The 71,820-nt window shown below is 42.4% G+C and overlaps 5 protein-coding genes and 1 long non-coding RNA gene across 13 annotated transcripts in view; 2 read left to right on the forward strand and 4 right to left on the reverse strand.

Annotated features, from left to right (window-relative positions):
• The window catches only part of LOC308103555 (poly(A) polymerase alpha), a gene marked incomplete at its 3' end in the record, with an annotated part of 13,229 nt that extends 12,238 nt beyond the window's left edge, over positions 1–991 (reverse strand). For all 4 annotated transcript variants that reach the window (XR_013934753.1, XM_080453583.1, XM_080453582.1 and 1 more), the window contains exon 1: positions 771–991. Coding sequence is in view for 3 of the 4 variants with exons in the window: in XM_080453583.1 (XP_080309709.1) it covers positions 771–778 (8 nt within the window). The remainder of the gene's footprint in view (positions 1–770) is intronic.
• Positions 992–2,121: 1,130 nt separating this feature from the next.
• agbl5 (AGBL carboxypeptidase 5) lies at positions 2,122–22,052 on the forward strand. Of its 4 annotated transcripts, none has more exons than XM_080452490.1 (17): positions 2,122–2,208; positions 4,624–4,885; positions 5,755–5,926; positions 6,260–6,426; positions 6,644–6,824; positions 7,202–7,380; positions 8,012–8,543; positions 9,052–9,221; positions 10,999–11,134; positions 11,637–11,854; positions 12,827–13,062; positions 15,680–15,859; positions 19,673–19,815; positions 20,106–20,158; positions 20,324–20,505; positions 20,673–20,791; positions 20,908–22,052. In XM_080452490.1, the coding sequence occupies exons 2-17, from the start codon at positions 4,692–4,694 to the stop codon at positions 20,983–20,985; spliced, it is 2,940 nt and encodes a 979-aa protein (XP_080308616.1). In that variant the 5' UTR covers positions 2,122–2,208; positions 4,624–4,691; the 3' UTR covers positions 20,986–22,052. The 4 variants fall into 4 exon arrangements, 3 of the variants coding, with proteins under 3 accessions (XP_080308616.1, XP_080308618.1, XP_080308617.1); XM_080452491.1 differs by having other exon boundaries at positions 2,138–2,224; XM_080452492.1 differs by lacking the exon at positions 15,680–15,859.
• Positions 22,053–22,158: 106 nt separating this feature from the next.
• ost4 (oligosaccharyltransferase complex subunit 4 (non-catalytic)) lies at positions 22,159–22,936 on the reverse strand (the record flags this gene model as incomplete). 2 transcript variants are annotated; one of them, XM_080452493.1, is made up of 2 exons in its annotated part: positions 22,159–22,276; positions 22,778–22,936. In XM_080452493.1, the coding sequence occupies one exon, from the start codon at positions 22,934–22,936 to the stop codon at positions 22,823–22,825; it is 114 nt and encodes a 37-aa protein (XP_080308619.1). In that variant the 3' UTR covers positions 22,159–22,276; positions 22,778–22,822. The 2 variants fall into 2 exon arrangements, with proteins under 2 accessions (XP_080308619.1, XP_080308620.1); XM_080452494.1 differs by having other exon boundaries at positions 22,774–22,936.
• Positions 22,937–26,349: 3,413 nt separating this feature from the next.
• LOC308103444 (DDB1- and CUL4-associated factor 15-like) lies at positions 26,350–28,874 on the reverse strand. Its single transcript, XM_080453411.1, has 2 exons — positions 27,831–28,874; positions 26,350–27,478 (listed from the first exon to the last, which is right to left on the reverse strand). The coding sequence occupies exons 1-2, from the start codon at positions 28,763–28,765 to the stop codon at positions 26,764–26,766; spliced, it is 1,650 nt and encodes a 549-aa protein (XP_080309537.1). The 5' UTR covers positions 28,766–28,874; the 3' UTR covers positions 26,350–26,763.
• Positions 28,875–30,126: 1,252 nt separating this feature from the next.
• Positions 30,127–57,232, forward strand: selenoi (selenoprotein I). The gene is made up of 10 exons (XM_080453500.1): positions 30,127–30,341; positions 33,072–33,140; positions 35,375–35,483; positions 37,267–37,341; positions 44,387–44,649; positions 48,169–48,277; positions 48,945–48,993; positions 49,369–49,549; positions 52,325–52,504; positions 53,518–57,232. Exons 1-10 carry the CDS (start codon positions 30,264–30,266, stop codon positions 53,623–53,625), a joined length of 1,221 nt encoding a protein of 406 aa, XP_080309626.1. The 5' UTR covers positions 30,127–30,263; the 3' UTR covers positions 53,626–57,232.
• Positions 57,233–61,671: 4,439 nt separating this feature from the next.
• On the reverse strand, positions 61,672–63,736 carry LOC308102515. The gene is made up of 4 exons (XR_013934666.1): positions 63,507–63,736; positions 63,037–63,181; positions 62,623–62,720; positions 61,672–62,188 (listed from the first exon to the last, which is right to left on the reverse strand). It is a non-coding gene; the product is annotated as an uncharacterized lncRNA (long non-coding RNA).
• Between the last annotated feature and the right edge of the window lie 8,084 nt (positions 63,737–71,820).

The following is a 71,820-nucleotide window of genomic DNA, read 5'->3' on the forward strand; positions in this document are numbered from 1 at the left end:
TCAGGGTGTACAAAACTGCCAACATTTATATTCTATTAGCTTGTTGAGCTAAATGTGCTTTTAAAAAAAAAGCTATAACACCTATGACAGGGTGTCAGTGGGGATAAGAGAGGAGAGGAGAGGGGAGCTTCTCTCTGCTTTGTTTTGGTTTCACTATACTCTGTCGGTTAGCTACATTAGCACCAGTTGGCTAAAGAAAAACATGGCATGCGAACAGAAGAGATTATTTAGAAGCGATACGCTCGAGCAAAATGGCGTTTTCGCCAGATAAAACCTTTGTTTTTTGTAAACAACACACTTCAAACCCAAAAAAAAAGTGTTAAAACGACCCGATTTTCTGTAGAAATTAAGTCATTTTTCTCGAGCCGACATGCTATCAATTAGCCAATTTGAAGGCCTTTGACTGGCTGGTGGTTAATATACTTCGTCGTACGACGGGGCGTACCGCGTGCCGAAAATGGCAGATCTAAAAGCTCACAACACGGCGCGGAAGCGACGTGTTGTGAGCTTTTAGATCTGCTATTTTCGGCGCGCGCGTCGTACAAGAGGCCCCGGGGCGGTGGAGGGGAGGAGAGGGGGAACATAAGAGTTAAAATATATCGAGGGGGGACGGCACCGGGGGCCTCTTGTACGAAAATAGAAGATCTAAAAGCTCATAATACGTCGCGGAAGAGACCTGTAGTGAGCTTTTAGATCAGCTATTTTGGGCGCGTTGAATCCCCTCCAACACAAAAACCTGGGAAAAAAAGCACAACAAAAAGGTTACTCACAAGGGCATGGCGGCCAAATATCAACCACTCCAATAATTTCTTATCATTCTCGTCCTCCTCTGCCGCCTCGCTCCTCTCACCCACATGAGTTTTGTTTGTTTTTATTTTGTGTTTCTTATTCTGACACAACGACGGACTCTCTTATCAGCAGACGGCGGCTGGAGCGGGATTCGAACCTTTTGTTTCCCACACTGTCTGAAACATGGCGCGCGTAGCCAGCTCGAGCTCGGCCTGTTGGAGGCGACGTTCCGCGGTCACGTGACCAGCACGTCGCGATGTTGTGCCGACATTGGTGACCTGGTCGAAATTCGAATGTCGTGACTGTTACAGCAGTTGGTTGGTGTTGTGTGTGTGTGAATGTTGTTTTACTAAAACCAAACATTGAACAATCTTCAAACTAAACTGTTTGGTTAACTTATGTTACCCACGTTATGTTGTGATCTGAATTTTCAGTCATATGGTCGAGTTAGAAAAAGGTTGAACATTTTCACATAGGCCAATCAAATAATTGCTTGTTACCTCAGTGATAACTTCCGTCATAAATACCAGTGGTGTAAAGTAATTAATTACATTTACTCAAGTACTGTACTTAAGTACATGTTTGAGATATTGTTACTTTACTTTCCAATTTTCTGTACTTTTACTTCTACTCCACTACATCTCAGGGGCAAATATTATACTTTTACTCCACTACAATTATTTGAAAACTTACTAGTTACTTTTTCCAACACTGCCTAAAATAACAATTTCTCCCATTCATCTGAGATATGTCACAGAAATCGATGGGTCGTCAATTTTGGTGTAACGCGTGTTGGGAGCCAATGAGTAGGCGACGGGGTTGACGTCACTCCGCTGCTAAGTGGGTTTGTTTGGGTTTTTTAAAGAGCCTGCTGGTCTAGTTCAGTGTTGCCATGACCGCTTGTTATAAGTGACTTATTGCTTATTCTTCTGCTTGTTGCTTGTAAATATTGGTTGCCGGTTTCGATTTTTTGGGCTCGTTTCTAAAGCGTAGTTGCTTATTTGGGCTTCCTTCCTAAATGTTGGTTCTCAAACATTTTCATGTCATGGACCCCCAAATTAATATGTAGCCTATAATTTTGTCCTATAACAACCATCTGAAAATGTTTTATGCCAGGGACCCCCGTACCAGATTTGTGTTGTTAGAATGTTTAAAAAAATCTATCCAAATATTCCACTTTTTTGTTGTTGAAAATAGCAGATCTACAAGCTCAGGTTGTGAGCTTGTAGATCTGCTATTTTCAAATAGCTGATGTAGTAGATTTACAGTCGCTTCTTTTTGGGCTTGTTTTCATAGACCTGTTTGCTTGTTTCTCTCGCACAATCTGGCAACACTGGTCTGGTTTGGTTTGATGGTCGTGAAGAAGGACGGATCTGAAAGCAAACAATACGAAAGATGGACATCGATCCAATCTAAACAGTAAGACCGACCAGATGTACGTGTTTTCAAAACATGAACACAGATTATATAGAAGAGACTGCAGACAAAAATATTGATATTCCGTCGTGCTGTTTTGAACATCACAGTTTGTCAGCTAGCTGCAGCTAAAAAGGTTGCAACAATGTATCATCCTGGCTGCTAATTTAGCTCTGAAACTGAGAGTGCATCAAAATGGATACATTAACACCGGTGCGGTGCGAACATGATATTTAGGTTAATGGTTATTATCATGACATTGAGCAGTGTCGTCTTCTGTGACATGACAACCATCTTGTGTGACCCTTTTAGAATCGGTTGATCCATTCTAATTTGTGGTGGGTTGCCAGGGTAACGTTAGATGCTTTTTGTTTGCCATTTAAGATCAGTGATCACGAAAGTCGAACCAGTGCGAGGTTCTTCTGACATCAGGTTGTGGTGTGTCGTGTGTGACACTGTCTGTGGTCTCAATGTTAGAACGCATTCGTTCTATTCGGTGAAGAACAAGTTCTGCAGGTACAAGCAAGCAGTGTTGATCAATCAAGTGGTGATAGTTTTTACAAAGGCAGTAATCATCAGTATCATAGGTGCCTGGGTGGAGGTGCCTGGGTGGAGATGCTTGTGTGTACTGTATGTGAGAGCAAGATGGTAAGATGTTTATGAATGCATGCATGTAGGCTGTGTGTATCAATGTGCATGTAATGTCTATGTAATACAGTTACCGCTTTAGGATTTGTGTGTCAGTGTTGTGTTTGTTTCTGTGTTGCACAGTTTTTTGTTTTATGTTTATGTTTTTAAATTCTCAAATTAAAAGAGAATACAATCACGTCTTTAGCAAATTAATATCAGATAACAATCCCACCCCTACAAGAAAGCAAAAACACAAATACATATTTTAAAGAAGAATTTCATATCATACTTGCCAGCCTTAGTCGTAACGGATACCACGGCGAGTTAGACCGTGTTCAGGAGGCCTGTAACCCCATATATGGAGATAACTGACCTACCCAAGTCTGACATCATAGACTGCCTCCTGGAACTCCATATATGGTGATACTGACATACCTGAGTCTGACATCATAGACTTCCTTGTGGAACTCCATATTGAGCTAACCGAAACATCCAAGCCTGACATCATATACTCTATTTTTGGGCATGACCGACATTGGGACTCCATATATGGATATGACTGACTCATAGAGACATCACCCGGATGACACAAGCACCGTAGCCAGTGTTGTATTGGTGATTTTGTTAGTGGTGGGACTCTATTTTAATTACGTCACAGGCACGTCGCTTAATACCTACACTCAGGTCACACAATGGACGGTCATTGAATTTTGGATTTTGTGTGTGAGCTGACTTTGAACGTGTACATTTGTGATTTTTTCTTTTTGTAAAGTCCACACAATTGTTGTGAAAAAAAGGACAGAAAATAAACCATTCATTCATTCACAATTGATATGCATCTAGGCTCATTCCTACGTTAATTTATGCTGGTGTGACACCTGTCAGTTGGGAGCCTTTGTAAACTTTGTTGAGGTGTGAATTAAGGGTTGTTTTAAATCAATGCATGTGCGTGCGCGTGCTCCTGCTCAAAAAAGGGGTTGCACGGCGTGTTACCGCGGCCCATGACCAATGCATCCCTGACCGTAAACAACAATATAAAAGGCAAGGGAATCTCGGAGTTATTTTTTTTTTTAAATTTTTATCCCGCGATTTTGTAACCCATTTTTTTCACCCGGTGCCAATTTCCTAAGTGATCCTGGGCACTACACCAGCCCTACACCAGTATTACACCTGTCACCCCACAGTAGGGAGGCCAGGGCCGAGCTCATGCTTCCTTCAGGCATGAGAGCCAACTGACCTTCTTGTCACCTGACGGGGGGGAGTTTCCCTGGTTGGACGTAGCGCGTGGAAGGAACACGTTATTCCAACCAGTTCCCTTCCCCTCCATCAGGCGCCCCGGCTGTCATGGGGGAGGCGGTATAGTGACCAGGATTACTACATGTTTTTGTGAGGGTATTAACTACCCTAGGAGACACGGGGAGAACATGCAAACTCCACACAGAGTAGGCCCTTTCGCCAACCCCACCTAGGGTATGGGCGCTGATGACGCGGAGGAGAAGACACGCCCCCAGTGCCCACAGCGTCCCCGGCGGGAATCGAACCCAGGACCTTCTAGCTGTGAGGCGACAGCGCTACCGACTGCGCCACCGTGCCCCTGGGAATCTCGGAGTTAGATCAGATCCATCGGTGATACCCAGAGACTTCAACTACTTCTATGACACAAAGCATCAATATAGATTCCACTGAGACTATCTGCAAGACTAGACCTTTAAGACATTGACCAGTTCGGCTCCAACTTGTTGTAGTTGTAAGTAGTGACAAATCTAATTGGTTCTTGATTCTTGACAGGTAGTCTGTGTCCGACCCCAGGCTGGCATTTAGTTAAGGACCTGAGGGGGACGAAGAGACTTGGAAGCATGGAGGCACGCTTCGGCAATGTGGTGTTCAGCTCCAACTTTGATTCAGGGAACCTGGCCCGCGTGGACAAGGTGGAGCGGGGCAACTGCTCCCCTACTGCAGACACGCCCTCTGTCGGGAACGTCCCCGACTACGATTTCAACGTGTGGACAAGGCCGGATTGTGCTGGGACGGAACACGAGAATGGAAACAGGTAACTCCCTGAGGTTCATTAATCAAAAGCCTTTGACCTGTATTAATGATTTATGTTCGTGTCTGTCTGGTCGCTCTAACCTGACCCATCACTAATGGGATTATTCAGCCACATTTTAAAGAAAGCATTTTTTTTCTTGTGCCATCACACTGACACAAAACTAGTAAAGGATACAAATGACAAATAATGAAATGAACAATTAAAACGGATTAAACAGATGGAGAGTGAGAGAGAGTGAGCAAGAGAACGGTGTTTCCTTGTTCCAGGCCTGTGTAAAGTTGGATATTGCAAATAATATGTATATATATATATTTCAATTGCCATTGAAATATATCACCATCCTGGGGCTCTTGTGACATACCTACATACTTTGGTACATTGTCAAATAGTGTTTTTCATAAATTGTCATAGAACGAAGAAGTGGGTTTAAATCTCTTTCTTTCACCAAGCTCACAGTAATGACGTAGTCTTTGATCTACCTCAGTTCCAGTGTACGATGTGTCAATGTATGTAGCGGCAATACCTTGGACAGAGAGATCGCTTGCTTTTTGATAGACCGTACATAAATTCATATGTATGAGTGACTGATACTTTTTGCATTTTTTGTCTACTGTAATGCTTGAATTTGCTTGACAGGGATCAATAGAGTTGAATCAAATCTCATCCAATCTAATATTGTGAGTTTCAATGCTTTGCCATTTAACTTCTCTGCCAGTTATGATTTGATGTCATTAATTTTGGGCCCAAAACAGTGCATATCAAGAGACGTGTTTGTGTACTGTATGGTCACCGCACCTAGCCTGTTGTTGGAGCTCCATTATTTACTCTGTTGTTTTCCATGATTCATATGATGTGTCTTTGCATGCCAGGTCATGGTTTTACTTCAGCGTGCGCGGTGCCATGCCGGGGAAGGTGCTGAAGATCAATGTGATGAACATGAACAAGCAGAGTAAACTGTACAGCCAGGGCATGGCGCCGCTGGTACGCACACTACCTGGAAAAACACGCTGGGAAAGGGTCAGAGACAGACCCACTTTTGAGGTACAAATTCGCACCCACATCCACCCATGAACTCATTTTACCACTGTGACCAACTGGTCATGCACCACTGCCACAATCACATTTACCTCTACTTGTTATTGCAAACACACACCTAAAAGGCCACATAACCTGCTGGCAAACACAATTTGAGAGATATGTGGAGATTTTTAATTACTGATCTTGACACATGTCTTGACCTGGACTCGAACCCAGAACCTTGCAAATATGTTTTCAGTGCATACTCCAGTTAGCCACCAGGGTGCTGCAATACTGAATATGTGGACGGTGTGTTTATTTAATTTTTTTATTATCATTTCTTCTCATGTCAACCAGATGGTGGACAACCAGTTCATCCTGTCGTTCACCCACCGGGTGTTGGAGGTGCGTGGGGCGACCACCTACTTCTCCTTCTGCTATCCGTTCTCCTACGGCGAGAACCAGGAGCTGCTGGGACGTCTGGACCAGAGCTACTCCAGTGGCGCCCAGCTCAGCCCCAATAGGTAGAACAGGACTCGCGTTAACGCACGGTGCTCAGCGCTTATAAAACATTGGCTTTGGACGGCCGTCTCTGTTGCTCTCGTTTGTTCAGTCGTTCTCTCATTTATCCCTTTCTTTCTTTTACTCTCGTTTATCCCTTCCCATTCTTTCTTTCATATTCTTGTTTATCCCCTTCCTTCCTTCCTTCCTAATTCGCCCCTGGCTCTCCCTCCCTCGCAGCAGTGCACCAGAGAGCGTATATTACCACAGGGAGTTGCTGTGCCACTCTCTGGATGGTAACAGGGTGGACCTGCTGACTGTGACCAACTGTAGCGGGATGCGGGAAGAGAGGGAGCCCCGCTTGACCAATCTGTTTCCCGACAACAGCACCCCACGGCCGCACCGCTTCCCTGGAAAACGGGTAAAAAAACAACAACATTCTGGCCTGGGCCGCTGGCGTAGAGGTCCACGCACCTAGGCTCAATGTAGCCTGACAGTGCGTCGCGGGTTCAAGTCCCGATCCCGGCGGCCTTTGCTGCATGTCACTCCCCATCTCTCTCCCCATTTCCTGTCAGCCTACTTTCCTATCCATAAAGGCATAAAAGCCCCCCAAATAATCTGAGGGTAAATGCAAGCCTGATTTATACTTTGCTGCATGGCAGTACAGCAGAAATATGTATTTTCAGAGAGCAACACCGTCTTTAATTTTGACGTCCTCTTTAGGATGACGATTGATAGTAACAGTGAAGCTGACTGTGTGTGTGTGTGTGTGTGTGTGTGTGTGTGTGTGTGGCGCAGGTGTTTTTCCTCAGCAGTCGCGTGCACCCTGGGGAGACTCCCTCCTCGTTCGTCTTCAATGGTTTTCTCAGCTTCATCCTGAGAAGGGATGACCCGCGGGCTCATGCACTCCGTAACATGTTCGTCTTCAAGCTCATTCCCTTGCTCAATCCAGATGGGGTGGTCCGTGGCCACTACAGGTATGACGCACATGCACACAGGCAACACGCTCACGCACACACTGCACTCGCAACAATATTAATATTCTCTTACAAGGTGACATTGTTCAGATGTCATATCATGTTCGTTGTGATGTGTGTTTTCTTTGTATTCGTTTCTGTGCGATTTGTTGTCTGTCTGTGGTGGTCAACAAAATTAGTTTCCATTAGTTCTACATTTAACAGGGTAGGTTGCATTCTTTAAGTTGGATCAAGTTCAAAGTCAAACGTGCATTATGTGCATTATTATGCATGGCTTTATAACCTTTAACCAGTGGCCCTACAAAGGTTTTGAAGCCATGCACCCTGAAGCCATACAAATAATGCAGAAGTATGCAGTGGGGCTTCTGCTGCTGTTATCCCACCCTAAAGATGCAGACACACTGGTTCCGCGGACTGTCAAGTCGACGTATCCAACTCATGTTCTACAGAGAGCAGGAGATCCGGCGTGCGGTGCATGACGGATACGGCACCTCGAGTTCACGGACCAACCGCTGTATTTGACTTTGCAGATCAAACTATCAACCTAGGCAGTGCTGATCAAATATGAATCAAGATTCTGTTACTGCATTGCCTATTTTCTGCCTCAAATGTTTCCATGTTCCCTGTGCAGGACTGATTCCAGGGGTGTGAACCTGAACAGACAGTATCTGAACCCCAGCCCTGAACTACACCCTTCAATTTATGCAGCCAAAGCACTGCTGCTGTACCACCACACTGGCAACCGCCTGCAGAACATGCACTCTAATGCACACCCCAAAAGCCCCACACTAACACCCACCATCCCCCTCGGCGCCAAGCCCACCAACCAGCCGCAAGCTCCTCCCCTCACTGCTCTGGAAATCACCCTGAACCAACGGAACACGGAGAAGGACACAAACCCCGCCCACCAGGAAGTCCCCATGGTAATGATGGCGGAGAATGCCTGGGTCGCTACAGAGATGGGAAAGGGGGACGGGAACCATCCGGCGGTCTCGTCGGAGACGGTGGCCCCGATTACCGTAGAGCTATTGGCCCCACAGGAAGAGCAGGAGCCTATCCCACCCCATGAGGGGGGAGTGGCCTATTATGTGGACTTACACGGTCACGCCTCAAAGCGGGGCTGCTTCATGTACGGAAACAACCTTCCTGACGAAAGCCAACAGGTGAAAAGCAGTTGATATTACAGTATTATTATAAAGTGTGTGTGTGTGTGTGTGTGTGTGTGTGTGTGTGTGTGTGTGTGTGTGTGTGTGTGTGTGTGTGTGTGTGTGTGTGTGTGTGTGTGTGTGTGTGTGTGTGTGTGTGTGTGTGTGTGTGTGTGTGTGTGTGTGTGTGTGTGTGTGTGTGTGTGTGTGTGTGTGTGTGTGTGTGTGTGTGTGTCTCTCTCTCTCTGTCTGTCTGTTTGGATTAATTATCCTTGATATCCGTGATACCAAGAAAAAGCACGAGGGGGCGGGATTAATAGACAAAGTCCACAGGCCAATCAAAGCACTTTTCTGTGCCTAATTATTCAGAAAACCCCAGACCCCAGAAAATCCACTGAATGTTCAAAATTAAGTTTTTTGGGGTGTAATTGAGGTCAAATTCCAAAAGTTGAAGATCCATGGTCACATATTTATTTCTCCAATGCTGTAGGGGTGGTGGAATATTAACCTGAACTCTTCATTGCAGGTAGAGAACATGCTCTACCCGAGGCTGATTGCCGTGAACGCTGCACACTTTGACTTTCAAGGCTGTAACTTCTCGGAGAAGAACATGTATGCCCGGGACAAGAGGGACGGCCAGTCGAAAGAGGGCAGCGGGCGAGTGGCCATTCACAAGGCCATAGGACTGTTGCACAGGTCAGAGATCATGCGACACACACACATGCACACAGAGGCTCAGGCAGGCCATGTTAAATGTAGTAAGTTCTGGAGGAAAATTCAATTAAAATGTATTCTTCAAGACTTGGAAGAGTCTGTAAACTATTTACAGACTGAACAATTGGTCTGTGCCAATGAAGTTAATTTGTAAAGCTCTTATCAGGCTTCAGCAGAATACCCACAACATTCAGTTTATTAACAGCTGAGGACCAGAAGCCAAACTGCTTTATTTTTTTCATTCTTTCATTTATTGGATCGCAGTTTAAGTTCCTGTGACAAAAGCTTCTTAGACTAAAGCTGGAAGGACTTATCTCACACAAGTCTCTGTTGGAAGCCAACCGACATTTATTAACCACCAAACAGACAAGGGAGCCTCAAGTTTTGGATAATAAAACTTAAATACCATACATTTCCAAGACAGACACAGCAGTCAGAGATTGACTACTTTTCCGGTGTCTCCGGCTGCCACTTACTGTGGCCTGAGACTCGCTGCAAAAACAGAAGAGAAAGTGGGCCTGATTGACTGGCTTTTAAGGTTCACAGGCAATCTAATCAGGCCAATTAGAAACAAGTGAGACACATACCATACATTCCACACAAACCTGCTGATGTAAAGAGAGTGGGTCAAGGGAAGTCCAAAATTCTTCATCATGTCACTCATGTAGACGTGAACGTGGGCCATTTGAATGTATTATAGAGAGAGACGGGACTGCGATTTTTGGTCGTTAGTAATCAACAAATGCATCTCTTTATAATATGTACTGTATATAGCGTGTATCTTGTTAAATCAATATGTTTTAAAAAGAAATGCAACATTTGCTATTTTTTAAGTGAGAACAGGTAATGTTACATGCCTTGTTGACATATTTTAAGCCAGCATTACCTTGTTAACTTGGTTAACTATGGTGCAAAGGAATCCGTCATAACCTGTGTTCATGGTCACTTCTCCATTGGAATTAAAACCTACTTCTGGTCTCCTGAACCCATGTAACACAGATACATGAAATCAAAGTTGGGGTGTCTTGGTTTCATCCTAACCCTTTGGTTCCATTTTCTAAATAGGAAACAGATAAACCTTTTTGACGGCAGTCAATATGGCTAAGGCTTTTTCCATTCAGGCCAGAGTCACAGTGCAGCTATTGTGCATGTTTGCTCACTGGAAAGGCACTAATGGAACAGAGCCTTAATTAGTATACTGTCATTGTGCAACCCCTGAAGGAAGTAACATTGCACAGCAAAATGCATTTCTGTCAGTATGGCTGTCAAAAAAGTATTTTAGAAACGACAGTTTCTCTCTTCGTTCATTCAGAAATTCAGAGGGGTCGGAGCATTAGCGTTCGGAAATTCAGTGCACACCGACCACTCAATGAAAAGCTACGTTGTCCGAACGTCTGAAAAATGGCAGAGGAAGGAAGTCATTGCAAAATGCAGTGGTTGCAGCTTGAGAGTACCAAACAAGTCTATAGACAGTATTAAGGTGTAACAAAACAAGTAATAATCATGCTACAGTAACAGTATACATGGGATGAATTAACGTTCATTTGAATTAATTTTAAAAGATAGAAAATGGCAACATTAGTTAACGAGAATTTACTTTGACCGTTCGTAAATTAACTGATGAATGATCAGAATGCTCAAATCCAGAGCACTCTGAAATGGGAGCAGATGGTCAGTGTATTTCCGAACGCGCCCTTTGTCTTTCTATCTCACTGTCACATTGTCTCTCTCTCTCTCTCATTTTGTTTCCTCCCCGCAGTTATACATTGGAGTGTAACTACAACACAGGAAGAACAATGAACACCATCCCGCCTGCCTGCCATGACAATGGACGGGCAACGCCTCCACCTCCTCCCTCGTTCCCCCCCAAATACACCCCCGAAATATTTGAACAGGTGGGTGTGTTGGGAATTGCAAGTTTCTGTGTCCGGAATGGGAGAAACACACACACTGTTCATTTTTAACACGCATGATAGAACATTTGTTTCTGATCAAGCAATCTGATTTGTTGAGAGCCATATGTCATTTCCCATAATGTCACAAGATAGGACGTTGCTTAGCAATGCATAAACAGAGCAGTTATTTAAACCTTGATAGCTCAGTTTCAATCACATTATGAAATCGGATTATGTATACAAAATGTATAAACATAATAGAAAACTTGAGGTCATGTTTTATAGAGAATAACATCGCAGCTTTGATGATCTATGTATATTATTCGTCATAACACACTCCATCCCATGACCCCAGCTTTTCTGTCCTCATCTAACAATTTTCATCTACAATTTGTCCTGAATCTTTACGGTATTTTGAAAGAATAATTATTTTAATGAAGAATATATACATGTGTGTGCGTTTACGTGTGTGTGTGTGTGTGTGTGTGTGTGTGTGTTCCAGGTGGGTCGCGCCGTGGCCATCTCAGCCTTGGACATGGTGGAATGCAACCCCTGGCCTCGGCTCGTGCTGTCGGAGCACAGCTCCCTGACAAATCTCCGAGCCTGGATCCTTAAACACGTCCGCAACACCAAGGGCCTCAGCACACACATACACGCCCCGCCCCCTCCCAGGATACACCACAGTGGCAGCAAGGCGTCGCCGCCAAAGACCTTCAACAAGTGGGTTTGCACATTTTCATGCACACTTCATGTTTAACTCACGTGCTGCTTTACATGTTTTAATATTTTAGTTTTGGGCTTTGTTTTCACGGTGTGCCCAGGGTTTGTCTGTAGACTTGGATAGTAGTACAGTAGGTGCGATATTAAAATTCCATTATTGGGAAGGCTGTCATGGATTTTGTTTATTGTGTATTTCTTTGTAGGTTTCAGCACCCAGTTTAAGTTTCTGTGTTACGGAGTAGAGTTCATTTAATGTATTCACCACAAAGGTTGACCAATCACAGCTCCAACTACTACAGCAGGGGTTCCCAAAGTCGGGGTCGCGACCACTTGGGGTCGCGGGAGACTGACGGTGGGGTCGCGAAATTATTTTGGGTCATTTTTTTATTCAACAGAATGGATGAAATACAACCTAAAATGATTACAAATAGTACATTTTACCAGTTTAATACATTTCAAATGCGCGCCGAACGTGCAAGTATGCATAAATTACCTCCAGGTTTAGGTGGGGTCGCGAGTCAATGGCCGCCTTATTTTGGGGTCGCGGGCTGAAAAGTTTGGGCACCCATGTACTACAGTACCACTGCACATGCATGACGTCACAAAACAGAAATGCAACGGTGGCCACATTGTCCAGTGTTGTACTGTACCTCGCCGCAGCAGAGAACATAGACACACCACGAACGGCACTGTAGCCTAACAGGTTGTTTTCAATTTGCACACCTTGTAACTCACCATCGATAGCTGAAAATTGGACAGGAGATTTGCTGTGATTTTTTTTTTTACAGATCCTAATTGTTTATTGAAAAAACTGGACAGGCTGTTATTAGAATCGGTCAAAAGAAAAGACAGTCCAGTTTGTCTTTCTGCCTTTTTAGTTGAATGCTCTTTTGAAAATAAATTTTAGCCTCATAAGGCAATTGCTAATACGAGTCTTTTTTTTATTTTGCGTGTGTGTGTGTGTGGGGGCAGCTCTCTGTCTGGTTCGGCATCGGAGAACACCCTGAGTCGCGTTCGCTGCAACAGCCACAGTAGCAGCAGCCAGACACCCTCCCCGAAGATCCACTCCTCTCCCAGCTTCACATTCGGCTGCCCCCCGCCACGCACGCACGTGCACACACACCACCACCATCACAGCAGCAGCAGCAGCAGCAGTAGCGCGCACGCCGGCGTCCGCGGAGGCAACAAGACACTTGGACCAGTCAGAGGTAAGACAATCTGCTCTGTCACTTCTCCTTCCCTTCGCTCTCCCTCCTCTTCTCCTCCCTCTGTCTTTCACGTTCTCTTGTTTTGACTCATCTCTCTCTCTATTCATGAAGGTTTAGGGAGGCTGAAGGCTGCTTGTGCTGGCCTTCGCTATTGAAGCTCTGCACACGAGCTCAAAGCTAGATTGATATGTTAACGATGATGCCGTTCTGTGTGCTGATTGGCTACTTGTGTTGCTGTGGTGGTGATGTAATGGCAGTCCAGCGCCTGGTTGTTTTTCGCTTGATTTTTAGGACACACTAACACATGGGCGAATGACCTCACCTTCACTAAAGCCTGATTTATCATATGCAGTTGCACATCGCGTCGAGCACCGAAAATAGCCGATTTACAAGTTCACAGCACATGATTGGCTTGTGGATCGGATTACTGCAAAAGTAATGGAAATAGCCGATCTACAAGCTCACAATGTGATGTGCATCGTTACTTTGTGTGCTTGTAGATCTGCTATTTTCTGGAGAACTAATATAATAATATCTCCTATATTAGGGACACCAGGTTGAAAGTGGTTATGTCTGTTTGTGGGGTTTTGTAAACATTTAAAGTATTGACTATTTGAGAACTTTTTACTGAGTAAATGATAACTAGGCCTATATTGGATCCATTGGAAAACATGTTCTATTTTCCATTTCCTGGAAAGTAACCGTTTTGGACGGTCCTACAAGCTTTCTGCCCAACAGCGATGATATACTGTAAACAGAAAGCCAAACGGACAGCCTCATTGCAAAAGTTTCATGCTTGCTTCACATGGCTCAACTGATTAAATTCTTATTGGCCTAGGATCCATTAAAAATCCCAGTCTTGTGGAACCCTAGAGGGTTTCGCGTCCCACTGGTCGGTCGCAGGTCATCCGTCCTCGTTTCCTCTCACTGTCTAAATCGAAAGCTGACAGCTTATGACTTGTAGTTGTTGTTTTTTCTCTCTAGGCCCGAAAAAATGACTAGTATTTTGGTTTCACATACTATAAGACATTGGTTCTCAAAGTGGGGTCCGGGGACCCCCAGGGGTCCTTGAGGGGGTTCCAGGGGGTCCCCAGCAAAATGTGTGAATATAGCATCACAATAACCTTAACATTTTGTACTTTGGCTATTCAAAAATAGCAGATATACAAGCTCATAGCGCGGCACCGAGTGCCGCGCTATGAGCTTGTAGATCTGCTATTTTTGAAAAATCTTGAAGATTCGTGCAAATCTTTGAATATATTTATTTTAAAGTGAACATTTTAACACAAATCTTTGCTTCTGGGAGTCCCTGGCACAACATATTTTCAGATGGGGTCCGCGGCCAAATACATATCAATTTGGGGGTCCCTGGCATGAAAAAGTTTGAGAAGCACTGCTATAAGACATCCAAACCTTAAATGGCTAGGAAACACTCATTTCCAACATGGGCTATTAGCAAAGGTGCAACAGTGTCACATAACAAACTGCATCATCCTTTAAACAGAATTAACTAAACGTAAAATTCAGATTAAGCCGTTTAATTCTTAATTTATTAACTAATTCTATTAATTTAATTTATTAATTAAACATCACAATAGTGGCGTTAAAGTGATTACTCACTTTAAAGGAGTAGTTCACCCCAAAAAAAACTTATTTTCTATCAATTACACACCCCATGAAGCATTGAATTCATGGAGATTTTTTTGTTTTTGTTGCATTCCTAAGCCAATAATTTGATGACCAGCGGAGTCAATTGAGACTCTTTGAGTCTCATGGTTGTGTGGGTGGCAACGATTCCACGGGACCGTACCTATGTTCCCCGGGTCCTATGTTCCCCGTTTCCTAGGGAGAGCGGGGAATATAGGACCTAACCTAAACCTAACCCTAACCATAACCTTAGTGGGGAACATAGAACCCGGGGAACATAGGTATGACCCCCGATTGCACCATTCCTCCGGTCTTCTACCTCCGCGACAACCTGCCTCACAAAAATGATATAGTTGAATGACAGCGGGAGTTTGCAGAGGGACATTGAAGTTCAGAGTTAGGTCATATCCATGTCGCTCAACATGATCCCGAAGCTCCAACAGCACCTGGCCTGTGATTGTCAATCTTAACTGTCTGTCTCACCAGCTGTGCCCAATCAATGCCATTAATCCGCAACGCCGCAACAAACTTTGTATGGAATTTTGCCTTTCAATAGGCATTTCGGAGACAAGGGAAACCCTAGAGCAGTCCCGAAAATGTATCATTTTTTGTCCCACAGGAAGTGAACAGAGCACATAATGTGCACAACCCCAGGTATAGACTAGTATTAAATTAACAGCAGAATTTAATTATTGTTTAAATTATTATTTAAAAATATCAAATTTGTATATTGACCAATATTCAAATATCGGGGGGGGGGGGGGCCAAGGTATGGCAACTACCACGCCTTGCCATACCCAAATGGCTGCTCTGCCCTTGGTGTTCTGTCTCTACACTGACCTATCTTAAATAATCAATAATCAATATTGGAGTGAAGGGCAGCCTTGACTGGGAGCTCCTGTGCATGGGTGCGTGTGTCCCCTGCATGTCTGAGCCAGGTGTGTGTGTGTGCCTCTCTCTCTCTGTGTAGATGCTAAGAGTCAAGAGAAGAGACGTCCCACCCACCACCGCTCCGTCCTCCGGTCTCCTAGCAACAGCCACACCCCCGCCGCCCGCCCCCCACTCTCACCCCCCTCCTCCTCCTCTTCCTCCTCCTCGTCGGTGTGTGCAGCGGGCGGCTGCCCCCTCCCGGCCTCTGTTAGTATGGCAGGTCTGTACTCCCTCCAGCCCCCAAGCCTGTCTGCCCTGCTCCCCTCACTGCAGGCGCTGGCCCGCCCTGGGCGGCTCCTCCAGGGCCAGGCTACCACCTCTCCAACTGGGCCCACCCAGGACTGAATATGTGTGTGTGTGCGTGTGTGTGCGTGTGTGTGCGTGCGTGCCTGCGTGCGTGCCTGCGTGTGTGCCTGTGTGTGTGCGAACAAGAACAAACTTGGTGCTAGCCTAACTGTTGTACATTCCTCTGATTTCCTTTTTCTTTTTTTTGGCCTTCTGACCTATTTACGAAATTAATATATCAGCAATATCTATTCTGCCCCTATTTTCAGATATAGATTTTATGTTTTTTCTGTAAATAAAGCAGTTCAAGCGGAGGGGGCTAGCTAAAATAGAGACTGCACTTTGAACCGGGCTATGAAGCACTGCACAGCCCAACCCAGAAATACTGATGCCAATGGAACTACATTCACAAGCCTTTTCGGCTTGTAGCCAAATCATAAGCTAGGAAGCTAAGTTACAGCATAAGTCTGTCTTTAGGGGGAAAAGAAGGATTTAACCGCCCCCCACCCCCTCCCCAATATTCCTATCTTAATAGGAGTTTTATTTCATTTTTTTTTACTTGTTCTGTTATAAGCTTGAAGCACATTTGGTTTTTACTTTTCTCTTTTAATGCTTTGTCATATTATTATACTTGCTTGCGTTTAATCTGGAGGCTTCACACCAGCAAACTTATTGCATATTGGCATATTGGTAGGTGTCACTAAATTGGACTGGATATGCTCTAGAATACATTTCACCTTCCAGAGAATTTAGACCACGTTTGACTTGAGCTGACATATTTTTTTTTGTAGTGTAAACGTATGATTGACAATGATTTGCTGTTATGGATTAATTTCATAGTTTTGGAGACTGTGCCGTGTCAATTCAGCCCGTGTCAGGCTGTGAAGCTCTGGAAGGCCTCAAAGTACTGTCATACAAACATCATGTGATGTAGGGCTGGGCAATGCTGTATATGGATATTATATCGATATCGTCTGTTTGAAAATTGTCAAAAGGATACACATTCAGTGGGCACCTAAAGCTTGTGGGCACCACAACGTCAAATTAGCTGTTTCTTTCCAAAACGTAAATAAATAAAGAATAAATGGTCAGAAATAATGTATTATTATTAATAATGTAATATAAATACAGGATTTTAACATGCACGGTACCAGGCATCAGACCTAAATTAGAGAAAAATTATATCATCACAAAACGACATTATGATCACAATATCAATATCTAGGTATTTGGCAATTTACAAAAAATGTTTAATGACATTTGATCATAATTATGCACATCGCCCAGCCCTAATGTGAAGCATTAGCTTTATGTCTTGTTCATGTCTATATGTGCACGGTTGTAATTATGTGTAAGCATGGTGTGACACCAGAGAGAGATCCTGTGGAGCAGCAGTTAATCATGGCCATAGTGTTTGATAACAAATCATAAGTAATATTTATTAAGTATTAATTAGGTTGTGTCCAGTGTACCTACAGTTTTTTTCTAAGCTGGTGTTGGGGTAGAGTTTATGATTTAAATCTAATGTATATATTTTAAACGAATTTAACCTTTTTATTTTAATTATTAAGCCGAAGTATATAATTTCACGTAAAATTCAAATTAAGCTGTTTAATTCTTAATTTATTTATGCACCTTTTTTACGATCCAATCATATGGATGTGTTTCCTGGTATCTAGTAGGCTTGTAACCATTGAATTCGGATTGCTGGCGGTATCTGAGGACCATGACCAGGATTGTACGCTGTGGTTGTTTAACTCTATATATTTTGTTGACTGGTGTCCCACAGGGGTCTATACCTCTGCTCCTTTTTTCTCTCGACACCATCTCTCCAACCAACATGTCGCAAGCTTGTAGATCTGATATGTTTGCCGAATGTTCGCCCCCAGGATAGAGACGCAGGGATTCATGAGGTTAAAGGCAAGCTGGTATGGTGCATCTTGTGCTTGGTGCGATACAGCTTTATAATCTCAGTGGGATTATTTGAAGAGACTCCACCAGATTTATACTAATGAGATTATAGTGTGTTGTTTTTTATTCTAATTCAGCTCATCTGCTACTCATCTCAGATCTTGATGAGATGTAAAGGGCACAGAGATTTGATGGACCTAAGCGGAGGTTTGGCTGTGTTGTAGAGATGGACAGTGGTAGTCTTTAACCCCCATAATATCAACTGACCAGCAAATACATCAGGCCAGGTAGCGAGTGGAGCATTGTTCCAATTAACCTTTACTGTCAAATCTGGAGTGTTAATTTTACTTAAAATGTACCTCTAGTGTTACTGTGTACCATTCCGATTTGTCAAGTTTCATGAGTGATGACATGTCTTCTGTTCTGTAGCTGTTGTCTGTCCCTGTGCTGTGATTTGTATTGTTGCAATGGTGTGCTCTGTCTGCATTGGTTTGCTGTTATGAGCAGTGGGTGTTTTGAGCGCCCAGCCCTCGTCTTGGCCAGGAACTCTTGAGTTTTGAGGCAGTCTGATGCTTTCTTCTTTCGCTTGCTTCCTTGTATCCCGAGTCCTCGCCAGGCAAGAAACTCGTCCTTACAAGGATGTGCTGACTGAGGTCGATGAGAAGGCCGAAGTGAAGTCTGGCTTTGACTGAAAGATCTATTTCAATTTAGTTGGCTTCGTTTTTTCCTATATACACTTACAAGGGACATTGATGTCAATTTTAAATTACTCTATTTTGGAACACAAAATATTAAACCGCAGCTTCCATTATTTGAATTTTGAATTAGGTTTAATCTTTTGATAGTCCTCATGTACTGTAGCCTATTACCCACTGCATACCTATACGTAGAAAACGTATAGCATGAGCTTTCAGTTCATGACCAACATCTCAGTAACTATGGACACCCTTAGACTTATCTACAATCACACTGTGAACGTTTGTGTCTCTTTCTTGGTTGTTATAGCCTATTTTCTCAAGTCAGAATAACAGGAATAAAGACATTGGGTGGAACACATAGTCACATTCTTACTCTTGTGCTCTTCAATGCACTCCTTAATTAATCCTAATTACACAGTGTCTGATTTTCAATCAGTTATTTTCGGCGAGTGACACTGTTGTGCAATGAAGTATACCTTAGGCTTTATTCCTTGTTGAGAATCTTGGCATTTCCTTCGATGTGGTGCTAACCTTCTCCTATAGGACTATGGTCATGTGTTTGTCTGTATGGATATGTCCTCCAGCCAGTGTACTGATGTCTGTGTTTACCCTGCTTTCTCTCCCTATTTAATCTCTAATAAAAACTATCCCTCTGTGGAGAAACTTTCATTCAAATGTGTGTGGGACCTCTCGTCTCTATTGACTCCACCCCTGTGTGTGTGTGTGTGTGTGTGTGTGTGTGTGTGTGTGTGTGTGTGTGTGTGTGTGTGTGCGTGCGTGCGTGCGTATGCGTTCAGTTGTTTTCCCCTCTATCCCACACCATCACAAAATGACTTATGATTCATCCCTTGCAGCTTTCATCTATAGCAAATGTAATGACCGCTGTCTGCTTGTTAGGCGTAATGCACACGTAAGGCACATGTACACGTGGCTAGACATCTAAACATCTATGATATGGACAATGCATAATGACCTCTGCCAGTTTATTGCATAATCTACTTGCACTAATACTTCCAATTTCCATATTTTTTATAAAACATTGCATGCATCATGGATTGATATTATGTGCTTCATCTTGCTTCTCTCTTCCCTCCCTCCCTCCCTGGTTGTGATGTACTGTGCTCCTCTCTGGTCGGCAGGCCTCAGCTGTCCGGATGGCCAGACCGGAGGGTCCAGTCCGGTGGGTGGGCCCAGGAGGGTCTACCCCATGCGGTCTGGGAAAGGGGGGAGAGGAGGCCGGAGTCTTACATTCATACATCAACCTCCAGAGCCACACACAAAGGTCAGATTGTCTGGATAACTCGCCCACACTTGAGGGAACAGCCATGAAGCACCTTTTAATATCATTAAAGAATCCTCCCTGCATCTCACCCTCATATATATTGACATACCGGTATTTATATATGCACTGTAAAATCCTGATTTTATATAAATGTATAAATATATGTGTGTGTTTGTAAAAAATCACTTTGAAAATGTAAACGACGCATCATCATACATAACTGTCAGTGTTTTTGCTCTGCTGCATATGTTCTGCTTTTCTTAGTTTACACTCTTGTCTCTCTGACCCAGACTCCAAAAAAACAGGGACCAGATCACATCCTTGCCTCCATTGAGTTCAGCAAGTTAGTAAACATTTTTATAAGTCTATGGGTATATTCAAGTTTTATGAACACATGATTTAGGAAATACATTTTCATAAATCTGCAGTCTCCCCCAAGTGACTGAAAATTGCGAATGCTAATAAATATGGGTGGATATCATTATTATAGTCTCTGTCACCTGACCAGGTGTGAGCTGCAGCCTCGGATGAGTCGCATCCCCATCAGGAGGGCGGGGTCAACTGAAACCACTCCCACACGTGACATAAACACCTCCCCTTCTAGCAATAATCCCACATATGAGGATTCAGCGACCATGAAGGTCTGGAGACTCATCAAACCTGACCTCCGCAGACACTTGTCATTGTCAGGCATGTACACACACACACCCCGAAGATAACCTCTGTTTCCTACACATGTCAGTTTTATGAGTCTTGCCTCCTAGTGCTCTGTGAAAACCACTTGAAATGTTCCTTCCTTATCCTAAACATAACTTACGACTATGCAGTGACTCTTATTGTCTCCTTTCACTGTGCAGGTGTATCTGGTCCTAAACAATTAACTTCTAAAGCTCTGAACTGTACAGACAGGAGTTTCCTCTGTCAAGGAGATTCTATCATCGAGGCCGCACCAGAGACCGAGCAACAACGGCAACAGGTGAAAATAGGCAGACTCGCCAGATAAGAAAGAGTTCAACCCAAATATAAGTAAAGCTAGAGTTCAACTCAAATATAAGTAAAGCTTGACCCGGCTCTGTCTTGTTCCCCTCCTAGGTTGAAGGGACTCCACTCATCTCACTGTCTGAGCCTGTGAATGTGTGTGAAACATCGCCCCTGTGTGGAGAGGCATAGGAACTGCACTTCACCGCTCTCCAAAATCGACGCACACGCCCGTCTGTGGCTTCTTATGGCTTAAGCCTAGTCCACACCTACGCAAAAAGATGCAACTGCTTGCAACCATTATTCCCAAATTGCACCGGTCTGCAACTGCTCAGTCCAGACCGCTGCAATTTCTTGCAATTTGAGTTTGAATTTGAAAAGTGTGACTAGTTGCATTGGAGTGGACTGGCTTTTAGATGCAGCAAATACAGCTAGAGTGTGACACCATAAGAAGCATAAAATATCTGATATCCAAGATAGTTCTGAGAAGATTGGGTCATGATGAGAGGTCAACTTGGGCCCACATTACATTACTTTTCCAGAAAGGGCTGTCATACATGCTCAATGCCTCACGTCACATTCACAGTTCATGCACATATTCCCCCCTGGGACCAGGTAATGTCCAGAATATCCAGTGCTGAACAGCTCGATATTTGGGGGGTTAAGTGCCTTTGCTCAAGGGTACCATAAGAGTAGTTGTTGAGGGAGGAGCCATCCTCAATTCATTTACCCCAACCAGATTTTCCCAGCTGGTCTGAGACTCAAACTGGATAGCTTCTGATTGAAAGCCTCTAACCTTTTGGCTTCCACTGCCGAAGTTATCCCCCGTTTGTGCCCTTATTACAATTCCTGTCTCTTTTTTCGTTCATGTCATAAATGCACTGACCAGTTTCACCGTTTTGCACTACTATCTACCACCTGTTACTCCAGCACATGAATACAGAGACCTGACATTTACTGATAAGCACCCTAGCACCTTTTTAATTGTAAAAACTTTTTGATGTATTTTAGAAGAATGTGTGCAAGTGATTATGTGTTTCCTTTGTGAGCAACCCAGAGTGTGTATAAAACTTTGTATTGTACATCTGTTACCCGTCACACATTCCTAGAGCTTTATTTATATGTTCACAACACTCTGATAAAATACTGTAATATGAAATATAACTATTGTGTGTGAGGCTAAGTGTGTTGTATTGCTGTCAATTATAAACAAGCAGATCATGGACTGAACATTTCTCAATGAATAAAACAGTCACTACTCACTACTGTCAACTCATTTTAGCCATCATTACCCTCTTAGGTGGATATATGTAGATTGAATGCATAAATACATACAATCAACTGTAAAGCAGAAGACAAATGAAATCCACTTAGACATATTTTATTAGAAAAAGACACTCCTGTACAAACTTAATGACATGGAACATCATCTCTGGGGAGGCTGGGAATGTTTCCAGGGTGATGCCACAGATTCTCATCTCGCCTGCAAGAGAGCCAGGGACATTGTTAAGAGTAATATGTTTCACAATAAGCCTTGCAAACAACTGTACCTGGATAGTGAATACGACCGTCGATGCTAACGTTCTATAATAGTGTGCAAAACAAATCTACATCTTTTGTCGATATCTGAGCGTGTCCATGACATGTAATTTTTATAAGCGAGTATAAAGATTAGAAATGGTATTTCCATTATTTAAATTAAATATGTGTATTAAGAGATAGAGGAACAGAAATAGAAATACACTGACTGAATTTATTTGGTGATAAAAGAAGAGACACTTCCATAACAAATAACACATTATCACTGAGGATAAAAACACAATAAAGCCCTGAGGCTTATTTCCATTGTTTTAACTTTTCAACTTAATACTACGAAACTGCTGGGCCAGAAAATTAGCCTAGTGTTGAACAGTGTATTATTCTGACCACCCTCCACCTACTAAAGTCACTTTTTCTGGTTTAGCCAACATAAATGTACACTCACCTCCCCACAACTTCCAGAGGGGGCTTGCCTGGCATAGTTGGAAAACTACTCCTGCTTCTTGGGGTTGTTAACAGCAACATAGTGGTACAAGACAACGAGCAGGAACAATGACACGCCAAGCATGTTGGCGAATATGGCCAGCTGTACGTCCGTCACCATTCTGCAAGGGAGTAAAAGTACTTAAATGAGAGAACTACACACACACACACACACTTACAGATTAACGTGTTTCCTGGAAATTGAAAACGGGGTTGAGTCCACACATGCTCCCATGGATATTCATTAAATGTTATGTCAACTTCTTTTTACTTAAGAGAGCGCTACAGGAGAGTTTATTTTTACATAGACTGGCAGTTTGACTTTGGACTCTGCCAGGCTGCATATTTGCCTTTCCATCAACCTTTTAAAATGAACTGTGAATTGGGATTGCCCTCAATTCTTCTGGTTCAAAATTTTTATCTGCATTTACTAGATTCTCATCTTGAGATGGTAACAGGATAGGTGGGCACCTCAGTGTTAAATTGGCAATTTTCCCTATTATTTGGAAAATGTACAGTATATCCAGTCAATTTGGGGCATAAACAAGAAGTTGAAGATAACTTTAAGTCTGATAATGATGTACCGTGCATGTCCACATCATGTATACTTAACATTACTTAAGACCATAATTCTTTTAACATTTTGGACAAAATATCCAATTTTACATTGAGGTGCCCAGGTGTCCCTAGTGCCCACCTAGCCCCTTTCGGGACCCTGTTTACCTTTTTTGTATTTGGGAAGGCGGTATCCAGGGTCCCTTGTTGGTTAGAACACGCTCTCTCGTACCGGCGGCTACCACTGTCTGGTCTCGGGCGTACAGCTCGTCGCTTAGAAGTTGCAGAGATTTCTCAAAGGTACCAACAAGAGCAATACTAACACGCGAGAAAGCGGCATCAAAAAGCGGGGATCGGCGATGCCGTTTAACATTTTTAATAATTTAGTAAACCTTAAGCTCCTTTCTCACACTCTGCTCCTGCAGCTCCACTTCCCATGTCCCGCCTCCCCGCGTTGTGATTGTCATGCAAGCGTGTAGGAGCTCGCCAATCAGAGGCAGTAACGTAGGACGCGCAGCTTGTCAGTCACCGCGGGGAGGCGGAACATGGGCAGTGGAGCAGAGTGTGAGAAAGGAGCTTAAGGTTTACTAAATTATTAAAAATGTTAAACGGCATCGCCGATCCCCGCTTTTTGATGCCGCTTTCTCGCGTGTTAGTATTGCTCTTGTTGGTACCTTTGAGAAATCTCTGCAACTTCTAAGCGACGAGCTGTAAGTCCGAGACCAGACAGTGGTAGCCGCCGGTACGAGAGAGCGTGTTCTAACCAACAAGGGACCCTGGATACCGCCTTCCCAAATACAAAAAAGGTAAACAGGGTCCCGAAAGGGGCTAGTGCCCACCTATCTATCCTGTATCCCTTGAGATCACCAACAATTCAGTGCTCATTTTCAGTGACCCCTTTCATGCGAGAATGCTCAGCATAATATCTAACATTACAAATATTTGTATCACTTTTCATGAATTGTGGATAAAGGAATAATTAGGGATTGATAAAATATCTGCTGCCATCAGTAGGATTATGTGCTACAGTTAGCTAGCTTAGCTAGCCTAGCAGTCCATCAGTAACCTAACCAAAATAGTTTACATTTGACATCTTCAGACAGATCAACAACAGGAGGCAACATTATAAACAGCTTAACATTTGTAGGTTTAGGTTGAAACACTTACTTTATTCCTTAAGTTGGTAGTTTTTACTGGATGAGAGAGATGTTGCAGTCAGCCGCTGAGAACACACACACTGACGTTTGATTCACTTCCGCCTGTAAGAAGTGTTGCCACATTGTGTGAGAGAAATAAGCAGCCAGGTCTAGGAAAACAAGCCCAAAAAGAAGCGACTAGACCACATGAGCATCTGATATTTGAAAATAGCTGCTATTTTCAAAAGAATCTTGGGAGGAAAAGTGAAACATTTTGAATATTGGTTGAAACATTTTAAAAACACAAATCTGGTACAAGGGTCACAAAATACTGTTAGGTGGACAAATACATAGGCCTATTAATTTGGAGGTCCTTAACATGAAAATGATTGAGAACCACTGATTAAAACAACATTAGGAAACAAGCCCAAAATAAGCAACTACACTTTAAAAACAAGCCCAGAAAAACATAACCCGCAACTACAGATATTTACAAGCAGCTTGTAATAAGCGGACATGGCAACACTGCCTGTCAACGGAAGCTTGTCAAAACGACCAGATCTATAAGCTCACAGCGCGTCGCATTGCAACCTGATTGCGACGCGCTGTGAGCTTGTAGATCTGGACGTTTTGACAGGCGATCGTGCAGAGCCACGTCACGTAATGTTGAACAGGAGATTCTAATTCTATCAGACTGCACCAGAGACAGAGTGACAACAGGTGAAAATAGGCAGACAGAGAGAACTAAAACAAGCTTTAAAAAATTGTGTATTAAAATCATCAACTCAAATAACTTGACTCAGCTCTGTCTTGTCTGGACTGCACTCGATGAACTGAATACACGAATACTGAAACATTGCCCCTGTGTGGAGAGGACTAGGAACTGCATTTCACTCACTGCTCTCCATTCATTTTTACCCCAGCCAGATTTTCCCAGCTGGTCTGAGAGATTCAAACTGGATAGCTTCTGATAAAAAGCCTCAAACCTTTTGGCTAAAGTTGCTTGAATAATCCCCGACGTGTAAAAAGCACTTAAATGATAGAACTGCACACCAATGAACAGGTTTCCTATAATGGAAAATGATGTTCTTAATGTATTTTTGATAATGAGAAGCAAACACTATTGTGTGTTAGAACCCCAAGAGGATTAAAAGCTTCAATGACCAAGCGGCCACATGGGGAACATGGCATTATCTGTTAAATGAAGTGAGCCGCAAGAACAGGAGCGGTCTTTCAAATGTCTGAAAATAAGAAATCCCCATAAGCAACCACCTAACTAATTTGTGCAACAGTGTTTTTGAACTATACTACCAAGCAATGTAGTCTAATCACACCAGTTAATTTCACTTAAAATATATATATATACACACACACACACACACCTTTTACACAAACTTTGTTTATGCATTAAATTGATTCAGACTTTCTAGATAATGATACTTGAGGTAAAACAAGCCAAGTGAGCCCGGGGGGGTAGACTTCCAACAGGTCACTGATGTCATACCAGCTTTGCCAAAAGGCCCCCTTTCCAGTTTATTTTTACTCTATACAATTTTTTTTTTTAAACACATGATCCAGCACTGAGTTTGTTCTGTTATTTACAGAAAATGTTAAGACCATGTAGAGATGTTTATTAAAGGCTGTACCAGTATTTCTGGGTCCAATAAAGGACCGGACTGAGCCAGTCCAGAGATGCCCAAATAACAAAACAACTGGTCCAGGGCCAGCAGAATCTGGCACCAGGACCACATTACATAATTAAAAGCACATACACACCCTGACAGACGCTAGATGAAATTATCTCATGAATAACCATAGAACAAATAGTCAAATACACCAGAGACATGCTCACACGTGCATAACTGCACAACTTTATTATATACGGCAGCTCTTGGTTGACATCTGCAGTAATGTAATACAGTAACTTGAAAGACAAAAAAAACTGCAGCTGTAGTGTGCTCAACTGGACAGATTCACATTGACTGGTGAAATAACGGAGACAACTTAGAAAAAAAAGGCAAATAAATCTTCATTCTATAGTTTGCCCAATTGGACAGATTTATAAACATTATCAGTTTTGCTCAAGATAAGGTTCTGCACTTATAGATAAGGCTGTGTGTGGGGGGTGTCTCTTTCTTACTTATTTTTTGTTTACTATGTGGCCTTTGCACGTCTTATGAAGCCTGACTTGTACACAGGTGTCGCACACCGAAAATGGAAGGTCTGAAGCTCACAATGTGTCAGGCATCACTCTCCTTCATACAACAACCCAGGTGCATCGGTCACTGTCTGCAAACACTCCTTTAGGCAGAGCTTCGTTATTCATGTTGTTGATCTCATAGGAAGGGCCAATCTCAGGAACTAGACACTCCATCACCGTGTTCATTGCAGACTTCCTGGAAGAACTCCACACGCCCTCTGCATTGGGGTCAGTGACCTGAAATCTCAAAAGACCTTCGCCTTGTTCTGTTACGTCACTGACCCCAATGGTAGAGAACACCCCTGTGTTGAGGTCCCAGCTGACCTGCACGTTGGATTGCAGGATTTTTTCAGTGGGCCCGTAGTGATTCTCTTCATGGTCCAAAAAGATCAGGCCAATGTCGAGAATCACTTTGTTGGTCTCTGGACACATCTCCATGATGACAACGTCGAAGTCTTCGGCACTGAGGTACTCCTCCCCAAGGACACCCTGATAAAGGAGTAACTCACCGAGAAGAACGCTAAAGTTCAGCGTCAACTGCTCAACACACACACTCGGTTCATTATGCAAACCAGGGTACAATCGCAGTTCTTTACCCTTCAGATCTGTGACATGGAACGACACATCTCCAGGATCCTCCCACGCCGCTCCTGGCCGTGGGAGGCGATAGTGCAGGCGTGTGTAGTCGACATGGTGGGGCTCCTCGCTGAGATTTGACTCTTGAAACAAGGAGTGCGAGGAGGATGAAGATAAGGCAGGGGAGGCGGGCGTCCTGTAGGGTGATGACATTTTAGTCAACTATGAATTGTCATACAAAAAAAAGTTGTGATTCATGATTTGGTTTTTGGTATTGAGCATACCGTAAGAAATTACATTTGTTTGCCTTTTAGGCATTGTAAACAAAAAGGGCAGATATACAATGAAATGACTAATAATTTTATACTTAAAAATTGAATATCTACTACTTAAAAAACATTTCCATTATCTGAAAACGTTTGAAAATGTATGAACATTTTAACATGGAAAAACTATTATGCAGATTATGCTAAAAGATCTCAAATTTTCTCAAATAATTGCGATCAGGCACTTAAGTAATAATTGTGACAGGCCTTGTTGTAGCCTACCTGTAAGATGTATATGTGCCTTCTGCGGATTCCTGAGGTAGCGTGGAAGAGGGAGGAGGAGGGGACGGGGCTGAGGTGGGATCTGCAGAGGGTTGACCTGATGATGTAGGAGCCGGTCTCTTGGCGTAGAGGACCTGAGGGCTCTGCTCGCCTAACGGGCAGAAGGAGATGGCACAGGCCACCAGCTCGTCGCTGTGTCTCATCAGGAAGACCGTGTCCTTTTTCATCTGCACGGCTGGCTGGAAGGGAGAGGGCGAGTCCACCATGTATTTACAGCTGAACATGTAGCCATGCTCCAGACACTGACCAACCCCACCACTCCCTGTGGTCGGGGCTGAGGGGTCAGGAGGACAGCAGTGGGAGCAGGGCTTAGATGGAGGATTAGAAACCACGGAGATGGGGAAGTCGCCATAGAACCCTTCGTCGGTCTTGGTCAGGTTAATCATGAGCGGACCTGTGCTGGAGCCGATGCGTGCATTGAAGGCACAGATGACAACTTTGGTGTCGTCAGTGGGCCACTCACACACAGTGATATGGTCACATTCAGTCATATCGCATCCAAACACTTCCACATGTTGGACCTGTTTGAGTTTGTTGTGCAGGTTGAACTCCCACCAGTAGAGATTGAAGTCATATGAGTCTACTTCACCTCCTGTCCAGTCTCTGGTGTAGGACAGGATGTGTCTGCCACTTTTGGTGAAGCCTAGAAAAAAGTGTCCAGCTTTCCCCCCGAGAACCTCCTCCTCGCTGACAATGTCCTTCAAGGGGATCCTCAAAAGGGGCGGCAGTTCCCTGAAAAGCCTCTGAGAGAACTGTCCCGACAGTTTTCCACGCGTGACAAGCTTCACGACGTTGTCATCTCGACACTTTCGTGGCGTTTTCTGCTTGTTGTGCTGGTCCATCTCCGATTCCGGGCTGCTGGTGGGCGCCGCCATCTTGGAAATGGAAACGCTTTTGGTCCTCCTCTTCTGCAGGGGGCGATGAGTGGGCGCTTTATATCCTCAGCGTACTCCCGCGAGATTCGTGGTGGAAAGACTGGTGACGCAAGGTTACCGCGAGATTAATGCTCCAGGCAAATTTACGCTTCGTCGCGCGACGGTGTCGCGTGTCGGAAAACAGCCGACCTACAAGCCCACGCCGCGTCGCGGTGGGCTTGCTGTTTTCCTTACGCGACACCAAGGAGGGCTTGCTGTTTTCCGACGCGCGACACCACCGTGCGACGAAGTATGGGGGCTCTCAGTCCCAGTCACTGTTGCCATGTCTGCTTATTATAAGCGACTTTTGGCTTGTTTTTCTGTAAAGTTGCTTCTAAATATTGGTAGTTGTGGGTTGCGGGTTTTTGGGCTTGTTTCTAAAGTGTAGTTGCTTATTTTGGGCTTGTTTCCTAATGTTGTTAAACCAGTGATTCTCAAACATGTTCATGTCAAGGACCCCTAGCCCTAGCCCTGAATCATGGCTGTCATATCATGACAGTCATGGCGCAACTTGTTCCTGGTTTTTGAATTTTCCCCATTTACAACCCGTAAATCTACATACACGTTCAGATTTCAAATTTAAAGTGCTTACCCCACGGCCACGGATGTAAACGCCTGGGTCTAAGTACCTGTATCTTCCGTATTGTTCAATAAAAAGCATTTTATCCGATCGGTGGCAATTTTCTAAAAATTTCCTTCTGTTGCTTTCAACTACGTGACCCTATCGGTTGGAAGGTGTATTGCACTAGTTATACATTATAACTCTATGAGAAAATGGCCGCCGATCGGATTAAAATGCTTTTTATTGAACAATACGGAAGATACGGATACTTAGACCCAAGCGTTTCAACTTGTTACATCCGTGGCCGGGGTTTAAGCACTTTATATATGAACTCTGAATGTTTATGTAGATGTACGGGTTGTAAATGGAGAACATTCAGAAACCAGGAACAAGTTCCGCCATGACGCTTGTCGGCTTGTGACAGACAAGTCATGTGAACCATGGCTACAATTGGACCCCCAAATCAATATGTATTTGTCCGCAGACCCCCCCCATCTAAAATGTTTTGTGCCAGCCCCCCCACCCCCCATACAAGATTTGTGTTGTTAAAATGTTAAAATGTTCCAAAATTACCCATGTTTTTCCTAGATTTTGTTTTATTTTTTTTGGAAAATATCAGATCTACAAGCTCACAACGAATGAGCTTATATATTGCTTCTTTTGGGCTTGTTTTCCTAGACATGGTTGCTTGTTTCTCTCACAGAACCTGGCAACCCTGGTCCGTAGGAGTGGTCCCAGAGTGTTTCGACATTCGCCTCATCAGCCGAGCCGGCGTGAGCGATAGCTAGCAGCTAAAGCTAAAGGCTAATAGATGGTGCCTCGACACTGCGGATAATAATATCTGAGGAGGGGTTTTGAACGTTTAAAAAAAGGGGAGTCGAGATATCATCCAAGGTGATGCCGGAGCTCGTTCCCACCATGGCTCTCTACGAATATGTCACCCAGGAGCAACTGGCGGGCTTCGACAAATACAAGGTAATTGAGAGCTATCGGTTGGGCTGTTCTCGCCAGTGTGTGACAGCCAGCCAGGCGGATGGTTGCCTTGCTTCCTGGCTGGATGGCTGTTCATCTGATGATCTGGGGCAGGGGTCTTCAACAGGGGGTCCGGGGACCCCTAGGTGGTCCTCAAGAGATACTACAGGGGGGGGGGGGGCACTACCAAATATTTGTGTGATAGGGACTTATTGTTTTTTTTTTTTTTTTTTTTACATGAACCACATGAACCCTCGCATCCCTATTCTGGGGTGAACATTAGCCGAAAATAGCAGATCTAGACGCATTGTGAGCTTGTAGATCGGCTATTTTCGGCGAAGGGGTTTGGTGTAGAGGGGGAAAGAGCAGACCAAGTACCGAGCCAAAGGTCAAGTTTACAAAATTGAGGGTTTAAGTGGTTAAACGTCTGAAAACACACATTTAACATGAATCCAACGTGTAGTGGGGGTCCCTGCTTCATCTCTCTCTCAGCTAAGGGATCCTTGGCCTGAAAAACGTTGAAGACCCCTGATCTGGGGGGGTCGACAGACAGGCAGCGTGTGGCTTGGAAGCAGCGGCTAGCTGTCATGGATCCCACTAGCTTGGATCACACATGCACACTAGACTAGACTTTTTCTTCTGCAAAGCCGATGGCATTTCTTCCTTCCCTTCAAGTTCAGTGTTGCCTCATAATTAGCCTTGGATCAAGACTATCATGTATGTATTTTATCGATTTTGACATTTGCATATCTAAAGTAAAAGTCAGACTCGATAAAAGACATCTATGATAGTCTTGATCCACGGCTATTACCTCATCATAACACACCACTAGCCTCAGTCCAGGGAGCAAGGTGGTAGCTGCTGTTAAGGTTAGTTAGGGGGGATGGTGTGGAACTGAAGGGGGCATTGAACTCCAAACCACAAAACAGTGTCCGATCGGCGATGCCATGATGATGCCGACGCCGTAGATACCTGGATGACTGAACTCATTGCCATCATCATTTAGCTACACAGTTAATTTAGTTACACAGTTAAATGTTTTTTTTATTTATCTATTAGATCACCACCAGGTCAAATTCCTCGTTTGTGAACATACTTTGCTGACAATGGGCTTTTAAAATGTCACTGGTTCGACCACCTTCATACTAGAAAACAGAGCTTTCTTTCAGATATCCTCATTATGAATCATAGTTTTTATTCTGAAATGAAGAACATGTGTGTGTGTGTCATTGACAACCAGGAGGGAGGACAAAGTCTTCTCTCTTGTCTCTGGCAATGAGAGACCCTTGAAAGCAGGACTAGCTGTAATGGGAGTGGGACCATGTCAAATGATTCCGTTTTGAAGCTAATGTCTGGGGCATGGTTCAGTTTTCAACAAAGTGAATGTATTTTTTAAATCTTTGTAGAGTACAGCCATGTGATTGTGACATGACAAGAGTTCATTCATACGTATATTCTGATACAAGGCCATGCATTTTAATGTACAGTTTAATGGGCTAACTGACCGTAAAACACTATATGGCAACTAATGGCAGCATATGAAATCCAGTAGTATTCAATTGTAAACACAGGTCTGTGTGCTCGTGAGAACTGATTCGTGCCTGATGCTGTTGGCTGAGCAAATTGTAACATCATAACCCTTTCATCTCATGCCTAAGTAATGAATAGTAAAATATGTTCTGACACTAATGCACGGCAAAATGGGATTTTCTCTGTTTTTTTATTGATGACTACTTTGTGTTCAATAAACGAACCGGAGGGATCTGCTCTGTACAGGAGCAGAGAGATGACACTCTTTCATGCTGGCAAAGCTCTTTTTATTTATTATGCCTGTTTCCCCCAAACGGGCAAATGTAGTGTGCAAAATGTTTGCCTTCAACGAAAAGCACAAGCAAGTTGTCATATATGGAATTGATGCTAGTATAGCTTAGCCAGCAGCCAGCACCCTCTCCCTACACACACACACACACACACATACACACACACACACACACACACACACACACACACACACACACACACACACACACACACACACACACACACACACACACACACACACACACACACACACACACACACACACATTACATAAACCTACTGCCTTGATATTGTATGAGACAACACCCTTTTGAGTCATTTATTATTGGAAGTGAGACTTTCTAGCCATAATCGTTTTCCATGTCGGTGACGGTGACTACACACCAGCTGTACCACATGCCTTGAGGCATCTGTGACTGAAGCAGACAGGAGGACAGAATGGAAGGGTTGAAGCTCTGTGTGAGATGTTGGCTGTATAGTTAATGCTGTGTGTGTACAAACTGGAACATGCACGCATATTAAGCTACACACAAGCGCATGCTCGCACAAGAGCGCTCAGTTGGAAAGCACATGAGAGGTCAGGCCATGAAACATTGTCCCACAGAGTCTCCGTTTATCTCACTTTCTCCTTTTGCTTTCTATCATACACCTTAAGTGTTCTTTCATTCGTTTGTCATTGCCAGGCTGCATGGCTATGAAATTAGGTATGCATACATCCAGTGGTTGACTAGTTACTGTATAACGTGTGTGTGTGTGTGTGTGTGTGTGTGTGTGTGTGTGTGTGTGTGTGTGTGTGTGTGTACATCTTTTTAAGAAAGCAGTGGCCTATTATTACGTGCCCTTAAGTGAACCCCTGCAGTGCTATATCAGCTAGTCTGATTGATTAAATTGTGTTTATGTGTCTGTTTTCAGTACAGCGCCGTGGATTCCAACCCCTTGTCTGTCTACGTCATGCATCCATTCTGGAACTCTGTGGTCAAGGTGAGGAAAGACCCTTTTAATGGCCTCTGTTCATTGCTTTCCGTCTTTCTTGTGTGTGTTTTGTCCACTGTACACCAGGGAGAACTGCATCATTGATGAGGTTTCCAGCTGTCTGCTGAGATACTGTAACAACATAGACATACACACCTCTCTATGCCCCGGCCCTAACACATCCCTACATCACTCTCTATCTGTCTTGCACTCTCATATAAGGAAATACATTCATAGTAACCGTAGAGCCAGTTTGCTATCTGTTGCCGATGCTAATCAGTTAGACTAGAGACTTAAACTTGACCCAAGCAGGGTATGGATAACACATTGCTAGGGCTGGGCAATACTGTATATCATTAGTATATTGATGTCGTGATATGACATCAATATACAAAAGTGTTGTCTTTTCCTGGGTTTAATCACTTTAACCTTATTTTATACTTTAAAAGGATCCCTGGATAATAAGCCTTATATGCCTTCAATACATTATAATGGCCCTCTATAACAAACATAAGTTAACATATTTTATATTTTATCATTTTATAAATAGTTCATCTTTTAGAAATGGTTCATCTTTTACTCTGGGACAACACCCGTTGCAAGTTGATGATGTCATTTGTCCATGTGTGGTCCAGCCCTTTGGAAAGCATGGAATGCATGCCATGTGCTAATAAAAACATTAAAAATATTGTTTTGATGCTTATATTAACCTTATGTAGTATTAAGTTGGTTTTTATTTGCACATGCATTCCATACATTCCATGGGCTGGACCACACATTGACAAATGACATCAATTTGTTGAGTAAAAGATGAACTATTTCTAAAATAGATAAAATATTTAAGGTGTTTTTATTTTGTAATGTTAGTTATAGAGCACCGAAGTCCTGACGTCACTCGTTCATCCCCAGGTTTGCGGAAGTAATTTCTCTATGGAGAATAACATTGGGTCATCTTAGAATCGTCTCATATAAGAATTGTGGTCCAAAAATAAACACCGCGTGTCGGCGTTATTGTCAGGGAGGAGGTTCTGTATCGTTTATGATAGTCACTCACTTATATTTGATACAGTCTGTTTCTGGCGAAAATGTAACTAATTCGGCGGAAGTAACATTAGCGTTTTCTCACCGTCAGTTGATGCTTCATATCCATAAGAGTCAACCCGCCGGGGTCATGTGTTTATTTTTGGAACACAGTTCTTATTTGACGCGATATTAAATACGTCTATGGGATTCAGAACGGGGGTGGAAAACTGCAAACCAGGTAGACAAACAAAGGATGTGTAAATGACGTCAGACTTCGGCGGTCTATAGAGGGCAATTATAATGTATTAATCCTTTAGATTCTTTTAAAGTGTTTTGTGAAAATACCAGATCTACAAGCTCGCAACGCGTTGTGATTTGACGCATTGTCAGCTTGTAGGCTGCCTATTTTTGCTATTTTTGACAGTCTTTAAAATAAAATGTATATTTACACAATACGGTATTATCATCACAACATGATATTATCGTCACGATATCGATGTAAATGGTCAGAAATTGTGAACTGTAAAATACTCAGTATTAACTTAATCAGAGAGTGTACAAATGTAACCAAATGGACACTTATGGGGCCAACACTGATGGTTTTACTGTGTGGTTAGGTACACCCTGTCCTGTACAGCTGTGTCTGATCGTGTACATATTGTGCTAAAAGAGCTTGTGTCTGTCTGTATCTCTGCTCAGTGCTGTATATACCTGGTTACTGGTGAACAGTACACTTTAAAGGGCAGTGTGCATCTGTTCTAAAGTTAAATCTTTAGGGATATAATGTCCATATACTCTCCATCACTTATAGACATAGTATAGATAGTTTCAGCATTCTGTTGCTGCTAGTAGATAGTGCTAGCCCATGTCAACGTCCTGTCAGGTGTTTATACCACTAGCAAATATTTAAATACAATAATAATAATGAATAAAACAGCTGTTCCTCTGAGTTTATTACCAAAGGCAATGATTACAAACCGTTTAGAAAAGTTGGACAGTGGTGTTATCGTTTACACAGAATGAAACCGACTCACATCTCAAATAGTAATTCATTTGTCTAAATAGCATATAGAAATTACAGATCAATAACTCGGATAAGTTCATAAATGGAATATTTAATATTTGTTTTTAATTCTAGATTTAAGAATGAAGCTATGAACCCTAGCAGTTCATCATATACTGCATTCGTTGTTAATGGTTGCCTTTCAAATCTTTTCCAGATTCTTCCAACTTGGCTGGCCCCAAACCTCATCACTTTCATTGGTTTCATGTTCCTGGTCCTTAACTTCCTCATGTTGGCATTCTACGACTTTGACTTCTATGCATCTGGTGGGTCCCCTGCTGTGTGTGTGTGTGTGTGTGTGTGTGTGTGTGTGTGTGTGTGTGTGTGTGTGTGTGTGTGTGTGTGTGTGTGTGTGTGTGTGTGTGTGTGTGTGTGTGTGTGTGTGTGTGTGTGTGTGTGTGTGTGTGTGTGTGTGTGTGTGTGTGTGTGTGTGTGTGTGTGTGTGTGTGTGGTCTGTTTGCACTGTTTGCACTTGGCCATTTGTTTTGAAAATGGAGTGATGAGCAGTTGTCATCAGATTGTATATCTGCTATTTGTGCAACATTTGAAATGTTTTGAATACTTTTGAAAATGTTCTTCTACAATGACATGCCCAAAATAGGGACGCCAGGTTGAAGGTGATTAATTTGTCAATGTGTGCTGACAGAGATCTCCCTACCTAACTATTGTGAGATGTATTTTCAACTGAAAAAGGTGCCTAGTGACAGAGTTGTGTGAACCATGAAATTAAAGCAGCAGCACTAACAAGATACAGGAGTCGCATTAGTGTTGTTGGACTGCATAACATAGGACTATATTCAGACAGTATAGGTAAAACTAGACCCCAGACATGAGAAAGTGCTTAATATTCTGTAGCAGGTGGTAAACAGAATATCTGATGAAGGAAATGTAGGTGAGAGAAACGAGTACCCATGTGCAGGAGTTGTATGATCAGATTAGTACTGTGGCTTGACAGTAGACTAGTCTACTACTAGTCTACTTGTAATCTCTCAAGACGGATTCAGAATTCTTTTTTTAAATTCCCGATGGGTTCCCAGATTGGTCTACTAGATATGTGTTATGGGTTTGCTAAGCATATACCTTTTCCAGTCAGCCAGTAAATGTTTCAAAATCGTTGATTTTGTTTCTTCAGAGCTTGCAGCTGTCCAAATTATGATGATGAGGACTTTTTGTCCAGTAATTGTGCAGCTCTACCATAATATAATATAGTGAAAAATGGGACATGGTTGAAATGTGTGCTAATAAATTGCAGCCTCGTTCTTTTGAAAGAGGGTCATGAGGGTGTGACATGGCGTGAGTTTGTTCATGAACGGCAAAGTCCACTGCTCAGTGAAACATGTCATAGCTGGTGTCCTGGTGATGACTCAAGTTTTATAACCAGCTCATTATATCCTCCTGAACACTCTCTTTTGTATTACTATCCTTGTGGGGATGTCAAAAGCAATTTTCCATTCAAAAATGTCATTGAGATTTGACTTTACTTTTACCAAAACCAAATCAGTAAAACCAGTTAACAAATGAAAGTTAAAGAAATGGGCTGGCAGTGAATTCTCGAAGTAAAAGCCAATAGTGTTTACCTGAGCTGACGTGTCAGCGAGTGTTAACGAGTTAACTTGGCACAGGAAACGTTTAGCACCATGTGTTTTTACTAATGGTAACTCTAAAGATATATACATATTTCATAAATGACCCTTTCCCTCTCGGGAACCAGAATAATGTCCCCATAAGGTCAAATCTGGACTGGTGTTGTTACTATTACTATCCTTGTGGGGATTTTTGGTCACCACAAGGTAGTAATAGTAACTCATAAACCACAAACACACACTCTGTGGTTCATCTAGGAAGTCAGTTGCTCAATGATACATTTAACAATAGGACTTGTCCAAACACTGCTTGGTTAGGCTGTTGCTTAATGTGTTTTTTCCCCCCTGTGTGCATGTGTGTGTGTGCGTGTGTGTGTGTGTGTGGTACTCTGTGTGTACGTATGGTGCTCTGTGTATATGTGTTTACGTGGTGTTCTCTGTATGTGTGGATGGTTTTGCGTTTCAGCTGCTGGACATGACCACGTGCCGAGTGGGGTTTGGGTTGCCGCTGGTCTCTTCAACTTCTTAGCCTACACGCTCGGTGAGTGCCACCCCCCTGCTGACTCACTGGAATGCACTTGTCTCTTTGTGTGACAAATCTGACAGTTTGATGAAAAACAGTGTCGCTAAAATGAGCCAGATGTGCACTATAAGATGTGTGTTCTCCTCCGTGCATAGGTGTGTGTGTGTCAGTGTGCATGTAGCGAGCCAGATGTGAGGTGTGTGTGTGTTTAGTGTGTCTTTGTGTTCAGGGATTTTGGAGAGGTGCAGGGGTTCCCAGTGGGAGGGGCTTTGCATGGTGATGGGGGGGCTCTAGTCTTAAAGGTTACATAACAGTCAGACGCTGAACACATTCTATAACCATTTACAGGAAACCTATACCCTGCTGAAAGATGCGGATATAGCATTAACTGGTAATTGAGTTACCAGAGCACCCCAATTTTAGTAAATGTGTTGTATGGGGGCTGGATTAATGTATATAGATATAGGCTATATATAGGCTGCAAACTAGAGGCCAGGGTCTGGACTCCAGGGAGCCAGCATCACATAGACAGTCTATTGTGATTTGCCATGGCTCTATACGTCCTGCCTTACACAGGGTGGTGCAGCGGATCGCTGTGCACACCACACATTCTACTGTAAAGTGTATGGTGCTCGGACAGTTCTTGACATGGTGGACGAAGGTTGTGACTGGTTGTGTAATGATAGCCTATATAATGCTGCTGTTATTAAGCTGCAGTTTATTCAAGAGTCCTAATGTTTTGTTTTGTAATGTTGTCTTTTGTCTGCACTGAGAGGCTACATATTCATGTTTCACGTTCTTGCTGCCATTGAATCAAAAGTATTTTGTGAGGCTTCATACATGCCTAATTGCGTTCACTACGCAAGTCCTCGATGTTATTTTTCCTAAAATATTCTGTAATTTCTTCTTCCTGTCTAAAATGCTCATGGTCTTCTAGGCCCTAGTAGTCCGGAGGATAGAGACGAAAATCGTTCACTTTTTCATAAAAGCATGAAACTTGGTACACTTGTACAGTTTGGGCCCCTGAACATTTTCAGATATGGAGCCATCGCAAAAACGCCCCCTGGTGGCCACGGTGGCCAGTTTCTTTACACCATAACCAAATAATGTATTTTGTATCATATCTCCTGAACCATACATGATAAGACAGTGTATATGATGTCTACACCTATGTTTTGATGGTCAAGGATTACAATGATATCATGTACAATATCACAAACTGTTCAGGTGAATAGTTAATGGTCAATTCAGTGATGTTGTGAGAAGGAAATCACAGTATTTTATGTCTGTTGCATTATGTTTTGTAGAGTTTTAGAAACATAAGCCTTTGGTTCATTGCCCCTGCTAAAACAGTGACTAAAAGAACAGAACAATATTCAATATGACAATAACAAATTAGCATAAACATAATCTGTCACAGACAAAGATTTTATTTCAGAAAAAAAAATGTTTTACTGTTGTGTCCTTGGTACACTGCTCTTTTGAGGTGCTGCACCAGTGCATCCCTAGTCGGGGGTATTTGCTCCATCCCTTTTCCTTTTTTTGTGAATAACTCCAGACGAGTTTGATTTATATTTAGTTGGCTGCTGGTGCGATCATAGAGGTGAATTGTGAAGCGTTCCACAATGGAAATGACTTCCTCTGGAATTTGTTTTGGAGCCTTTGACAGAGCCATGAAGGCCTCTGTTGCCATGTCATAGGCATTCCAGGTTTCCCAGGCTTTCTTCTTGCCCCTGGTTGCAAATGCAGATACTGTGTCACAGCCAGTGAAGGCATGGAACACAGGAAGGGCCTTGGATTTGTCAGGACCCAGAGTCTTGGCAATCTCATGGGCAGGAACAAGTCTGAAGTTCTTGCCAGTCCCAAATGCCAACCATAGCTCCTCAATGTTCAGCTATGACAGATGTGCAATGGCTAGGACCACAACATCTGTGTCCACAGTGCGCAGAGTGATCTGCTTGAACCCCTTTCTTGCAGCATCTGCGGCATGGAGTAGCATCCTTGTATCTGCCTCTTCATGTGTGCAATGAGCAATCAGATCTGTTTCTTGAGGGTGAGATGATAGAACATTGGGTCCGCAAGTGGAAACAACTTGTTTGGTAGTTGACTTTTCCATAAGGTTCTTGGCCAGAAAGTGAAAGAGCTCTGTTTTATTTTCATCCACTCTTAGGAAGCTTTTCCAGTATGTTGGTATCTTGATCTTTCCATCCACTCTTGTTCGTGTCCCCTTTCCCCTCTTCTGTCTTGTCTGGGACTTTAAGCTGCTAACTTCATAGCAGTCCCATACAACATCACTCTGTTGGCCCTTTCAAGTTTCGCATTGATATAAGGTATGAAGATCTTGCTGGAAAACTCATCAAAGGTCTTAACTTTGTCTGGTTTCAGCATGTTGATGACTGCTGACCCGTCTTGTATTTGGACCTCGCTGTCTGGGGCATTGTTTCGTGAGGCACTATCAGGCACACTGCGTATACTGTTTTCTAGGCAACTTAACAGATCAGCCTTGTTTCCAAAGCGTAGTCCACCATGAAGGGAGACTGCTGGAGGGTAGGCCTGATTTTTGTATTTGAAGAAGTTTTCTACGTTCCCATCACGGGTCTGACAGGCGGAAAACAGTGCACAGTCATTTTTCAGTGATTTTTCAGTGAGTTTTGACTTGGACTGTCTTCTTATTGGAGCGGTTTTAAAAAGAGGGAGCTTGTTTCTCTATAAAGGGGCAGTGATGGGTTTCGTGCCCTGTATCCTTTCTGCAACAAAGAGTTGGTACTGCTCTTGGCCCATCTTCTCTGCAACCCGAACAGTATCCACCACACCTTGGTCTGCTAATTCTCTAGAGTCCAGCTTCAGAAGGTCGCTGCTGTCCTCTGTGAAAGGATTTTACCATTTCCTCAATCACATCAACTAATGCACTCACATGGCTTTTGAATTTCATCTGGACACTTTCGTTCTTTTCATGATGTCTGTTGTCAGAGACACCCATACTGCAGAACTCCATGGCATGGCCACTAGGAGGGCGTTTTTGCGATGGCTCCATATCTGAAAATGTTCGGGGTCCCAAACTGTACAAGTGTACCAAGTTTCATACTTTCATGGAAAAGTAAAAGAGTTTTGGACAAAACCACCGGACTACCTCACAAAATCCCTGAATTGACCATTAACTATTCACCTGAACAGTTTATGATGTTGTACATGATATTATTGTAATCAGTTACCATCAAAACATAGGTGTAGACATCACCTATTCTGTATTATCATCTTTGGTTCAGGAGTTATGATGCAAAATTCATTATTTGGTGATGGCGGAGAGTAAAATGACCACCATGGCCACCAGGGGGCGTATTTGCGATGGCTCCATATCTGAAAATGTTCAGGGCCCCAAACTGTACAAGTGTACCAAGTTTCATGCTTTTATGAAAAAGTGAACGATTCACCTAAAATCTCGTCTCTATCCTCCGGACTACGGTGGTTCCCAAACCTTTTAGCTCGAGACCCAAAAAGAGAATGTGATGACTCCCCGGGACCCAAACTACTGAAAATAACAGATCTACGTGAGCTTGTAGATATGCTATTTTTACTAAAGTCTTTTATGAAATTCTCTTGAAAAATGTTTGAAATTTATTTTTAATTTTGTTGTTTTGTTCTTTTGTTATTTGAAAATATATTGAAAGAGGGGCACGGTGGCGCAGTCTGTAGCGCTGTCGCCTCACAGCTAGAAGGTCCTGGATTCGATTCCCGCCGGGGACGCTGTGGGCGCTGGGGGCGTGTCTTCTCCTCCGCGTCATCAGCACCCTTACCCTAGGTGGGGTTGGCGAAAGGGCCTACTCTGTGTGGGGGCGTGTCTTCTCCTCCGCGTCATCAGCACCCCTACCCTAGGTGGGGTTGGCGAAAGGGCCTACTCTGTGTGGAGTTTGCATGTTCTCCCCGTGTCTCCTAGGGTAGTTAATACCCTCACAAAAACATGTAGTAATCCTGGTCACTATACCGCCTCCCCCATGACAGCCGGGGCGCCTGATGGAGGGGAAGGGAACTGGTTGGAATAACGTGTTCCTTCCACGCGCTACGTCCTACCAGGGAAACTCCCCCCTGTCAGGTGACAAGAAGGTCAGTTGGCTCTCATGCATTGAAGGAAGCATGAGCTCGGCCCTGGCCTCCCTACTGTGGGGGACTGGTGTAGGGCTGGTGTAGCGCCCAGGATCACTTAGGAAATTGGCACCGGGTGAAAAAAAATTGGTTACAAAAATCGCGGGATAAAAAAAATAATATATATATATATATATATATATATATATATAACTCATTTTTTTGCATTCCCAACGTTTTTGTAAACGTGAAAAGAAAATATATTTATTGACTTGTGACCCATAAAAATGGGTCCCGACCAACTGTTTGGGAAACAGTGCCCAGACCATTAACTAGACTCTAGGGCCACAAAATGTTTTCAAGTTCACTGCTCACTGTTTACTTTAAATACTTTAATAGATCTTTTAAAACAAAAATGTGTGTAAAGTCATTGACAAGAAGAACAAACTACAGCTGTGTATGTTCACTAAGGACATCAGGAAGGAAATCAGTACTTGTTGCTGAAGTAAATAGAGTTAGGCATATTATCAGCATTTCTACTTTGATATGTCATTCAGTGTTGTATTATAGCATACTACTCTAGAGAGAATGTGTTCAGATAGGGAAAAGGCGTCTGGGACAGCATCCAGGTTTTGTACTTCTTCCTAGAAAACACGTTGTACTTGTCTGGTCTGGTATGGTACTGATACCCAGGCAGTTTATGATAACGTGCTCCGTTTTTTGGACAATAGGGAATGGCTCCATATTATGTGATTACTTCACCCACTTGGGGAGGCGGTGGCTTTGTGTTCCTAAGCAAGACATTGAAACCCTACTAACAATGAGGGTGGTTTCTTGCATGATTGCCTCTGCAATCGGTGTGTGAGTGGATTAAGCACTTTGGGTAAAAGTCTTATCGGAATGCAGACCATTTGCCATTCACTTCAATTTGTAATTTTCTTGTCTGTGTGTTTAGAGATACACACATATTAAGGTTTACATTACATTACATTAGTCATTTAGCAGATGATTTTATCCAAAGCGACTTACAATAAGTCGCTTTACATACATAGGTTGGTCATAATGATAACTTGTGAATTCTCTCAACTGTACGGTGTTCCCATTTACGATCCAAGATTAAAACGGTCATTGCTAGACTATAATAAGTGGTGCTGGGATCTAATATGTGGTTGCTAAGGTCTAATATGTGGTTGCTGTGGTAAAAAGGTGGCTGCTAGGGTCCAATAGGCGGTTGCTAGGGTCTAATTTATGGTTGTGAGGGTATAATATTTGGTTGCTATGGTAATCCAGTGGTTGCTATGGTAATCCAGTGGTTGCTAAGGTGAAATTTAAACGGGGTTCCTATAGACCATATTCACACGGCGGCCATATTGGAATTTAACATTGAAAGTGCCGCCACCCGGGGTGGCTACTTTCATTGACTTCATAGAAACATGGCCGCCGTGTGAATATGGTCTATGGTAAAACATGAATGAGAAATACATTTTTGAGTGTACTGTGCCTTTAAGAGATTAATTGTACAATTGTGGCAAGTATAGTTAATTAATGGCATTTGATTAGTGTAGCAGAGGGTAGAGGAACATGGGTTTGTTCAAATGGACATAACGTAAAAAGTATACATATCAAAAATACAAATGGTAGCCGACATGTCCTAAGCAAGCCGGACGTTGTAGAGTTGGAACTGAGTTTCTAGCTATAAGTATGAAGGACTAGTTAGGGGGGGGGGGGGAATAATGAATAGTGAGGATAACGGTAGTGTGCTCACTGCTCACCTTAGCGAGCCCACAATAAATCAATTATAATCACCATTCACATAGGGGCAAAATACTTGAATTGTTAATAGAATGGAATTGAAATACGGTAGTAATGTTACTTTAAAGTAAAATTACACTGAAAACGACAATCTTACTAAAAAGGTTTAAGCAAATGACAAATGTTCAGTTGGCATAGTGTTCAGTTGTACAAGTGGTCCATGTCTATTATGTCTAGCTTCTTTGACAAGCAGAAAGTGTTGGTTTAGACCAGTGGTTCCCAAACCTTTTTAGCTCCAGACCCAAAATAGAGATTTGTTGTCTCCCCGGGACCCAAACTAGTGAAAATAGCCGATCTACAAGCTGTGAGATTGTTATTTTATTTTAATGGAATTTTGGGGAATTTCTTTTTTATGCATGAAGTTCTTTTGAAAAATATTTGACTTTATTTTTATTTTTATATTTTTTGTTTCTGACAATTTGTGATTTTGTTCTGGAAAATCGTTTGAAAAAGAAAACATTTTAAGGAATATTTTCTCGCGACCCAAAAAAAAAACTCTCATGCTCCTCAACCTCATCCCAGATGTGGGGAGTGGTGTTTCTCCCCTGACCCTCAGCTGGAATCTGAACCCTGCGGTTTTCCTCTCCTGCCCCCTCACTCACCAGTCCCCAGACTCTTACTGAGTCCACAGCCCAGACACAAGCAGCAGAAATATCAGTGGAATGACACTAGACTCAATACTCACACTATAGACAGTATAGCATTGTTCAGAATCTGACAGTTTGTTTTTATAAAGACTGTGTATAATGTGTGTACAGTGTGTAATCATTATGGTAATAAACTTAATTTGTAAAGCACATTACATGGCATAAATTGGTGCAAAAAAAAGAAAATTGAAACCAAAGTAAATGCTCCTTTATGTCTGGTTGAATTATTGCACAAACTGTACCAAGAGTCATCTGTTTTGTCATCTGTTTTGTCATCAGTTTAAAGAAAATTGAAACCAAAGTAAATGCTCCTTTATGTCTGGTTGAATTATTGCACAAACTGTACCAAGAGTCATCTGTTTTGTCATCTGTTAAGTCATCTGTTTTGTCTCCGTGGTACCATGTAATGAAGCAGGAATGCCTTAAAATAATCTATGAAATGATAAATAGTGGTGTGTGTGTGTTTTCATATCTGCATATCTCATATGAATACTTATATTTACGTGTCATTCCCACTCGAACAGATGGCGTAGATGGCAAACAGGCCCGCCGCACCAACTCGTCCACGCCACTGGGGGAGCTGTTTGACCACGGCCTGGACAGCTGGGCCTGCGTGTTCTTCGTGGCCACAGTCTATTCCATATTCGGGCGCGGGGCGAGTGGCGTGGGCGTGGTCACGCTCTACTACATCCTGTGGGTGGTGCTGTTCTCGTTCATCCTGTCCCACTGGGAGAAATACAACACCGGGGTGCTGTTCCTCCCCTGGGGCTACGATATCAGCCAAGTGGTAAGGACACATGAATCCTCTGCCCATATTCACACAGCAGCCATTTAGCTCTTTTGTGTACTTCAGTGGTTCTCAAACATTTCCTGTCAAGGACCCCCAAATTGATATGTATTTTGCCACGGACACCCATCTGAAAATGTGTTGTGCCAGGGACCCCCAGAAGAGAAGATTTGTGTAAAAAGAATTCTAAAACATTCTAAAATAGATGTACTGTACAAGCTCGCAGCACGGCATAAGTGACACACTGTGCGCTTGTAGATCTGCTATTTTTTAATAGCCAACATATAAATGGATTAAGTGGTTAAAAGTATTGTGATGCTATATTAAAGGGCAAGACCACTTTGGTAGAGGTTTGGTTTGTGTAGTTACCTTGCCATGATGTAACTCCAAAGGTGGGCACGAAATAAAAAATAATTGCTCCATTGATTAGAAATTGATAATTCAAAATATGCTCCTCATTGACTTACATTGTACACTAAAACAGCTCTCAAAGTCACTCTTTTAGCACAAAAACGAACGCAAACAAAGTTGATTCAGACAATATAGAACATCACCAAACCCAGTACTGTTTTTGTTTTAAATAAAAATGTCAACTTCCTGTTGATTTTGCCATTTTTAATAAGTAGAAAACCCGGACTGGATCGGCGGATCCGGATCCAGATCTTCAAATAGTAAAATCAACAGGAAGTTGACATTTTTATTAAAAAAACAAACAGTACTGGGTTTGGTGATACTCTATATTGTCTGAATCAGCTATGTTTGGGTTCATTTGTGCTAAAAGAGTGACTTTGAGAGCTGTTTTAGTGTACAATGTAAGTCAATGAGGAGCATATTTTGAATTATCAATTTCTAATCAATGGAGCAATTATTTTAGATTTCTTGCCCACCTTTGGAGTTACATCATGGCAAGGTAACTACACAACCCAAACCTCTACTAAAGTGGTCTTACCCTTTAACTACTTTTGCTGGGGACCCCCTGGAACCCCCCCCCCCCCCCCAAGGTCCCCAGACCCCACTTTTAGAACCAAAGAGCAAAATGGTCACCGTGTGAATATGGTCAATTCCACCTAGGAGGCTTGACCATCAAGCTGCTCACAACATACAATACATACATACATACATTTGAGAAACAACTGAACATACACAGAAATCAAATCAATCTTTATGTGTAGAGCACATATAAACAATCGAAATTGAAAGTGCTGTACATAAAAAGCATCAACATTAAAACAATAAACATGCATGTGCAATAGTCACAAGACATACATAATAGAAACATATGAAATTAAATAGTAGTCATAGACTCAAACATGATTGAAAGCTAATGAAAAGCAGTAAGTCTTGAGTAAAGATTTAAAAAACCTTGATAGACTGAGCACTTCTGATGGGGAGGGGTAGGCTATTCCAGAATCTGTACGCAGCAAAGGTGCGATCACCCCTTATTAAGTATGTGGCCCATAGGTCCACGTGAGGCAGTACACCCCGCTAGACATGACGCTAGTAGGGCTGTCAAACGAATATTCGATATTCGAATATTTTTCGAATGTTGGGAAAATATGTATATTCGAATATGAAAATTAATTTAAAAAAAAAACTTATAAAAGTTATCAAGTTTAAAAAAACAAACAAAATTAACAAAACATTTTTTTTAATAATAATAATACTATTCGAATATATTCGAATATCTGCACATTTTTAAGACCAATATTCGAATATAATTTCTGAGGAAAGTTGACAGCCCTAGACACTAGTGTGTCGCAAGGACTTACCCCCAATTCAACTCTTGAAGCTGAGTGCCAAGCAGGGAGGCTTTTCATAGTCTTTAGTATGACTTAGCCTGGGCTTGAACCCTGACCTCCAAGGGACACTCTAACCACAAGCCCACTGAGCTGCTAAAGGTTATTATACAGTAATTATGATTACTAGGGCAATGCCCGTTGGGAATGCAATGAATGCATGCCCCTCCGGTTATGCAGTAACCGTTGTCAGAGTACTTATAGTGCGGTACCCCTTATTATAGTACTTGGAGGCTATTCTATGATGTCAATACTACAATGTCATATTGATGACACTCAGTATCTCTCTCCATAAGAGGGACACAGACAGACAGATACAGGGAATTGTGGATTTATGGTTCTGTACAGTTGCTGATCAGAATTACTTGCTGACATCACTGTGAAGTCTACAGTATGTGTGATTGATAAACTACTTGCTATTATTATACCAGTGTGTCAGGATGTCCTTGATGATTCATGGTATTTAAACTCATACTCCCTCATGGGAGCTGACTAACAACAAAAGGCATACTCCTCTATATATCTCACACTACTCTCTTCCAAACTCCAGTGAGATACTGACTGCAGAGACTCGAGTGCCTCTGTGTTGCACACTCTCATCATCTTATTTATTATTGATTGGATTGGGACTTCGCCTGCGTGTGTGCGTGCGTGTGTGTGTGTGTGTGTGTGTGTGTGTGTGTGTGTGTGTGTGTGTGTGTGTGTCTTTGAACTGCTAATCTCAGGCACCGCTGGACCGATCGGCGTGAAACCTTTAACACACATTTTTCTAATCGGGTTCATGGTGCCGTTTTAACAGGCCGCTTGATCTTTTGGTCTATAACTCTTGAACCCTACTGTACGTCGTACAATCAAAAAAGTTTTTCCCTGGATTACTTGGATCATGGCGCAACTCGACCATATACTGTAGCCCCGACCATTTTAAGCCTGATAAGCTTTTCTGACAATAGTATTGTCTTCAAAACACAGTTTTCGCTACTGCTCCTACAGATTATGTACAAAACTCACACAAATGAAGTTCGTGTGATCAAGATGTATCACAGTCAGATTTTTCAGATTTCATTCTGAGTTTGCGGGAGGGGCCCGTTTAGCAAAAAATACAAGAAATCCTGAACACAGCATCCAATCTGCCCCAAATTTGAATCACACATCAAGGGGCCTATAAACAACGTTGATTGATTTAATACTTTTAGTCAAAAATGTAAACAGCACGGAAGTACAGTAAAACACTTGGGCTAAAAGGATAACCCCAAAAAAGTCCTGGGGACTTGTTTCCATTGCGTTCCTATGTATTACATTCATCAACAGAGCATACAATATTAACACATTAATACAGGTGATCAAAAAATACAAATGGCTGTATTTACAGAGGAGAGGAAAAACGGGGCAGCAGTGTATGTCCCCTCATTTCAGATGGATTTACTGTCTCTCACACACACACACACACACACACACACACACACGCGCACACACACACACACACACACACACACACACACACACACACACACACACACACACACACACACACACACACACACACAGAAACGAACTCTGTATCTTACACACACTCACACACACACACACACACACATTTGCACTGATGCGCATACAGTATGGATTTAAGATATGAACAGCATGGATGTGTCATGTTCGGTCATTCAACAAAGCGTGAAGTTCTTCAACACATAAATGACGTGTTTTCTTGTGCCTCCTTTACCAGACCATCTCCGTTGTGTACATTGTGACTGCTGTGGTTGGCGTGGAAACGTGGTATGTGCCAATCGTGGGGAGTTTCCACTACAGAGACCTCTTCACCATTATGATCCTCGGTGAGCTGTGATTGGTCGATCTGATGCGTTTTCTTTTTGACATCTCATTGATGAGCAGACAGATGGTGTGCTTTTTACATGAACACTAATACCGCAAAGACTAATAATCAGGTTACAGTAATAATTTGACCTAAGTGCTGACATGCATAGCATTAGTGCAATAACTCTGGATTACAGGATTTACTCAAAAGTGTTTTTTTCCTCCGTTAACGGACCGGTAAATGCTTCCTGGGGTTAACTGACCGGATACTACAGTGTGTCGACCACATAATCGTATCATCCTGTTCAATTCTGTCTGGCACCCGACAGAAATCTGACAAAGCGTTAATGTAAACCAAATAAATTGAAAGATTGAACAAAAGGATTAACAGAAAAGGCTCACACACTGACCAAAAATCAACAGGCTTTCTGTTGATCCTGGGCTGTTATGCTGGCCTCTCGTACCTGGCTTCATCTTTGTGAAGCCTTGAGATTAGAGCACACCCCTTTCTATTTTATTGATATTGGTAGAGAAAAAAAAAACAGCTTAATGTTAATCAGTTTTAGCTAATGCCGATGACCAGAGTATTTTCTGAATCAGGGTAAAGTTGGCGTATTAAATGTATGTGTGTGCACATAAACACATTGACTCATTATGTTGACATTCTCCTCTCCTATCTGACACTAGCCTGTTCCTTCTGTGTGACCCTACCCATGAGCCTCTACAATGTTGTCAGGTAAGTGTCCCACCTGGTCCAATAGCCCATATTCACACAGCAACCATTTTGTAGCACTAATACATTACCACTGTTAGTGTTGGTGCACATCAGTGTTCTTGTATGTATTGGTGTTAGTCTTTATGTTAGCGTTGGGTTTTCTTTTAGTGCTGTTGTTACTATGAAGAATATCAAATCAGAACAGTAAATAAAAATGCAACACAATTTGCTTTATGTTAAGTAAAAGTGCACTGATGGCATAGTAGTCAATGATCAAACAATAAAACGGAATAATAAACTATGGTTGTATTGTAGTTCTCATAATTATTTGTCAGTGATAGTAACATTGTTATCATTTTGTATGAACTCAACGCCGTGCTCTGAACTCTTCTCCAGGGCTCACCGCAGTAGAAGCACGAAACATGGCAGTGCATACGAGGCCTTCCTGCCCTTCCTCTCTCCAATCCTCCTCTTCCTCCTCGCTACGATCTGGGCCGTGTTCTCTCCGACCGCCATCCTCCACCAGCAGCCCAGGATATACTACCTCATGGTTGGCACGGCCTTCGCCAACGTCACCGTGAGTCTCTGCCTATCTGTGTGGGTGTGGGTGTGGGTGTGTCTGTCTCTTCTCTCTCTCTCCAGAAACTATTATATTAAAAGAGGAAACATACAGTATATCTCTGCTGTCGGGCAGAAACCTCCAGAAACTCCAAAATGTTCATTTTTCAGGAAATGACAAAAACTAAACAAAAAGTGGAGTTAGGAGGTTTTGTTCATCATTGGTAAGAACAGCTAAATGGACCTCCAAGCTCACAATGAGGTTGGAGGTCAAAAGGGGGTGGAGCCTGGAGTCAGCAAAACCAGCTAACGCCACCCCCCTTTGGTGGAGTTTGCTGGTTTAGCAGAAAGTTTGGGGATCCAATGGAGTTAGCTGGTTTTGTCTCAAAAGCCTCTAAATGTATTCACAGCCTGTACAACACCACAGACTACACAACCCCAAATACAGTAATCGTCTGCTCTAGAGCCATTCAGGACCAGTGCGATGCTGTTCTAGGATTAGCTTTAGCAAAAGTTGAATTGCATAGTATACCATGTGTTTTTTTTTTGTTTTTGTTTTTAAAGCTATCTCTTCCAAACTCCTAGGCCACTGTCGAGATCTGATTGGCTAATTGCTCAGTCATTCTCAATCCCTTGGCTTTATATAAGGTTTGTTCAGATATCATAGAATATGGACTAATATACTTTACAAGATGGCATAAAATATTAACTAAAGTAATTTTCCAAGATGGCATAAAATCTATTGAGATTGATTTGAAGTGTACTTGAGGCAAAGTTGTTTTGTATTAGTGAGAAATTACACATAAAGCAAGTTTCAAGTCTCTTGGTAAAATAGAGGGGCATGGCTGAGGCTTTTAGAGTGTCTGCTTATTATGGCGCTTGTGTGGGCAAATTGGTACCAGGCTTTTTGGACACCGTACCTGTCAGGGTTGACTACCCATGTGAAAATTATATTAATGAAGAACCCAAAAACTATTGGTATTCCCAGCTACGCTGTGAATTGCAATGTGTGTGCATTGTGACAAACAGTATGTGCGTTGTAGTAAACAGCTTGTTGAGATCAGAACCAGAATAAAAATCTACTTTATTGTAACATCACAGGTTTACAGGTGTAAATTGGGCGAAATAAAACATTTTATGTACGCTCCATCATTGTCTCCGCCAGGCCGAAAGGCACGGCGAGAGAGTATGTTTTACCCTCCGTCCGTCCGTCCGTGTGTCCGTGTGTCCGTGTGTGTGTGTGTCCGTCTGTCACCAGCTAATCTCCGCCACCGTTGGCTTGATCGCAGTGAAACTGTGCAAACACACTCCCTGGATGCCAATTCCGAACTTCTGCCACAAATTTTTCACATGGGCCATTTATAGCGCCACCAGGAGGACGATTTGTGCAAAACATATTTTTTGACAGTACTCCTACAGATTTTGTCCAAAAATCTCGCAAATCGGTACACAGTATCTCTATAGTCATTAAACGAAACAAGTCTTTCAGATTTTTCATATTCCATCCTGATTGGCTAAAAATGGCTTCCAAAGTTTGCAGGAGTGCTCCGTTTTCAACAAAATGCCTCAAATCATGAACACAGCATGCAATTTCCGTAAGATTTTGCACGCATATTTCCACTATGCCGAGAAAAAAAAATTCAAATCAGCCTCATGGTGGCGCTATAACAGGCCGATTCATGTTTTTACCTATAACTGCACCGATCTGTGTAAAACTTTATATGCACACTCCCTAGAGGTCAAGGAAAAACCTTTGCCCTGCATTTTTTACATTTGCCTTTTATAGCACCACCAGGAGGCCGACTTATGTAAAACATTTTTTTTTTATATTACTCCTTCCGATTTTATCCAACTTTCACGCAAATCGGTACATATGATCTCTATAGTCATGTGATCAAGACGGGTGTGTTTGATTTTTCATATTCCATCCTCATTGGCTAAGATTGACATCTAAAGTTTGCAGTAGTGGCTTGTTTTTAACAAAATTCCGCAAATCATGAACGCACCGTCCGATTGCGGTCAAACTTTGCACGCACATTCACACTATGTTGAGGAACAAATGCCACCCTTTTAACATTGGCCTGTTATAATGCCACCAGCAGGTTTAATTTAGCAAAAAAATTTTTTTTGCACAAAATGCCTCAAATGAATGCAGTGTCCGATTGCCGTGCAAGGCCTAAAAACAAATGGCACCCTTTAAACATTGCCCTATTATAGCGCCACCAGGAGGCCACAATAGCCTACCTGACCTGGCGGAGACCGCACTTTTTCTAGTTTGTAGTTGTTTCACAAGCTACTTCCATCTATGACGTCGGTAGCACAAGCTTCTTGGCAGGTGATTGGATGGGACCGTCTGTGGATCACCGTCTATCAACCAATCATATTGACGTGTCTACATGACGTATATTAGCTGCGCTAGCAGTAGTTCTTTTGTATACTATTCAACCATGAAGAATCGTGAAAGAACTACAACGCAATAAGCGCTTCTCGATGGAGAAAAGCACAGGATAGAAACGGGTCAAATAATCAAAAGATAAAAGATGTGACAAGCGTATGTGTCATGATATACAGTGAGTGTGTGTGTTGTGTGATAAACTGTGTGTGTGTGTGTGTGTGTGTGTGTGTGTGTGTGTGTGTGTGTGTGTGTGTGTGTGTGTGTGTGTGTGTGTGTGTGTGTGTGTGTGTGTGTGTGTGTGTGTGTGTGTGTGTGTGTGTGTGTGTGTGTGTGTGTGTGTGTGTGTGTGTGTGTGTGTGTGTGTGTGTGTGTTGTGCTAAACGTGTGTTTCTCTTGCAGTGTAAGCTGATCGTGTGTCAGATGAGTAACACTCGTTGCCAGGCGCTGAGCTGGCTGCTGTTGCCCATGGCGGTGGTGGTGCTGTTAGCCATCACCGAGCTGGTTGGCAACGAGCCACTACTGCTGTACCTGTGGACAACTGCCGTCATACTGGCACACACACACTACGGAGTGTCAGTGGTGAGGACACACACACACACACACACACACACACACACACACACACACACACACACACACACACACACACACACACACACACACACACACACACACACACACACACACATAGATAAACGCCATTCACCATCAAGTGAACTTTTCAGGAATGGAGAGAAACATGTACATCTTCACAGCGGGTGATCTATGCTCAGCTTTGTGCGTTAACCACTTAAGGCCTATTTATTAAGTTGCCGTACGATGGTGCTGCATTAAACAGATCTGCAAGCTCACCAGTTGTGAGTGTTTTTGAAAACATGTCCAAAATAGGGACGCCAGGTTGAAAGTGTTTTTTGCTCACAATAACAGGATATGTAGAACTTGTTTTTGGATGTATGCCCAGCCTCCTCAACTGTAACTTTGGAATCAATGCTCGAAACACGTGGAAGAGATTCCTGCTGTACTCTCCATATAAAGTAAAGGAATACAGCATCACAGAATTCATTGTCAATGTCATTGCAGGTGATACTACTCCCAAGTCAATGCACTAAAAGAATAGAAAATAGAAAATAATATATTATAATTTAGGAGAAATTTCCACCAATAATAATAATAATAATAATAATAATAATAATAATAATAATACTAGAGCAAAGAAAGGCTGTACAAATCTAAAATAAATATAAGCAGTGTTGAGAGCAGTTTCTGCATTGGGGGAAAAAACTGTTCATCTGTATATAGGTGCAGGCATAGTCTTACTTTCTCTCTTTTGTTCCTCTGTCTCATTTCATTAATTTCATTTATTCATGTATTTGGGAGGGACAACACGTTTTAATTAACAATACATAATGCACTGTAAATAGACAGGATTTAGCGAGAGATGCAATTTTTATAGGCAGTATCGTACAAAACGGCATAAAAACAAGTAACGGCATACAGAGTAATACGTCAATACAATCAGACCTCTAAAATAATAATAATAAGACCTCTCTCTCCTTCCCTCCCTCTCTCTCCCTCCCTCTCCCTCTCTCCAGGTGCACCAGCTCAGCAGCCACTTTAACATCTGCGCCTTCTCTCTGAAGAAGACCAACAGTGACTGACAGGAGGAGGAACGAATCGGCTTGACGGCAGCGGAGGTTTAAGCTCCTCCCTCTAACGCCAAGCGACACTTCACACTTGTCACCACGGAAACCGCATCCCCTGCTGCCCGTCCATCAACGAGGACACTTCGAGTGGACTGTAGCCCCCCGCCCCCCACCCTCAACATAAACACACACACACACACACACACACACACACACACACACACACACACACACACACACACACACACACACACACACACACACACACACACACACACACACACACACACGTCTGCTAAATGACTGTAATGACACACACACACACACACCATGACCTCCCAAAATAAGAACGGTTCTAACCAATCAACTCCGGTCTCCTTGGCAACAGGGTGGGTTCAGGGGTTTTGGCTTCCGTCATTGGTGATTGGCTAACTCAGTTGAGCCAATGAGGCGCGCTTGTTTCCTACGGAAATGTGCTTCAGTCGCGAGGACAGGAGCCCAGACCAGCCAGACACACATAAATTGACACACACACACACACACACACGTGTACATATATTATTCTGCTTTCATGCAGATACTATAGAGGCACATATTTCAAATATAGACATACATGTGGCCACATCCACAAACAGAAAATGAACACAAACATTCACATAGTTGCACTCGCTTAGTATTAATGAATGTACAGTATATTATTGCCTTGGGGAAACGCCATTTCAATTTAATTTAGCTTAATAGAGAGGTGTAGCGCTATTTAAAACCTGAACAAGAATCAAAGTCCTGGCCTATAGAAGGGGCCCGGCCTTGGCTCTCAAGTCTGGCACCATGTCCAGACTCTGCAGGATGACTTTCTCCAATCGCCTTTCATGTTGGGCTGATTTGGGGAGGATGTCAGTGGGAGAATGCCATGATATATGTAACTAGTATTTAACTCTTATTATATCAACATGGGGTGGGTTTTGGGGCATTTTTATTGAGTCTTGAAACAAATTAATCATTGAATATGTAGGGAAATGGATAAAAACAAAAAAAGTTGATTTCTCCAGTAAAAACCTTGTATATTTTCCACACTTTCACACTTCTAACTATCACTATTCACACACCCTGTTCTGCGTCCAGAGTTGTCATGAATCAACCCCGTCAGGAACTGACTATTCGGGGCCAGAACTGACCAGAGTGTAACGTTCTTAAGCTCCAGTGACCTCTGCCTGAGCACTGTACCTCCAGGCTCCTCCTACCCCCTGAGGTGTCGTGTCAACATGCCGATTCGTTCTACTTTTATTAGCTTTTTTTTATTTTATTTTTTTAAATCATTTTTTTTACTTTTGTTGCCAGACTTTGAGTGGGTGCAGTTTCGTTCCGTTGTGCTTGAATGAAGAGTGCGCCCAAAAGCCGCCCGCGGAGCGGACTCACTCTGAGGGAACAAGCCGACGCACACGACACAGCAGATGCCCCCACACTGCCTGGCATCACGGTTCTCTTACTGTTGTACTATAATATTACTGTCATCACCTTTGATATTGTCTGTCAAAAGTCTGTGCTCTCCTTGTGCTCATCTGATTGATTTCCTTTCTTATTTTCTTTTTTGTTTATTTTATTTTTTTTACTGTTTTGTTATACACTGGTCTGTTCCATCTTACTTTATGATTGTTTAAGACCGTTGACCTGGTTTTCACAGTGGGGTTAGATAAGGACCCCCAGGAATCAATGTTGGTCTGTCACTCAGTTAACCTCAGCAAGATTGTGAGTTTTCTTTAATTTTTTTTTTTTTTGGTTCCTTGTTGCCAACATGGACGCTTTGTCAGTCTGGTCCGGTCTGTTCTGGCTTACCTCTCTCACTGCTACGTTTGCTATGACTGGATTGAAAACGGCCCGATAAAGTCCAATTCAGAAAATGAGCTTTATGCTTCAATGATGGAAGTGGCATGCAACGTATCGCGAAAAAAAAAACATTATTTTAAATACAGGTACATGTTTTATCTTTTTCACCTGAAGCATCAATCAGGCTTTAGTCTCTGCATCCACTCTGACCATAAAAAAGAAAAACCGCACTTGATGTCCATGTTTGACTCATGCATTTGACTATGGCATTAACCTTTGAACTTCAGCCAACCAATGCGACACCTGAAAAACATACTGTCCAAGCGAAAGTGTTGCAGAGGTGTCCTATCCCACACCTGAGTAAAACTGATTGCATATCATTAACTTTGAGCCAGAGCTTGACCTAGTGCACACCTAAGTGAAATATATTCAGTCTGGCCCACATCAAAGTCAGTTAAGTGCATAAAGTACTCGGATCTACCTTTCTCGCTGTTGGACTGCTCACCTTCTTTACCCGTCTTAAAAGGAACCGCTGATAACCGCAAAATCAACCAACCCCCCATCCAACAACCAGATAAAGGGGAAGGACAAATCTTGTTGCTTTGAAGGAAAATGTCAACCTAAACTGAATATTGTTTATTAGAAATGTCTTTCTTGTAATGCTATCCCTGTAAACATGTTTTTGACGTCTGTCTGGCTGAGTGTGAACTACTATGTCTAAGTATTAACAGTGGTACTGGTAACGGTGAGATGAGGACAAGATGGATTAGGAAAGAGGGAAGCACAGGGGCTTCATATAGAAAAAAGGAAAACTATTTAAATTTTTTAAATGCATCGTGTTTAAATTGAAAAGCACTTGAACATTGTTTAGCGCAGTCTTCTATACCGGTCATCTTCAAACCAACCTCAGTGTGAATGCTAAATGGTTCGACTTGAGTGTCATTTGTGTCATTGCAATGTTAATCCTGTTAAACCAGTCCTAGTTGGAGGCTTTGAAATAGCTGGGGAGAAAAACGCACACAATAGTTCAGCCTAGTTCCAGTTTGGCCGCAGTATACTTCTTTCTCAAAATGTGCAATACCTCTGCTCTGCAATTTGGGAAAGCCTATGTCAAATACGTACTGTAACCTGCCATAGAGCTGGGAACCTTTTCCATAACAAGTTCAAGGTCTACCACTGGGGCTGAGCAATATATATTATGCCGATATCGTGATATGAGACTAGATATCGTCTGGGATTTGGGATATTGTTATATCGTGATATGACATAAGTTGTGTTTTCCTGGTTTGAATCACTTAAGCCTTATTTTATACTTTAAAAGTTGTCAAAAACAGCCAAAAAAACAGCAGAAATAGCTGATCCTCAAGCTCGACGCGACGTATTGTGAGCTTGTACATTATTATTTTAGCTGTTTTTTAAAAACAACAAAAAAAGAAAATGTGTATCTTCATAATACGATATCGTCACAGTATCCATGTCGAGGTATTTTGTTTAAAATATTTCGATATTTGATTTTGTCTATATAGCCCAGCCCTATCTACCACTAACCACTTTGAAGTCAGTTTTCTATAGAGCGCATTGTTGCGAACAAATCTATTCTGAGATCCATTTATAAACTATGCCCCACTATACTAGTTTTCTAACGACGGGACAACAAACGTGGAACTGTGACTGAGATTTTATTTTATTTTTGCCGCCAGAAAACTGCTCAAGTGAACTGGAGGTTTTTCGGTGGTGGGTGTATGCACTGTATGCGTACGTGCAGATCCATGTATGCATGTCCCTTTGTATGTGTGTATAATCGGTGTGGATGTCTGTGTAAATACATATATACGATTTCTTTGTTTTGTTTTGTGTGTTTGTTTTTCTAACACGAGTGAGAATGTAATGTAAGTATACTAGACTGTCCTATCTTGACTTATTGATATGGGGACTGTTAGATGGCTGGACTGGTGAACTGGGAGACCAGGGAGCAGCAAATACCAATCAGCATATTATTTTGCAGACAGCCTCATACCCTGATGATATAACATATACAAGAAAACATATATTTAATAACCTTTGCAACAAGTCATAACTTGGAAGAAATGCAAGTATCTGTTCAGTGAGTAACCATGGCGTTATGCACAATATGAACATTTCTCTCTTCTGCTACTCAGTGCCCACTGCAGGGCTGATTGACATGGACCCCCAGATCTCCTCTTTGGGTTTGGGTTGAAGAGCTTGACCAGTCATGGTACACTACACAAAATGTCCCTTGCAGCACAGGATGTGATAACTGTATCAAGGAGGGAAAACAATAGATGTTGTGAATAGATTTGACATAATAACTGGAAAAGTATATTGAAATTAGAGCAATTGATTAAAGGATATAATCTAGGACAAGATCAATCAGTCCCCAAGGGGAGATTTGGTATTGTCAAAGGAATATGGATTGCAAGTTCAAATCTCTCAACAACTGTCCAGCAAATTCCTTCTTAGTCTTAATAACTTTCATCTTTTGCCAAGACAGAATTTGTCTGTAGTCATTGTCTTTGCTCACCACACCATACAAAACCAGTTGACAATGCTCCGTGAACCAAACTGTTGGATTGGTGACTCTTCACTGCCTTGGAACACATTCCAAGGATTGGATACAGCTAATATGATGATAATGTATTAAACTGAAAGAACAGACTGTCCAAAAACAAATAAAATGCAGTTTTCCTTAAAAACGTGTGTCCACTAGATGTAATGTTAAATATGAATTTGTGTTGAGAAAAACATGTTTTCCCTAAATATTTCCACAAATAACTATTTTTTTCTAGTCTATTCCTTTTCATGATACAAACCATGCTGCTGACCATGATAATGACCAAACAGTGACAATTATACTGGCATTATACTGACATCATAGCGACCATGATACTGACATACTGTACTGACCATGATAGTGACATGATACACCATGACTAAACCATGATACTGACATGAAAATGTGTCTTTCTTTTAAATGGCAGTGTTTATCCCTTTTGTACTTCTTTAACACACTCACCGCCAAAGGGGAGAATTCTCCCCTTTTCAGTCAATGGTCTGTACCGCCAAAGGGGAGAATTCTCCCCTTTTAATTATTTTCTTTTATTCTGTTTTTGAATTCCTAAAAAGTTTCTCTAATTTTTGAGTATAAATTTATAACCCTAACCCTAACGAATTAATACAAAATAAAAATAAAATCCATTCACTTCAATGTTAAAAAATAAACGGACAAATAATTCACATTGTTTCTATACAAAAATGATTAAAACCCTGGCAGTGGGTGATTTTATTATGAAAAAACTTTGGCGGTGAATGTGGCAAAGCTGAGGTCCTGCAGGATTAAATCAGAGGTCAACAGTTGTTTGTGTGGCTCCAGAAGTGTCTTATGCTCCTGATCTCTGATGGTCTTATCCAGCTCACTCTTCTTAAGACATACAGTTGGAAATCTGAGAGGGCGACAGTACTGCTGAAGCGAGTGCCTTAACCCACTGTTTCCCAAACAGTGGGCCAGTACCCATTTTGTGGACCCATTTGTATGGGCATACCTGCCAACTCTCCTGTTTTCACCAGGAGACTCCTGTTACTAAAATCTTTGCTTCTGGGGGTCTTTTCAGATGGCGGTCCCCGGCCAAATGTATTAGGGGTCCTTGGCATGAAAAAGGTTGAAAACCACTGTTCTAAATGGCAGTGGTTCACAAACTTTTTAGCTCAAGAGTCTTGAGGCTTGGGTCCCGGCTCCCGGGGAGACATCAAATTTCTCTTTTGGGTCTTGAGTCCCAAGACTCAAGACCCAAAAGAGTCTTGAGTCAAGAAAGACCCAGGCTCCCGGGGAGACATCAAATTTCTCTTTTGGGTCTTGAGTCTTGGGCCTATTGTTTTAGGCGTAAACAGTGGGAGTGAGGAGGTAAGGCCATATACCATGTCCCCATCCTATCAGAAATCGACATCTCCACACTAACAAACAGGCTCCCAACACCAACAAACTAATCTACAGTAAGAGATTAACGCTACAACAGCTGAGCCTTGTTCACTTCCTGATATGACCGGTTCACCTACAATATGTGTGTGTGCATGTGTTCAGCGAAGATATTTAGTGTTGCCCTTTAGAATATGGTCAACCAAGTATAGAGCCCATGAGAATCAGTAAACATTTTATATATAGATATGGTTTTTTTTATGAAAAAAAAGTTTATAAAATACAAATGCAAAAGGTAATTGAAAAAACAATCATCAGTCAATATCAGTCACTAGATAGATAGATAGATATATACTTTATTAATCCCGAAGGAAATTTTCTTTGCTCAACGGCTCCAGTGCAATACATTCATACAGAGGTCAATAAAAAGAAGCATGGTAAACATTAAAAAACATTACACCAATGGGAATGAATGAATGCAATAATAAAAAACTATCGGTTATAAGCAGTTAAAAAACCTAGGTAAAAGCAGTTAAAAGAGCACAGCTAAAAACAAATAAATATAGATCAGCTGGTCAACCCCCTCCCCCTCCCTCCTCTCTCCCCCAGTGCATCATTATGCAGCCTAATGGCCCTTGGGATAAAAGAGTTCCTGAATCTGTCCGTGCTACACTGCAGTGATCTGAGCCGATTGCTAAAATTGCTCTTCTGTGCATAAAGTGCTGTGTGCAGTGGGTGGCTGGCATCATCCAGATACAAGAACCAGTTATGTGTTTTCAGTGAATCAAAACCAGTGTCTATTGAGAAAGAGCTATTGCCAACATAATACAATAAAAATAAATGTGAATAAAATACAATATGGAACTACAATCAATGTATGATTTTTATTCTCAAAGAAGCACAGTAGGCAGCATTACAGGCAGATGTAAATGCAAACATGACGTCCTGCACAAATTATTGAGTAATTTAAAATTTTAGATTACAACAGCAAAGTAAGCAAATCAAATAATGTTTACAGCAGTCTACACTCTACAGCATGAGACGCTGCGGCTTGCACTTGAAAATGTGTATAATTGAATCATAGTTCAAACCTTCAATTTGACACATTACACATCAGCTACAATCATCTGACTCATATAATAACTCCATTTAGAGTTACATTAAAGCAGCACTATGTAACTTTCCTCTTCTACCCTGGATTTGAACACAGTTTCCTGTGCAAGTGCTGACATTTCTACCATTGAGCTAATAGAGCCGCCGGTCTTGCTCTGGGAATAAATGTAATCTTGACCATCAGGTCCAACATGACCTTTGACACAATCTCAATGTCTCAATGAAGAGCAGGGAGACAAAATACAACCCCAATTGTATAAGTTATATTGTATTAACATACTCTACCATACATATAAAAATACATTTTATTCATAAAAGAATAGTTACATAATGAGGCTTTAAGTGTTATAGTTAGTAATTGAAAGGATTAAACAAAGATACAGGTATGGGCAGAGAACAAGTACAGAAAAGTAGTAACACTAGTAACAAAAACAGTAACAATATAATATAAAAGACAGTATAATGATGACTTAACATCCGACCTGGCCTTCTACTCCAGGGCTGGTCAAGTGTGCATAGTCATAGTGTATAGTGTAGGTAGAAACAGGCGAAAGTAACCAACAAGTAACCAACAACAGCATATAAATAGACTTTGAATAGACTTGGTTATCTCCGTGATAAAGGAAGTTTACATTAAAGCTGCTGTAACTGATTTTCTTTGTTTTGTTAAAAAGCTCTATATTCTGTCTCCCGTCCCTCCATCTTTTAGTAAACAGAAAGTAATTTTCAGGTTGGTTGCCAATTTCATCCAATCAGGATCAGCTTCAATTTGATCTAGTTCTAATCCCAATTCTCTCAGCGTTTGTTTTGTTAGTTTCATTACTTCCAATTTCATTTATTTAATCTGTATCCTGTATGAGTTCTCTCTCCTCCATTGGAGGAAATTTGTATCCTGACCTGAAATTTTTTTTTCTGTTTACTAAAGAGCTGGAGAGATGGGGAGACCCCTGTTACTTAACAAACACTAGTCTGTAGCAATGATTACTAGGGGAATATAGAGCTATTTGTATTTAACCCATTAAAACCAGGAAAGCATCTGTCATTTTAGCTATAAATCATTTTAACTACTTTAACCATTATTTTATACTTTGGCTATTCAAAAATAGCAGATATACAAGCTCCTAGCGCGTCACCTCGTACCGTGCTATGAGCTTGTAGATCTGCTATTTTAGAACAATCGTGAAAATTTGTATACCACCTTTTGAGAGTTAAAGGTGAACGGTCAAAGGGGAGCGACACAGACAGTTTTAGAGGTTAAGGCCAATAAATGCTTTAAAATAATCCATCCGAGACAAATGTCCATTCATACTGCCTCCAAACTGTTCTGTGTTCTGAACGCCAGACCCCGCCCAGTCACTAATCTGATCAATCAATCGCAGCAGCTTCCTCTGTCATCTCCAGCGACTGAATCCAAGCCAGCAGAATGTATTTAATACCTGGATGTGGTTCCGACATGCTGTGGGCAATCCGTCATGGAGGTAGGCAGATCTGAGGGACAACATCAGGAGTTCTGAATGACGTCAGTGTGTGTGTGTGTGTGTGTGTGTGTGTGTGTGTGTGTGTGTGTGTGTGTGTGTGTGTGTGTGCCAGTATGCTGTAGAACAGCATGCTGTAGAACAGCTTGGGGACACACAGGGTGGAGGTCAGGGTGGAGGTCAGGACGTAGGCTAGATGGTACAGCAGCTCCACTTTAATCAGCATGTATGACCTTGTATCCCAGGATGAACTTCCCATTGTTCCCCACCGAACTCACTGGAAACACATTACACATCACTGTTACTACCTGCTCCCAGATGCTTAATGGGTAATGTAGTTTAGTCTACAAACTAACCACAAACACCACCTTGTTTTAGATTATAGTAAGCCAGTGGAACAGAATTTCATTCAATTACGCATTTCATGTATTGTTGAATGACAATAAAGCCATCTATCTATTATACATAGTGTCGTACCTGAAAATAACTAAACAAATGTGAACTTGGCAGGGTATATTTGTTCGACAGAAATGTAAAACTAGATAATATATTGGTAGAGATCTTGAAAACAGGAAATTCCCTTTAGTTTCCATAATGAAAAAGAAGAGTCCAAAACAGAGAATAGGTGATTATTGGGAATGGGTTATTATTACTGTTAAGTAACAGCAATAACAGAAGTAACAGCACTACTACTAGTACTAGTATAGTTACCTTGTCCAGAGTTGTATGGGTAGAAGATGGCGATGATAAGGTTGAAGGAGATGGGACCCCACAGGGTAATTATCCTGGAGAACCAGTACAACACAATACTGCCACACACACACACACACACACACACACACGATTGAGTTTGGTGAATGTTAGTAACTGCAATATTTACGGCCCACATTTGAGTATGGTTACATAAAACGTACACTTTTATACATTCAACAATATCATACAGAATAAATTGTGTGTGTGTGTGTAGGGGCCGGGGGATTGTGGGAAAGGCAAAGGGAAAAAACAATTATCTTGATGTTATATTTCAACATTATACCCCATTTAGACCAATATACCAGTGATTATACGTTAATATATGAGTAATACTGTTTAACACGATTATTATTTTCAGCCAGCCACCCCTACCTTCCTCAGGTTGATGATGTGCACAGAGAACAGGGCGCCCCCTGGTGGCCAGCATGGAAGTTAGACCAGGCTAGCAGGGAAAAGCCAGGTGGACCAACGACTATTTATTTCTGTCTTCAAGCCAGATGAATGTGGCAACCAGCTCCTGCATGACACAGAGAATAGCACTATATAAACAGCAGTACAGTATGACATGTCAAATAGTATACTGAGAAAATCAAGAAAGAAAGCAGACATGCAGTCAGATATAGAAATAAACGAACTTGACCAATAAAACTGATCTTTAAAAGGTTGGACAAGACCTTCAGTGCAAGCACCTCTGCAAGCTGCTTTGATGCCAGTGGCTCATAGCTTACAAACCTGTTTCTGTTAAAAATTTGAATACAAGCCTTTTACTTGTAACAGAGTCTTTTTATATTGTGGTATTACTACATTTACTTAAGTATACAATATTCCACCACTGCTACTACCTTGCACAGGTGTTGTTGTGGCTGGTGTCTCCTTGGACGTCCTCTGGAGTGCTTTGGTTTCTTGTGATGATTTCTGTAACATGTTTGTTTTAAGGGACGAGGTTGTGAACCTCATTCCCAACCCCCAATATGGAGGACTAGCGATTGTCCTTAGTCTGACCCCTGCCCTTTGAGCTGTCTGGCATGGTTGGACCTGCCAGGAGAGCTCTCTGGGTCACTGGGATAACACAAGCTCCTCCACCACGGCAAGGTGACAATCATGGGAGGAGACCCAATTTAGTAATTGCCAATTCCCAACTGTCCCCAAGTGTCCTGCAGTCCCTGTTGCTGCTATAAACTGCTATGTGCATCAAGGTTATTATAGTTAACTAAAATTAGTGAAATAACAAAAACATTAATTGAAAAAACATTTTAGTAACTGAAACAAAAACTAGGGTAAAAAAATACAACTAATTGAAACTGTATATCCTTACTGAGACTAATTCAAACTAAAAAAAGAAAATATCCTTACTTTTAGTCTTACATAAGACTAGTACTGTACCAGTTTCAACTGTGAATACATCTTTTAAAATGTTATGTTTTTATTACACAATACCTTTTATGACCTTTCTGAATCTCACCCCTGACAAATACCCCATATTACAATAAAGAACCAACACTACATCTAATAAAAAACTAAACAATAAACTAAGCCTTTTCCAAAACTAAAAACTAAACTTAACTAGCAAAGCCACTTTAAAAACAAACTACAACTAAACTGAAAACATAAGTCAAAACTAAATTCAGAACTAAAACAACCTTGATGTGCATCAGCAGCTTTTGCAGTGCAGCAAAAAGAACATGATCACTTGATCCATCACCAGCTTCCCACCTGCAAACACTGTAGCCAATTGTGTTTGTTGGAGCGTCCAGCCAAGCTGGAGGCAATGCTGCTGCTGGGTATTGAACCCAGCTACCTGCGTGGTGTGACAGTGTTTTACCTCTACCACACCCAGACGCTCCATAATGTTTAGAGTGTGTGTGTGTGTGTGTGTGTGTGTGTGTGTGTGTGTGTGTGTGTGTGTGTGTGTGTGTGTGTAGACAGACAGACAGACAGACAGACCAGATACAGATACAGAATATATATATATATATTTTTTATGTTTTTTGGTTTTTAGTTTTTTAGTTTTTTTTTGCATTTTATCATGTAAATAAACTTTATTTATGTAGCACTTTTCAAAAGCAGGTTTACAAAGTGCTTCACATACAGTACATACAAAACAAACGTGTTTGCTTACAGTACCAAGGCAATCTAGACAAATAAACAACAAAGTGACTTACCAGTGGGGGATACAAACCTGGGACCCAGCATTACAACGTGCATCCACTTGAAGAGCCAGGCTCACTGGTAAGGTAATGGCAGCTGCCTTCATGCTACGGTCGTCCATCCTTCCTAGAAACACGTCCACACGCACCAGCAGCGGTTAGGAGTAGGTCTCAACTAACCCAGCTCAACTGGGGGGACCTCTGTGACCAGTCAGAAGGGACTCCTCACTCCTGTGCTTGCTGCAATCAATTAATCTCAACCAAAGTTTATTATTATTCATTTGCACATTTAAAACAACAACAACAGCATAATATTGGGTTGGGATGTGCTGTGGGGTTTTTAAAGTTAATATCACCTCACTTAACAAGAAATAGAAAGTAATAAAAAAACTAAATAATTATACAGTACCTTGTTTGCTTGTCGCCTTCAGCTGAGAGCTAAAGTATTCAGTTGTGGCGATGAACTCCTGTCCTGTCCTGTCCTGTCCTCTCCTCGTTTTCGGTCCTCTCCTCTTCTCTCCTCTCTCCACTCCTCTCCACTCTCTCCTCTCCTCTCCTCTCCTCTCCACTCCACTCTTCTCTCGTCATATTTCCTCTCGTCTCCTCTCCTCTCTTCTCTTCTCGTCTTCTCTCCTCTCCTCTCTCCGGAGGGGTGCAGTGTCACTCTCCTGACATCACCACGCTCTTGCTAGACCTTATATGGAGCGTGCATATCTCCTTGTACGGCGTGTTCTGTCCGTGACATCAGCTGTGGTGATGTCGGTCTCCATGCAGTGTCCATGACATTAGTCTCGAGTGACCTAGATCGGGTCCTTGTATGGGGATCTCTGACGGCCCCATATATGGGTACCTTACTTCCCTTGTATATGGTCTTTGTTCCATGGTTAGGTCCAATCATCTCCAACATCCACTTACCTGGGGCTCAGCACAGCGGCTCCCCGCTGTCCACACTGTCCCCACGCTCCCCGCTCAAAGCTGTCTCAAAGAAGGCGTCCCAGTCAACGTTCACCACCACCTCCTCGCTCAAGGCCGAGTCGAGGAAGTCCAAGTCGTCCTCTACGGGGCTGGTGCTGCTCAGCGTCTCCCCGCTGTACAGACTCAGGTCCCCGCTCAAGGCCGGATCGAGGAAGTCCGAGTCCAAGCCCCAGTCGAAGTTGACCGTCTGGTCGTCCTCTATGGGGCTGGTACTACTCAGCGGCGAGCCGCTGTCAAGACTCCTCAAGGCCGAACCAAGGAGTAGACTCAGCTCCCCGCTCAAGCCAGAACCAAGGAGCTGGTGGTGAACGAACGGACTCTGTGGGAGCCAACCCAAGGCACAGCTAGGAGGGGAAGGAGGCGCACAGGAGACAGCGGCGGTAGCAACACTGCAGAGCTCTGGATCCTGGCGCTGCTGGATAGGAGGGAGTGGGTGGTCCGCACTGAGCTCCCTGCTCAAGATCCAGTCGAGGAGGCCGTCCAACTCTTTCCGTTCTTCAGCATGAAGCCGCAGGGAGCTGGATCGACGGGGGACTTTGGCCACGCTAGCTGTAGAGTCTGGACGCTTCTTCCTCTTGAGCCTGCCGATCTCCTTGCCTGGCTGGTTCTGTTCCACGCTGGTGGCTTCATCAAGGCCTCTGATCAGGTGCTGCGGCACGAGCAGGGGTGGGCTCTGCAGGGGACGGCTCTGCAGGGGAGGGCTCAGCAGGGGAGGGCTCTGCAGGAGTGGGCCCCACTCGGGTGGTCTCTGCAGTGTCGGGTCATCCTGGACGGACATCATCCACTTGTTGAAAGCCTTGAGAAGGATGCGCTCGGCATACTGCGGGTCGACCGTCCAGAAGCCTCCCTTACCTGTGTTGTCTTCCGGTCGAGAGACACTGATGAACCCATTAACGGTGGACAGGTTGTGCCGGACGCTGTTCTTCCAGGAGTCAGGATTGGCGTGGTGGCGGAAGTAGGAGAAGTTGTCCACGAACCACTGGTAAACGCAGGAGACTGGGATGTTGCTCTTCCCGCTGGCTTGCATGGCCATGCAGATCATCATGGGGAATGTGTAAGGCGGTTTCTTGCCAGGGGCGCCGTGGAGCACGATGCCAGGGAGGCTCTGCTGCGTCCGGATGCAGGCCACCGGCGTGGTCCTGGTGGGTGCGGGGTCCGCGGCCAGAGGGGACACCTCAGGAGAACTCACCGGCTGGCGGCAGCTGAAGACAGGAGGTGGCTGGCGGTGGTGTCCGGGGCCTGGCTGGGAGAAGTCACAGGGCAGTGGGCTGACCAGCCACTGCAGACTGGTCAGGCCGTCGTCCACGTTGAAGGAGGAGAAGGAGGCGTTGTCCATGTCCTTGGCCCGGGTGGCGGTCGTCACCACCTCGGACCACCTGTCTGCACGGCACAGCATGGCTCTACTCTGAAAGCTCTCTTCTCTCTCACACGTCCTTATTCCTTCTGTGTGTGTGTATGTGTATGTGTGTGTGTATTTAGTTTACCAATTGGTGTCCTCTCCTTGTCCTCTGCACTGTGGAGAGAGAGAGAGCGGGAGAGGGAGGGGGAGAGAGAGACACAAAATTAACACATAGCTCACATCAAATTGTGTGTGTGTGTCATCTTTTCATGACAAGGGCCGCTGGTTGCACTTAAGGAGGCACAAGAATACTTTATACCCTGCAGGACAGTAGTATCTACTGTATTGCCAAATAATAACACATCTACAAGCTTGGCAAGCGACCTCGTGATTCATCTGACAGATTTAGAAGCGGGATTCCATCATCCATTCAAATGAACACAACAAAGTGATGGCCAAGTTAAATGAGCCACAATGAGATTGTTGTAGATAGCCTTTTAACTCATTTCACCATATACAATAAAAAATAGCCCATTATAGCTAATCAATAAATATGAAATGACATTTCCCCTTATATATCATTTATTTAACCAGTAAAAATACATTGAGACAAAGTCTCTTTAGCAAGTATGCACTGCCAAGAGGCCCATGCTTCAAACTGACAAACACAGACAGAAGTCCATAAAACACACTTGCATACTGACTACCAGTCACTAAAGTCACTAAAACACACATGGGCAACATAGAGCCCAACCAGCCCTTTGCATCTCTAATTTACTTCAGTATCTAGATTTTTGTATACCTTCACTCCACTAGATTTCATATATTGTACATTTATAGGGAGGGATATTTCAAATATTGTGAAAATAGCAAATCTACAAGCTCACAATGCATCACATCACTTGAAGATCTGAAATAGGCTATGAGAGGGGTTTCCAAGGATACAGCATTGTAAATGAACATGTACCAATGCTGTACCCTACGTGAAGCTAAAGATGACCTGCGAAAGAGAACAGGGGTCTTAAACTACAGGGGGTCCGCCAAATCTTTGTGTGATGGGGAACATTACCCGAAAAAAATTGCCGATCTACAAGCTCACAATGCCTCGCGCTGGGGGCGTTGTGAGTTTGTAGATCGGCTATTTTCTGAGAGTTGGTGTAGTGGAGAAAAGAGCAGACCAAGTACAGAGCCAACGGTCAAGTTGACTAAATATTGAGGGTTTCAAATGTTACATTTCTGAAAATGCACATTAACATGAATCCAATATAGAAAAAATAATGTGTAAACAATCAAACAAACAAAACATTAATTGGCACAACACTGATGAGTGCTGTCAAACAAGTCTATGAAGCCATCTACAGTGGTATAAACTGTAAAGTAACTAAGTACATGTACTCAAGTACTGTACAATCTTGAGGTATTTTTAACTTTACTGGAGCATTTCCAATTTTCAATACTTTTACTTCTACTCCACTACATCTCAGAAGCAAATATCATACTTTTACTTTTGTTGTGAGCTTGTAGATCGGCTATTTTCAAGTGATTTTTACAAGTTTTAAAATGTAAATGGGACATTCTGCATAAGTGCTTTTACTTATGGTACTAGGGTTAGTACATTTTGACAACCAGATTTTTACTTGTAACAGAGTATTTCTACAACACAGTATTGATACTTTTACTTAAGTAACAAATGTGAGTATTTCTTCCACCACTGGCCATCTATGAAAAAGTTTAATCTGCAACACAATTTTATACAATATGAAGTGGGGGTCCCTGCTTCATCTCTCAGCTAAAGGGTCCTTGGCTTGAAAAACGTTGAAGACCCCTGAACTAGAGCATACAAAGTACAACGAGGGGTCCTGACCATAAAACCCAGAGCAGCACGGTAGAAGGGATTCAAATGATCCACTACAGTGAGGCAAGCATCTATAAACATCTATAAACAACATTGTCACCATAATCAAGCTGAGATAAAAACACACACCGACACCAACTGCCTACAAGCAGGAGGGGAAACAATGTACATGACGTCATTCTATGAAGAAGACTCAAGTAAATTTGAGTTTGTAAAGCATCAATGTGGTATTTGAAATTGCGCTTGTTATCATAAACCAAATACCAAGTTCTCTATTCTCCCACTCTCCGTTACGAACGCTTTAAAAGTCACCAAAACTCACCTAACGTCACCATATCAGTTCTACAACGCTACCTTAACGCCACATTTGACCAAGCGACAGGATGAAAACACTAACGTTCTATTTCACTAACGACAGGATGACTTGAGTGATTTACAACGACAATGCCGTCCTTTTTCAAATGTAAACACTAGTTACACTAGCCGTTTAAATGATCCACAATGTTCAGTTAGCTTCTGAACATGTAAATTAACTCACTTCACGGCACAACCAAACATTTTTGCAATTGATAAACATAAACATGTCATGTTCCACAATTCCGTTAAGGTGGCATTTTTACTTACCTCAGTTAAAACTCGACGACGAAGTTCGGACGAACTTGACGTTAGTCTTCCAAAAACTGAAGAAAAAGTAAATACAAGCTTAAAGTGCAGAAACAGTTAACAAAATTAAACGACAAAACGAATCCGTTAGGATAACTTCCTCTCAGTGTTGTGTTGTTTCCGGAGCTGATATGATGCGACTGATCAAAACAGTGTCTGAACAGAAGTAACGTCTTTTCTGGACTGGATCTCAATGTACCTGCTGCCCGAGTCCTTCCTGCAACGCCATTGGCCCGCGCTTGATTCGTCTGTAAACGCACAGGATCCTCGCCTTCTGATTGGTCCCTGAACTGAACAACCAACTAGCATGTTCCTTCCTTCGTACTCCACGGTACCGGGGTAGATATAATTCATTATTATAACTATATAAACACGTTCCTCCACGGAGTTTTGATTTGTAATTTGTTTAGTTCAGTATTATTAATAATGATGATGTCGTAAATTGGCCATGATCAGACAGGAAAAAACACTATTCCCTAACTATTCCCTAAGTGCAAGAAGAACAAGGATCCAGTTTGAAAGAGGGTTTGTCCACAGAAATGTATTTATTTCCATAGACGTTGACATCTGCATTGCCAATCACAGAGTGTAACTCAAATCACCAAACATCATACTTTATACAGACAGACATTTGACTTAGGACCTCCTCCCAGTCCTCCGTCTTGACCACTCACAAACAAGCTTTTAGAAACAAAAGGCTTCTTGGCCAGCCTCTCTCAGTCATCACAAGGAATTAGCATCCGCCTAGTTTTAAACATGTGACAATTTACTTTAACCCTTATCTATAAAACTATACTTTTACACAAGCTCATATTATGAAATCTTTGTTTAACATCTTATTAGCTTCAAATTAAGTCCACACACATTATACATTCACAATTGCAAACAGCAGTTAGAAATACAATGAATTAACAAAGACAACAGTTACTTCAAGACTGAATATTTTCCTTAAATTACATTTCTCTTTGTTAACAACACAAGTCATAGTTGTCAAGACTTTAATCATTTTAACTACACACTGCAGACCTAAGACTGAAGAATAATAAAAGTGTATATATTTTACTGTCATCTTGACCTGGCTTCCAACCATTCACTACACATATCCTGTCTGTAGCTGATTAGCCCAGGAAGGAACAATGATTACTCTGATTAGTTTAAATGAATACAAAAGACTTCTTCTGATAATCAAAACAAGACAGAGGGTGTCAATGCCTCTGAACCATGAAACAAAAGGTTTATCAAAACGACTGTTGTGCCTCTCACCTCCTACAATGGCCAGGAACTCTGAACTGATTGCATTACAGCTGAGCCCACACTAAGTTGGGTGAAATCTCTCTCTGGCTTACATTATTTGACCAAAGGTCAAACTCAGTCCTAAATACAAACCTTGTTTTACCAATTAAATGGAAAATCATAGAAATATGCTTGAAACGATACTTTAGTCCTGGATATACCATATAACTTCCCCTCTTGGAGGAATATCAATAATCCTCCATAAAAAGGGATATCCAGAGACTTATCTCAATCATTGCTTGAAAGTGATCTCCAAAATCTATTTTAGACAAACAGATTTTCCTGTATATTGGTTAGCATAATAGACCCCTCTTGTGGGTTATGGAACTAGTAACAAATCAACGCTTATTTCTCTGTATACAAATGGAAATGAAAAGCAATCTTCATAGGGTTATCAATCAAAACACATCATAACATATTTTAACATGAAATGTTCTTAGTGTTCACGCGCACAGAATGTTCTCTGTTCTTTCTTTTTTCGCTTATACTAACAACGCAATGTTTCTGGTAGGTCTCCTTCTTTGAATGTCCATGTTTGCACCTCGAGAATGATCAGTCATTAAAACAAAAGCTATTCCTCATTGTCCAAAAACTGAAGCCACGAAAAAGACTTTTAACAGGCCACAGCCTTTCAGCCGTGCTGCCCAGTGCAGTTCCAGATTCGTCCAACAGATAGCTGCATTTTTACAACAGAGCGCTCTACTTATGATCGCAGAAGATGTGTTACCACACTCTTCACGAAGAACCCCTTCACCGCAAGTTCTCCACTCCGCTGGCACCCGCTGTCCTCTCCCCACAACATACCCGCCACGAAGAACCCCTTCCATCCACAGGTTCTCCGCTCTGCCGTCAGCACCGCAGCGCGCCCTTCTAGCGATCGCAGA

The sequence above is a fragment of the Gymnoscopelus braueri genome, assembly GCF_963280865.1.
Source record: "Gymnoscopelus braueri genome assembly, chromosome: 16".
NCBI classification, from domain to species: domain Eukaryota; kingdom Metazoa; phylum Chordata; class Actinopteri; order Myctophiformes; family Myctophidae; genus Gymnoscopelus; species Gymnoscopelus braueri.

Coding starts and splice junctions, on each gene's coding strand:
- agbl5 (XM_080452490.1), top strand. CDS start 4,692: ATGGAGGCACGCTTCGGCAATGTGGTGTTCAGCTCCAACTTTGATTCA. Junction 13,063..15,679: donor GACACTTGGACCAGTCAGAG/GTAAGACAATCT, acceptor CTCTCTGTGTAG/ATGCTAAGAGTCAAGAGAAG. Junction 20,792..20,907: donor CCGAGCAACAACGGCAACAG/GTGAAAATAGGC, acceptor TTCCCCTCCTAG/GTTGAAGGGACTCCACTCAT.
- LOC308103444 (XM_080453411.1), bottom strand. CDS start 28,765: ATGGCGGCGCCCACCAGCAGCCCGGAATCGGAGATGGACCAGCACAAC. Junction 27,479..27,830: donor GGCACATATACATCTTACAG/GTAGGCTACAAC, acceptor ATCACCCTACAG/GACGCCCGCCTCCCCTGCCT.